Source organism: Salvelinus namaycush, chromosome 17, assembly GCF_016432855.1.
Source record: "Salvelinus namaycush isolate Seneca chromosome 17, SaNama_1.0, whole genome shotgun sequence".
Lineage (NCBI taxonomy): Eukaryota > Metazoa > Chordata > Actinopteri > Salmoniformes > Salmonidae > Salvelinus > Salvelinus namaycush.
The window spans coordinates 16,628,057-16,689,004 of NC_052323.1; the positions used below are offsets into that span (position 1 = coordinate 16,628,057).

General features: G+C 41.4%; 3 protein-coding genes across 6 annotated transcripts; 1 reads left to right on the forward strand and 2 right to left on the reverse strand.

The window, feature by feature from the left end:
* Positions 1-25,904: 25,904 nt before the first annotated feature.
* LOC120062360 (tetraspanin-7-like) lies at positions 25,905-33,027 on the reverse strand. Its single transcript, XM_039012278.1, has 8 exons — positions 32,809-33,027; positions 29,627-29,815; positions 29,454-29,528; positions 29,073-29,168; positions 27,870-28,025; positions 27,606-27,689; positions 27,302-27,386; positions 25,905-26,769 (listed from the first exon to the last, which is right to left on the reverse strand). The coding sequence occupies exons 1-7, from the start codon at positions 32,893-32,895 to the stop codon at positions 27,318-27,320; spliced, it is 756 nt and encodes a 251-aa protein (XP_038868206.1). The 5' UTR covers positions 32,896-33,027; the 3' UTR covers positions 25,905-26,769; positions 27,302-27,317.
* Positions 33,028-34,140: 1,113 nt separating this feature from the next.
* LOC120062363 (sushi repeat-containing protein SRPX2-like) lies at positions 34,141-42,018 on the forward strand. Its single transcript, XM_039012284.1, has 10 exons — positions 34,141-34,541; positions 37,895-37,975; positions 38,182-38,373; positions 38,494-38,670; positions 39,595-39,718; positions 39,816-39,937; positions 40,383-40,562; positions 40,701-40,834; positions 41,203-41,324; positions 41,423-42,018. The coding sequence occupies exons 1-10, from the start codon at positions 34,472-34,474 to the stop codon at positions 41,601-41,603; spliced, it is 1,383 nt and encodes a 460-aa protein (XP_038868212.1). The 5' UTR covers positions 34,141-34,471; the 3' UTR covers positions 41,604-42,018.
* On the reverse strand, positions 41,899-60,170 carry LOC120062362 (synaptotagmin-like protein 4). Of its 4 annotated transcripts, none has more exons than XM_039012281.1 (17): positions 59,965-60,170; positions 49,393-49,569; positions 48,898-49,113; positions 48,433-48,542; positions 48,064-48,181; positions 47,790-47,936; positions 47,588-47,687; positions 47,320-47,410; positions 47,079-47,167; positions 46,850-46,942; positions 46,256-46,434; positions 45,021-45,123; positions 44,492-44,653; positions 44,213-44,315; positions 43,982-44,108; positions 43,574-43,782; positions 41,899-42,914 (listed from the first exon to the last, which is right to left on the reverse strand). In XM_039012281.1, exons 2-17 carry the CDS (start codon positions 49,509-49,511, stop codon positions 42,766-42,768), a joined length of 2,115 nt encoding a protein of 704 aa, XP_038868209.1. In that variant the 5' UTR covers positions 49,512-49,569; positions 59,965-60,170; the 3' UTR covers positions 41,899-42,765. The 4 variants fall into 4 exon arrangements, with proteins under 4 accessions (XP_038868209.1, XP_038868207.1, XP_038868208.1 ...); XM_039012279.1 differs by having other exon boundaries at positions 47,305-47,410; XM_039012280.1 differs by having other exon boundaries at positions 47,305-47,410; positions 49,393-49,572.
* Between the last annotated feature and the right edge of the window lie 778 nt (positions 60,171-60,948).

Consider the following 60,948-nt stretch of genomic DNA (forward strand, 5'->3'; position numbering starts at 1 on the left):
CCTTGAAATACATCCACAGGTACACCTCCAATTGACTCAAAGTATGTCAATTAGCCAATCAGAAGCTTCTAAATCCATGACATCATTTTCTGGAATTTTCCTAGCTGTTTAAAGGCACAGTCAACTTAGTGTATGTAAACGTCTGACCCACTGGAATTGTGATACAGTGAATTATAAGTGAAATAAACTGTATGTAAACAATTGTTAGAAAAATTACTTGTGACATACACAAGGTAGATATCCTAACCGACTTGCCAAAACTATAGTTTGTTAACAAGAAATTTGTGGAGTGGTTGAAAAACGAGTTTTAATGGCTCCAACCTATGTAAACTTCCGACTTCAACTGTATCTAACAGAACTCAAAAGGTTTTCTTTAATAGAAGCTTCTCTAATGTCAAACATGCAACGTGTGGTGTACTGCAGGGCAGCTCTCTAGGCCCTCTACTCTTTTATATTTTTACCAATGACCTGCCACGGGCATTAAACAAAACATGGGTGTCCATGTATGCTGATGATTGAACCATATACGCATCAGCAAACACAGCTATGAAGTCACTGAAACCCTTAACAAAGCATTGCAGTCTGTTTTGGAATGGGTGGCCAGCAATAAATTGATCTTGGACATCTCTAAAACTAAGAGCATTGTATTTGGTACAAATCATTCCCTTAGTTCTAAACTTCAGCTGAATCTGGTAATGAATGGTGTGACTAAATTACTTGACGTTACCTTAGATTGTAAACTGTCATGGTCAAAACATATAAATTCATTGGTTGTAAATATGGGGAGAGGTCTGTCCGTAATAAAGAGATGCTCTGCTTTTTTGACACCACATTCCAAAAAGCAAGTTCTGCAGGCTCTAGTTTTGTCTTATCTTGATTATTGTCCTGTCGTGTGGTCGAGTGCTGCAAGGAAAGACCTAGTAAAGCTGCAGCTGGCCCAGAACAGAGCGACACGTCTTGATCTTCATTGTAATCAGAGGGCTAATATAAATACTATGCATGCCAGTCTCTCTTGGCTAAGAGTTGAGGAGAAACTGACTGCATCACTTCTTCTTTTTATAAGAAACATTAATATGTTGAAATCCCAAATTGTTTGCATAATCAATTTACACACAGCTCTGACACACACACTTACCCCACCAGACATGCCACCAGGGGTCTTTTCACAGTCCCCAAATCCAGAACAAATTCAAGAAAGCGCACAGTATTATATTGAGCCATTATTGCATGGAACTCCGTTCCATCTCATATTGCTCAAATTTTCAGCAAACCTGGTTTCAAAAAACAGATAAAGCAACACCACATGGCACAACTCCTCTCCCCAATTTGACCTAGATAGTTTGTGTGCATGTATTGCTGTATAGGCTATGTGTGCCTTTTTTGTTTATATTTTTATTAATGTAGTTCTGTCCTTGAGCTGTTCTTGTCTATTAATGTTCTGTATTATGTCATGTTTCATGTTTTGTGTGGACCCCAGGAAGAGTAGCTGTTGCTTTTGTAATAACCATCCTCAATATGGCTTGACATTAACCAGGTTTCCATCCAACCTTTTTATGCGAGTAAAGTACATGTCGGATAAAAAACGTAGACACTAAAATGTCGACATTACAAAATACGCTAGACAAGGTGCGATCTTTTTGTCTCTGTAAAATTAATTATGCGTGAAATGGTGGTGGAAATTATTTTATGCACAAATATTGATATAACAGCCATCATATCGAACTAAACTTGGAATGGTCCTTCCACTACGACTCAGGAAAGCATGCAGTTTATTAGGCTACAGATGAAATAAATTATAGTTAACTTCACAGGGTGGTGAAAACGCACGGTGATGAGCTTGATGCTCCTTTCAATAAATATCAAGGGTCTTATTCTGGTGACGTGATGATCGATGCTTGGCTGCCGTTTGACAAGTAAGAACAATCTCGCACTTTTGTGCATAATAATCTCATCATAAAGTAGGCTATACCCGCACTGTACTGTACTGTATCTGCAAGCTGTTGGCTAAAGTGCACCTTCCAGTACCAGAGTGGGCACATGGGCTGTACCGTTGCAACATTTTTTGTGACAACAATCAGTAGGCCTAGTGGAAAATGTGATGGAAACCCATTTAACTTGTATTATTTATTCCTTACATGGGAATTTAACCTCAAAGGTGATTTTCATGTGCACTACATATTTACGCACGTACTTTATCCTGAACAAGTCAATTAGATAGAAACAGAACTCTGATGGGAAATTGCGCATTTTTTTAATGCAGATTTTAAAATATTCACATAAAAATAATCTGTCGCCAATCGGATGGAAACCTACCTATAGACACACTAAAGACTCTGGCAAGTGCGCTAGTCCAGTGTCACTTTGATTATGCGTGCACATCATGGTTCACCAGCAGCACTAAACATCTAAAGAATAAACTACAAACCCGCCAAAACAAGCTTGTAAGAATTGTCCTTAAACTCCTCCCTCATACTCATCTGGAGGTGGAGCATTTTAAGCAGCTAGGCTGGTTATCTGTGTCAAAAAAAGAGTAGTATTAATTCAACGTGATCTGATCGACAAAATTATCACGTACTCAGCCCCCAGGTACCTATCCAACTATTTTTTATTTGTCAGAGATGTCCACCAGCATAATACCACAGCAGATACTCTAATATTCACTGTTTTAAATTAGTCTGATAAGAACACATTTTTATATACCGGCGCTTTTTAAAAGAATGTAAAAAGTGAACAGTAAAACCTTTTATTGTCTGTATCTCTGTAATGTTTCTATATCTATGCAATTGTATATGTATTTATGCCCAAAAAATATGGACCAAAATGGAAATAAGTCCCTGACTTTATTGTGCAATCCCAGTCACTTTTAAAAATATTTGTACTGTGTGTATATATACAGTACTACCAGTCCAAAGTTTTAGAACAGTGACTCATTCAAGGGTTTTTCTTTATTTGTACTATTTTCTACATTGTAGAATAATAGTGAAGGCATCAAAACTATGAATTAACAGATATGGAATCATGTAGTAAGCAAAAAAGTATTAAACAAATCAAAATATATTTTATATTTGAGATTCTTCAAATAGCCACCCTTTCCCTTGATGACAGCTTTGCATACTATTGGCATTCTCTCAACCATCTTCACCTGGAATGATTTTTCAACAGTCTTGAAGGAGTTCCCACATATGCTTAGCACTTGTTGGCTGTTTTTCCTTCACTCTGTGGTCCGACTCATCCCAAACCATCTCAATTTGGTTGAGGTCGGGGGATTGTGGAGGCCAGGTCCTCTAATGCAGCACTCCATCACTCTCCTTCTTGGTCAAATAGCCCTTACACAGCCTGGAGGTGTATTGGGTCATATTCAGGTAGAAAAGTCTCAACGTCAACAATGAAGAGGCAAATGCGGGATGCTGGCCTTCTAGGCAGAGTTGCAAAGAAAAAGCCATGTCTCAGACTGGCCAATAAAAATAACAGATTAAGATGGGCAAAAGAACACAGACACTGGACAGAGGAACTCTGCCTAGAAGGCCAGCATCCCGGAGTCGCCTCTTCACTGTTGACGTTGAGACTGGTGTTTTGCGGGTACTATTTAATGAAGCTGCCAGTTGAGGACTTGTGAGGCGTCTGTTTCTCAAACTAGACACTCTAATGTACTTGTCCTCTTGCTCAGTTGTGCACCAGGGCCTCCCACTCCTCTTTCTATTCTGGTTAGAGCCAGTTTGCGCTGTTCTGTGAAGGGAGCAGTACACCGCGTTGTACGAGATCTTCAGTTTCTTGGCATTTTCTAGCATGGAATAGCCTTCATTTCTCAGAACAAGAATAAACTGACAATTTCGGAAGAATGTCCTTTGTTTCTGGCCATTTTGAGCCTGTAATCGAACCGACAAATGCTGATGCTCCAGATACTCAACAAGTCTGAAGAAGTCCAGTTTTATTGCTTCTTTAAGCAGGACAACAGTTTTCATCTGTGCTAACATAATTGCAAAAGGGTTTTCTAATGATCAATTAGCCTTTTAAAATGATAAACTTGGATTAGCTAACACAACGTGCCATTGGAACACAGGAGTGATGGTTGCTGATAATGGGCCTTTGTACACCTATGTAGATATTCCATAAAACATCTGCAGTTTCCAGCTACAATAGTCATTTACAACATTAACAATGTCTACACTGCATTTCTGATCAATTTGATGTTATTTTAATGGACAAAAAAAGTTGCTTTTCTTTCAAAAACAAGGACATTTCCAAGTGACCCCAAACTTTTGAACGGTAGTGTATATGGCATAAAGAAAAATTAAAATCTGATTTCCCCTTTTCAATTTCCCGTTATTTTTATAACAAGTAAATAAAATATATCTTGATTGCGTATGTCTTCATACCCCTGTCACATTCTGAACATAGTTTGCTTTGTATGTTTCTATGTTTTATATCTAGGTTGTCTATTTCTATGTGTTTGGTCAGGGCGTGAGCTGGGGTGGGCATTCTTTGTTGTTTTTTCTATGTTTGTATTTCTGTGTGTGGCCTGGTATGGTTCTCAATCAGAGGCAGCTGTCGATCGTTGTCTCGGATTGAGAATCATACTTAGGTAGCCGGTTTTCTCACTATGGGTTGTGGGTAGTTAATTTCTGTGTCTGTGTTTCACCATACAGAACTGTTTCGGTTGTTTGTTCGTGTTTTTGTTATTTTGTTCCGTGTTCAGTTGATTTATTAAAAATCTAATTATGGACACTTACCACGCTGCACATTGGTCTGACTTTTCCTACTCCTCCTCAGACGAAGAGGAGAATCGTTACAACCCCAGAGTTAATACTTGGTGGAAACACCCTTGGCAGCCATTACAGCTGTGAATCATTTTGAATAAGATTCTTAGGGCAACATTTATCCATTGTTTTTGTAAAAATTGCTCAAGCTCATTCAATTTGGTTAGGAGTCATTGATGGACAGCAATATTCAAACCTTGTCTCTGATTTTCAAGCAAATTTGCGTCAAGACTGAGTTTGGACCACTCAGAAATGGGTATGCTCGTCACCAGCAGGGACTGGGGAGTTTGTCAAGATCAAAAGAAAGATGAAAGGAGCAAAGCCCAGATAAAAAGTTAAGGAAAACCTTGCCTCAGTCTTCTGAATACTTACCCCTGGGATAGAGTTTTATTTTTAAGCAGGACAATTACACACATTTTAATGCCAAAGACATACCAGAATGGCTTTCTAAGATGCAGCAGTTGCATGTATTCATGGATGCCTAAAGAAGCCAGGCTTTCCCCAAAAATGTAACAACATACTGTATATATACTTTAAATAATATTTTGTTTATCTGTGTTTCAGAATTTTCTTTCAATTTGCAAGAGGCTGAATGTATCTCACCGAAGAAAGCATCCGGGGATAGCAAAACCGCGCCCCTCTGTCTCTGTACGTGTAGCCCATCTATCTGGTGCTGTCTGGTCAAAAATAATATGACATTGTTGCATTGTAGCATTGAATGCAAGGGAAGCCAGCGAGCATTTGGCCTCCCTTGCTAAAAAAGTGTAAAATAATAGCCAATCAACGTTGAGCTTAACTGGGTGAGCTCAGCTGTGAATAGTCCTGGCGCACCCCAAAAAAAAGACAACCAAAACTAAAAGCCGTATGACGGAGTCATAGACCATTTCTTCAATGGTCTATGGCATTGGCGTTTCTCTACAAGTAGGGTGAGTCAACATGTTTTTTCTGCTTGCATGAAAGCACACACACAGAAATCAGAACCCACACACACACACACAGAGAAATCAGAACCCACACACACACACACACACACAGAGAAATCAGAACACACACACACACACACAGAAATCAGAACCATGGACAGCCAAATCATATTTAGCTTACATTGATTGAACCAAATTGTTTTTGTTATCTTTTAGTTGTCACTGTATTATATTAAGCATAGGTGATTTGATTGATGTTGAAATGTTGAAGTTGAAATGATGCTGGAATAGTGGAGGCAGCTCCTATTTCTTTGAGATTCTCTGTGGTTGTAAATCAATAGTTGTTTAGTAGTTAATAAATGTTGGAAACATTAACTTGGTTGACCATGTGTAGGTCATGTAACTGTTTGTTACATGTAATATGCTTTGTGGACTTCCATGGACAGAGGTTGCTCTCTGTTTTTGTCATGAAACAAAGGTGTGGGTAAATTTATTCTGCCACTATGTCTTCTTATTGTCTTGGCCTTTAGGACTATATATCACGGTCGCAAGGCATATGAACTAAAAAGTTATAGAGCAAACAACGTAATTATCACAACACATAGGTTGTAATATGGCTTTCCCTGGTGATTTTACCCACAGCTACTGAGAGGTCGTAAGTGTTCCTGAGTGGTCTATAGTTTCAGTCCTGACAAAGTTTGAATAATGCTGTCCATCAATGACTCCCAACCAAATTTACGGAGCTCAAGTAATTTTGACATAAACAATGGATATATGTTGCCCTAAAGAGTTTAGCAAAGTTGGTCAAATTTATTCAAAAATAATTCACAGCTATAATGGCTGCCAAAGCCATTACTCAGATTTGAGTACATGAACTCTGATTTCCATACATTGACTCTGTACCGGTACCCCCTGTGTATAGCCTCGCTATTGTTATTTACTGCTGCTCTTTAATTATTTGTTGCTTTTATTTTCTATTTTTTACTTAAACACTTTTTTTTCTTTAAACTTCTTAAAGCATTGTTGGTTAAGGGCTTGTAAGTAAGCATTTCACTATAAGGTCTACACCTGTTGTATTCGGCGCATGTGACAAATAACATTTGATTTGATTTGATTCAAAGGTGTTTCCACCTAGTTTGAACTCTGGGGTGTGAAGACATATGCATTCAAGACTGCATTTTTATTAATTTTGACATTTTTCTATAATTTTTCTTTCACTTTGGAAATGTGAAGTAGGTTGTGTATATCTGTAGGAAAACAATTTAATATTTATTGGGTATTTTTAAGCAGCTGACTTTCTCTAGGCACTGTAATAGCATAGAGATTCCCATTGAAGTTGATATTCAACGGTGGGTGTACCGGCGGCCATCTTTCTGATGGTAATTGGAAGTTGAAATTTCAATTCAATTTAAATGTCAATGCTATACCAGCTAAATTGCAGTGGTCTGAAGGGATAGGTCCATTCTATTGCTATTATTGAAATGACACCCACCCTGTATGCAATAGCATGCTGTGTCTTAACCAATGATGGGCCCAACAAAAACACCTCAGATGATGTAAAATAGGGTCTAAGCTACAACATATCTGAAAAATACACAAATCTGAGTTTGCACGTTTTAAGATCATTGATGTCCAAAAATAAAAACAACATTAAAAACAATCTAGAATTCAAAAATAGTTTGACAACCCTGTTTGAAAGCTTTCAAGTTATATCAAACTCAACTGTTTATCTTTTTCAGTGATGAAGACATGTCTCATGGTGGTGTGGGGTCTGCAAAATGGGTCAACTTTGAGCACCTTTATCTCCTGAGTATTTTGGCATTCAGGTCCAAAAAGTAAGGGATTGAATTCATATGGAACGGCCCATTAGATTAAATATGCTGCAAAACCATCACATAAATCCCCATCACCTTGTATAGATATTCATGTATCCCCATCACCTTGTATAGACTTTCATGTTTCACTAGGTCAATAAAAGAAGTTAAAAAAATATGAAAATATTGTCAGTTACCTTGATCCTGGCCTGGATTCGAAGATACATTCAGTTTGTCTGACAACAGTTTCTCTGAATCCGCCTCCCGCAAACCATGCACTTACTATATACTGTTCAGTCAAAACAGAAGTGAAAGTGGGAACCTAAAATAGAGCACACAGTGATGCAATCTCCATAGACAAACATTGGCAGTACAATTGCCTTACTAAAGAGTTCAGTGACTTTCAACGTGGCACCTTTCCAACAAATCAGTTCGCAATATCTGTCTTGGTAGAGATGCCCCGGTCAACTGTAAGTGCTGTTATTGTGAAGTGGAAACAACTTCGTCGCAAAGTGGTAGGCCACAAAAATTCACAGAACAGGACAGCTGAGTGCTGAAGCACGTAGCGCTTAAAAGTCATCTGTCCTCGGTTGCAACACTCACTACCAAGTTCCAAACTGCCTCTGGAAGCAAAGTCAGTACAATAACTGTTAGTCGGGAGCTTCATAAAATAGGTTTCCATGGCCGAGCAGCGGCACACAAGCCTAAGATCACCATGTGTATTGCCACGCGTCAGCTGGAGTGGTCTAAAGCTTGCTGCCATTGGACTTTGGTGCAGTAAAAATGCGTTCTCTGGAGTGATGAATCATGCTTCACCATTTGGCAGTCCGACAGACGAATCTGGGTTTGGCGTAGACCAAACATTTGCCAGCAATCAGTCATCACTTCTTCCATGTCTTTTCAAATCATCCCTTGGTGTGGACATTCTTCCGTCTTATGAGAGGGGTGAAAGGGGCATTCCTATTGGAGTATTATCTTTGGAGTGGATTGCTTTTGGTGATGGAGTTATGGTGTGACAGAGAGAATACAGTAGACGGCATGTGTCAAAAAAGTGATTGATGAGGTATTTTATGGGTCACGTGTTTATGCCCATATATGTACCTCCTGTCCGGAAGTTCTCACGGTATCGAGTGAGTGTTTATGTAACCTGATAGTGCAGCTGTTCATTTGAAGTAAAGCCTGTGTTTACATTAAAGCTGTCAAGGTGATTGATGGGTAGTGATCTCGTTGAACTGTGGAATGTGTTTGAAGCAATGTTTTTTTCTAATCAATTCAGCAGTAGGGGGCTATATGTACATAAGGAAAGCCATAAACAGTTGTTTTTTCCCGAGGATGTCATGACCTCTGTCTATCCCCCATGTGTGTGTGTGTGTGTGTGTGTGTGTGCGTGTGTGTGTGTGTGTGTGTGTGTGTGTGTGTGTGTGTGTGTGTGTGTGTGTGTGTGTGTGTGTGTGTGTGTGTGTGTGTGTGTGTGTGTGTGTGTGTGTGTGTGTGTGTGTGTCTCTGCAGGGGTGTTTCAAACAGGGGTGCAGGGGTGTTTTTTTCTAAACAATTCAACAATAGGAGGGGATATATATATATATATATATATAACGATACCCAAACAACAGGGGATTTTTCCTAGGATGGGAATCAACAAAAAAAGGTTTATACCCCTTACACCCCAAGGAGAGCTGCTCTCCAGGGGGTGGCTGTCACAGTCAATCATGCCATCCTCTTTTTGAATGGGTAATTGTACTCTTTAAGTTGGGCCCTTTACTTATGACTTAAACAGATTCATTTTTACCCCCTAATAATTAATTCAGTGGGCTAAATCAGGTGTTTCTTGGTGGTCTTAAACAAATCTCCTGTGAAACAAAAGCCTACACTTTACACACATGGTTATTGACTTAAAAAAAGACACCAGTAACATGTCAGATATAGTTTAAATGTATTCATTTTTGAGTTTGCAACCCAATATGCCACTTTAAATACATCACAGAAGACTGAAATGTAACAAAATGCCTATTGTGTTTATTGAGCTCTACACTGAGATGCTCAGTTGGTCAATATTCCCCCTTGAGTAGAGTCCTTTTCTATTTTTTATTTACATGTTTATAATCCAAAAGTATATTTTTAGAGTGGAGTGAAATATTGTTTATGTTAAACTGTAGAGAACAAGAACCTTTGGTGAATCAAAGAGTCACTGATGTTTAATATACAGTACTACACATATCCAGAAGACATGTCCGTACTGTAGTACTACACTATTACACTGTTATGTACTACTAATGTACTAGTATCTAGGATGTTAAGAAATATCTATAGGGGGAACATGTACAATATATTACACATTCCCCACAGCATCGAAACATGCATACACTGACACTGACATTGTATTTTGTTATGTGAAAGTAGCATAAGTATGTGTAAAGAGTTTACAATTTTGTTTCAAAGTTCAGAACATGTCTCTTGTTAAAATTGAGATGGGGTACATATATTATGTATTTCAATTTCTTACACATTTTTAATAATACTTTTGAGTTGTACATACGTTCTTCAGAGGTTATAATACAAATACATATTTTGATTTAGTTCAGCATTGAGTTGTTTTTTACATGTAATCTAAGATCTTAACAAACTAATACATATACAACTTTTTTCATTCACCCCAGGGCTATATAAACCTGAAGGTTTCATTTGGGTTATAATAATGATTTACAAATGAAAAAGTCAGTAGTTCATTGCATATTATGTAATTGTGGATTCGATTCTTTTTAATTATTTATTGAGACGTGAATTAAAAAAATTGTTATCACATCAACAACATCATAATCTTTCAGAATGTACCTGTTTTCAGTATAGAAAGACATGTATACAGTTTATCTGACATATTTTTGTGTTTTGTCTTAATGATTGTTCTTTAGTAAATAGGAAACTCAACAGTGTGTTAGTCCGAGAAACATTAATTAGATAGTTGTTTTATGTTTGTGAAACCTTGAAATGTACACAATGAGAAGTGATTTTGTAACAACAGATTTTAAGGGGGGTAATTGTATCAAATATATATCCTTGTATGTTTGAATTAGAGCTCATTTAAAATGTTTTCATCACTGCCCGGTAAACACATTCTTGTAAGTTGGAGCTACTGTACGTGATTATATTGGGGCTGCTGTACAGATTTGAGCACTTGACAAGACGTTGACATTTCTGGGTATGTCTCACCTGTAACATAATAATAATAAATATTATGATAATAATAATGTTATATTATTTTTTATAATAATACATATCTGTCATCAACCAAATGTATTTCTTAAAACCCCTTTTTGCATCAGTAGTTGTCACAAAGTGTTTTACAGAAACCCAGTCTAAAAAGCTATGACCTATCAATGCACATGCCGAAGCACAGCATCTAGGAAACACTCCCTAGAAGTCATAAACCTAGGAACAAAATTATAGAGGAACCATGCTCTGAGGGTTGTGCTGAGTGGACATTTAAGAGTACATGTGCCCCTTATTGTTATTCAAGATGTTCCAACGTTCGTAGATGACCCTCAGGGTCATATAATAACCAGGGCGACTGTAGAGTGGGTAAAAGTTCAACACTCAGGAGTCAATGTCATGTCTTTTGTCTTTTTCACAGCCTGAGAGAGAGAGAGAGAAAGAGAGAGAATATATTACATAAAGTTATCACATATGCACACTATGTAACACATTATATTAACAATTGCCTAAAAATTGTATGTCATTGTCTTTCAGAACTGTTGCAATACAAAATGTTGAAACTTTGTTAAATATTTGTTACTTTGGTATACATTGAGTGAAATGGTATACATTGAGAGAGAGAGAGTAATATTACACAATTAAATAATAGATCATCACTCACACACACAGACATGTCTTCATAGTTGTTCATAGTTTATTATCATAGTTTGATCATAGTTTGTCATAGTTTCTAATTATTGTTTCTAATCACAGTTTGAACATAGTTGGCCATGGTTTCTAATCATACTTTCTAATCGTAGTTTCTAATCATACTTTCTAATCATATCATACTTTCTAATCATACTTTCTAATCATAGTTTCTAATCATACTTTCTAATCATATCATACTTTCTAATCATACTTTCTAATCATAGTTTCTAATCATACTTTCTAATCATATCATACTTTCTAATCATACTTTCTAATCATATCATACTTTCTAATCATACTTTCTAATCATACTTTCTAATCATATACTTTCTAATCATACTTTCTAATCATACTTTCTAATCATATACTTTCTAATCATACTTTCTAATCATACTTTCTAATCGTAGTTTCTAATCATACTTTCTAATCATATCATACTTTCTAATCATACTTTCTTTTTTCCCCTTTTTTTTCTTAAAAAAAAAACTTTATCCCATTTTCTCCCCAATTTTCGTGGTATCCAATCGCTAGTAATTACTATCTTGTCTCATCGCTACAACTCCCGTACGGGCTCGGGAGAGACGAAGGTCGAAAGCCATGCGTCCTCCGAAGCACAACCCAACCAAGCCGCACTGCTTCTTAACACAGCGCGCCTCCAACCCGGAAGCTAGCCGCACCAATGTGTCGGAGGAAACACCGTGTACCTGGCCCCCTTGGTTAGCGCGCACTGCGCCCGGCCCGCCACAGGAGTCGCTGGAGCGCGATGAGACAAGGATATCCCTTACCGGCCAGACCCTCCCTAACCCGGACGACGCTATGCCAATTGTGCGTCGCCCCACGGACCTCCCGGTCGCGGCCGGCTGCGACAGAGCCTGGGCGCGAACCCAGAGACTCTGGTGGCGCAGCTAGCACTGCGATGCAGTTCCCCAGACCACTGCGCCACCCGGGAGGCCCCTCTAATCATACTTTGTAATCATACTTTGTAATCATACTTTGTAATCATACTTTCTAATCATACTTTCTAATCATATCATACTTTCTAATCATACTTTCTAATCGTAGTTTCTAATCATACTTTCTAATCATATCATACTTTCTAATCATACTTTCTAATCATATACTTTCTAATCATACTTTCTAATCATACTTTCTAATCATACTTTCTAATCATATCATACTTTCTAATCATACTTTCTAATCGTAGTTTCTAATCATACTTTCTAATCATATCATACTTTCTAATCATACTTTCTAATCATATCATACTTTCTAATCATACTTTCTAATCATACTTTCTAGTCTGAGAGGTTTGATATAATAAGAGGGTCAAATAGACCCTAAGAGGGCAGAAGCTATTGTTTACAAACAGTATGAATAAAAACAATGGTTCAATGGATAAATAGCCTTCATTTTGAAAAACATACATGTCAATGAAAACAATTAAGACAAATCATTCTTAAATAATATATATCTATATACAAACATCACATTGAATATTCAACTCACCTTCAAGAAGCTCCATGAGGAAGGAAGGATTCACAGATGATCTTTTAGCTGTTCTGTCTTCATGTTGTTCTGGGCTGATGGCTGTTGGAGAGGGAAGGGGCAGTTGAGTGTGCTGCGGCCTTTTATGGCCCTGCCTCTGGGAGCCTGTCAGCTTGTGACATGATGAGAGAGTGAAAGAGGGCCGACCTGTAAGATATGTTGTGCTACAAACATACTTCTATTTGAAGAGATTTCTGACCATTCAGGGATCTACTACCAAGCAGTCATGAAAAAAATATAAAAAAATTAATGTCTACACTAAAGAATGTGGATTTGGTCATAAAAATACTTGTTGACAAGTTATATGCATGGAAATAAAGATGCTTAAAATATTTGACATTCTGGAGAGATTTCTGGACACTATAGGGGCCTCCTAGGCCTTGTTAAGGACAAATGTCTATAAAGATGGATTGGTATGAGATATCTGTTCCATTTTTGGGGGACATGTTGACAAGATGTTGGGGAATCACTCAAGGGGGAATATTGACCAACTGAGCATCTCAGTGTACAGCTCAATAGGCATTTTGTTACATTTCAGTCTTCTGTGATGTATTTAAAGTGGCATATTGGGTTGCAAACTCAAAAATGAATACATTTAAACTATATCTGACATGTTACTGGTGTCTTTTTTTAAGTCAATAATCATGTGTGTAAAGTGTACGCTTTTGTTTCACAGGAGATTTGTTTAAGACCACCAAGAAACACCTGATTTAACCCACTGCATTAATTATTAAGGGGGTAAAATGAATCTGTTTAAGTCATAAGTAAAGGGCCCAACTTAAAGAGTACAATTACCCATTCAAAAAGAGGATGGCATGATTGACTGTGACAGCCACCCCCTGGAGAGCAGCTCTCCTTGGGGTGTAAGGGGTATAAACCTTTTTTTGCTGATTCCCACCCTAGGAAAAATCACCTGTTGTTTGGGTATCGTTATGTATATATGCCCTCGTATTGTTGAATTGTTTAGAAAAAAACATTGTTTCAAACACCCCTGCAGAGAGACACACACACACACACACACACACACACACACACACACACACACACACACACACACACACACACACACACACACACACACACACACACACACACACACACGCACACACACACACACACACACACACATCCCTCACATGGGGGATAGACAGAGGTCATGACATCCTCAGGAAAAATAACTCTTTATGGCTTTCCTTATGTACATATAGCCCCCTACTGCTGAATTGATTAGAAAAAAACATTGCTTCAAACACATTCCACAGTTCAACGAGGTCACTACCCATCAATCACCTTGACAGCTTTAATGTAAACACAGGCTTTACTTCAAAGGAACAGCTGCACTATCAGGTTACATAAACACTCACTCGATACCGTGAGAACTTCTGGACAGGAGGTACATATATGGGAATAAACACGTGACCCATAAAATACCTCATCAATCACTTTTACACGTGACCCATAAAATACCTCATCAATCACTTTTTGACACATGCCGTCTACTGTATTCTCTTGTGACTAAAGCATCACAGTAATTGTTCTAAAATTCCAATGAGCACTGCAGACCAGAGCTGACTATTGACACCAAAGACAGATACCAAAGATACTTATTGATCTAAAACCAATCCTTGTCTTCACATACTGTATACACAGAAACACTTTATGCCTCTAAATGGAATAAACAATCTCATATTAGCGCTAAACAGCTAAAAACATCACTATGTTTACTCCCATTTTTCTTTTACACAGGCTGTTGACTGGACATGCATTTCACAACACAATAGCTGTGTCCCCTCAGTCTAAAATGGGTTAATGTCCTTGTCATAAGTCTCTATGGTATATGGTGGGTACCTATTCAATCCTTTCATTTACTAGTGGTCAGGAAGGAGAGGAGACAAGGAAAGGAAGCCATTACGAGGATTGTAACACAGCCAATGAGGAAACACAGGTGAAATCACCACAGTTTGTGTGTCTAATGGGGACCCTACTGTCTAGGACCCTATTCATTCAAGCCCAGTTAGCTGTCAATCCACCTTGGAAATACTGTATTCAAAATCAAGAACATCAACTGCATGTCAATTCAAATGCTTTCACACTGCATAAAAGGACTGCAGATTCTGACTCAACCACAAAACCTGCTTACCAGTTTTGATTGAATAGGGCCCGAAGCTGCTAGTGGAGTGAAAGATTCAAACGTTTTGCTACACACTAGCACCAAGTCACAAAAATGATTCAACTTAGAATCAATCAAATACTGTTCCGACGACATCACATGTGCTGGAGTGTAAAAAATGAGATCCTCCTTCAAATGAAGGAGTCATTTCATGACTGCATTTCTTGTAAATTCTACATCACCAGGAATGCGGACGAAGTGCTGACAACAAGAGAACAAGCATCTCTACTATGAATGAAACATGACCTCCAGGCAAATGACTGGAGAAATCCAACACAAGTCTCTCTAGTTTATAATGCAGATTTAGGATTGGCTGGTGGTCTCCTCCCTGCATTCATTCCATCAGCTACAAAAAATGAGCAGCAACAAAGATATGTAAAACAACGAATGGAGTGCAACATTCATGATTCCATTCAAATCCAATGATACTTATGTTTGGAATACATTTGTGAGGCATTAAGTGAAGGTGAGTACCTATTCTGCAGCGTGGGTGACTGCTACAGAGACAGGTTATTAACAATAGGAGGAACTTGGCTACAGACTTGAGTATGCACTAACTGAAAATTAAGATGGGAGTGTGTTTGTCTGTGCGAATGTGCATATTTCTGAGGCTACTGTCGTAATTCTCCACTTGGAATATCTATCCTCCTCAAACAATTGAATGAAAGATTTACATATTATATGACATGCAATGTCTCACATTCCCTTCATAGAATTGTTATTGAATGGCCATTGTGGGGTTTTAGGCAAATAGTGAGTTCTTTTCTCTCGAATCTACATGTAAGCATTTTGATTTGTTTGTTTACATTAGCACTTTGTAAAACCAAGTACTAGACTATTTTACATGTTAATCTAGTATTTGACACAAGTGACTTTCAAGCAGATTAATGTCTGAACTTAGAAAAAGGAAAGGTTCTGAAACACTGGGATCATTTTTAGTGCTGATCTCTCTCTTCTCTGTGGTATCAGGACATACGTGGTACTAAACAGAGTAAGGGCAGTAGGGGATGAACTCACCATGTGCACTACCCCGGTCACCCCCACCACCTCCAGCATGCCATCGTCAATGCGGGGTTTCCCGTAGCGCGAGTCACCCTCTGATCCCCACAGGTCTGCCCCAGAGCCCCAGCTGAACACACACACACACGCAGTTGTAAGTACTGACTGTGTTTCAGATCATTATGTACTTTTAGGTTTGAGTGGGTAAGGGGACCGTGTGTGAGGCCATTCCTCTTCATGAGCATGCATCTTGAAGTGAATGTCATGCGTCATGAGTGTCTGACTGTCAGTCGCGTGTAGGGTTTAACCCTGTGTGTTTTTGTGTGTATTTCCTACCTGGAGATGTTTAGGAAGATGAGGCCTTCTATGCTTCTAAGATGAGGCCATCTAAATAAAATATGTCTTGATTGTGTGTCTTCACACCTCAGAGTTAATTCTTGGTGGAAACACCTTTGGCAGCCATTACAGCTGTGAATCTTTTTGAATAAGATTCTTAGGGCAACATTTATCCATTGTTTTTGTCAAAAATGCTCAAGCTCATTCAATTTGGTCAGGAGTCATTGATGGACAGCAATATTCAAACCTGGTCTCTGATTTTCAAGCAATATTAGGAATAGGTATTGGTATGGGTATGCTGGTCAGAATCAAAATGAATATTAAAGGAGCAAAGCCCAGATAAAAAATGTAAGAAAACCTCAGTCTTCTGAATACTTACTCCTGGGATAGTGTTGTATTTTTCAGCAGGACAATTACACAAATCTTTATGCAACCAGAATGGCTTTCTAAGAGGTAGCAGTGATGTGTATTCGTGGATGCCAAAGGGAACCTGTCCCAGACCTGCTGTTTTCAACTCTTAATGATCGGCTATGAAAAGCCAACTGAGATTTATTCCTGATTATTATTTGACCATGCTTGTCATTTATGAACATTTTGAAAATCTTGGCTCTCTCTAATTTTCTCCTTCTCTCTTTCTTTCTCTCGGAGGACCTGGGCCCTAGGACCATGCGTCGGGACTGCCGCCCGTGGTGACTCCTTGCTGTCCCCAGTCCGCCTGGCCTTGCTGCTATTCCAGTTTCAGCTGTTCTGCCTGCGGTTATGGAACCGCCACCTGTCCCAGACCTGTTGTTTTTCAACTCTTAATGATCAGCTATGAAAAGCCAACTGAAAATTATTCATGATTATTATTTGACCATGCTTGTCACTTATGAACATTTTTGAACATCTTGGCATAGTTCTGTTATAATCTCCACCCGGCACAGCCAGAAGAGGACTGGCCACCCCTCATAGCCTGGTTCCTCTCTAGGTTTCTTCCTAGGTTTTGGCCTTTCTAGGGAGTTTTTCCTAGCCACCGTGCTTCTACACCTGCATTACTAGCTGTTTGGGGTTTTAGGCTGGGTTTCTGTACAGCACTTCGAGATATTAGCTGATGTACGAAGGGCTATATAAAATAAAATTGATTGATTGATTGATTGATTCCCCCTAAAATTTGACCAATACAAAAATTATTATAATAATCTTTCGTCTCTGTGTTTCAGAATTTTCCTTCAATTCGCAAAATGCTGAGGACCACAATGGAAATAAGTCCCAGAATGTATTTTGTTATCCTCAATGATTTTACTAATGTGCATGTATGGCATTTCAAGTTTTATGTGTGCTTGTTTTTTTAAATGGTCGAATTAATAAACTAAACTGAAGTATCTCACCGGAGAAAGCATCCAAGCGAGCAAAACAGTGCCCATCTGTCTCTGTACATGTAGCCCATCTATCTGATGCTGTCTGGTCAAAAATACATTATTAGTTTGTTTTTTTAAAGAATGAAAAAGTAATTTGACAACCCTGTTTGAAGAGTTTGGTATCATTTGAAACCTAACTGTTTATCTTTTTCAGTGATGATGTCACGATCGTTATAAGGAGTGGACCAAGATGCAGCGTGGTATGTTTCCATCCTTTTATTTGGAAGAGAAACTTAAAGAACAAAAACAATAAGGCGAACAAACGAAACGTGCCGCTCAGAGTAGTGCTCACAGGCAACTATACCTAGACAAGATCCCACAAAGCACAATGGGGAAATGGCTACCTAAATATGATCCCCAATCAGAGACAACGATAAACAGCTGCCTCTGATTGGGAACCATACCAGGCCAACAGACATATAATTCCCCTAGATAACCCACTCTTAATCACACCCCGACCTAACCAACATAGAGAATAAACAGCTCTCTATGGTCAGGGCGTGACAGATGAAGACATGTCTCATGGTAGGGAGGGTATGCAAAATGGGTCAACTTTGAGCACCTCTATCTCCTGAATGTTTTGGCATTCAGGTCCAAAAAGTCCCTTTCTGACCACTTCTACTATGGGAAAACATGTATGGAAGGTTTTGTTCAAATCAAAAGGGATGCGGTCAGAAAGGAATTGAATACATATGGAAAGGCCCATTAGATTAAATATGCTGCAAAACCATCACATAAATCACCAAGATATTGTAGTTGCTCTGAATAACAACTACAAACAGCAAGCAATGCAGGTGCTTCTACACTTCTACACCTGCATTGCTTGCTGTTTGGGGTTTTAGGCTAGGTTTCTGTACAGCACTTTGAGATATCAGCTGATGTACGAAGGGCTATATAAATAAATTTGATTTGATTTGAATAAGCCTCCCTCAAACCATGTACTTATACTGTACTGTAGCTTGGGGGATACAATCAAAACAGAAGTGAAAGAGGGAACCTAAGCAGACAGTGTGTTCACAATCAGCCCTCTTTAAGGGAACTGATTGCATATTAATTAGAAGTTAACCTGACACAAGACTCACAACGAAGAGATTACAAATCTGTTCATTAACTATGCATGCTTTCAGTTCCCTTTGCATTAGAAAAAGGTTCTATTCTAAGTGTAAAAACGTTCTATTCTGAGTGTACTGACTAAGTGTACTGTTTTTTTTTTTTACTACTGACCATTTCAGATCTACACACCATATACACACAAGTGTGCAAAAAAGATGGGTAGGGAACACAAACATAAACAGGACATGAGGTCACACGGCTGAGACAGAAATACCAATACATAGACTGAACAAAAACATAAATGCAACATGTAAAGTGTTGGTGCCATGTTTCATGACCTGAAATAAAAGATCCCAGAAATGTTCCATTCACACAAAAAGCTTATTTCTCTCATATTTTGTGCACAAATTTGTTTACATCCTTGTTAGTGAGCATTTCTCCTTTGCCAAGATAATCATTCCACCTGACAGGTGTGGCATATCAAGAAGCTGATTAAACAGCATGTTCATTGCACAGGTGCACCTTGTGCTGGGGACAATAAAACATCACTCTAAAATTTACAGTTTTGTAACACAATGTTTTGAGGGAGCGTGCAATTGGCATGCTGACTGCAGGAATGTCCACCAGAGCTGTTGCCAGAGAATTGAATGTTAATTTCTCTACCATAAGCCGCATCCAACATCATTTTTAGAGAATTTGGCAGTATGTCCAACCAGACCACATGTATGGCATCGTGTGGAAGAGCGGTTTGCTGATGTCAACGTTGTGAACAGTGTGCCCAATGGTGGCGGTGGGGATATAGTATTGGCAGGTATAAGCTAAGGACAACAAATACAATTGCAATTTATCAATAGCAATTTGAATGTACAGATATACCGTAACAAGATCCTAAGGCCCATTGTCGTGCCATTCATCCGTCACCATGTTTCAGCATGATAATGAATGGCTCCATGTCGCAAGGATCTGTACATAATTCCTGGAAGCTGAAAATGTCCCAGTTCTTCCATGGCCTGAATACTCACCAGATGTCACCCATTGAGCACATTTGGGAATCTCTGTTCCAGATCCCTCCAATATCCAGCAACTTCGCACAGCCTTTGAAGAGGAGTGGGACATCATTCCACAGGCCACAATCAACAGCCTGATCAACTCTATGCAAAGGAGATGTGTCGAGCTGCATGAGGCAAATGGTGGTTACACCAGATACTGACTGGTTTTCTGATACACGCCCCTACTTCTTTTTTAAGGTGTCTGTGACCAACAGATGTATATCTGTATTCCCAGTCATGTGAAATCCATAGATTAGGGCCTAATTTATTTATCTAAATTTACTTTTTTCCTGATATGAACTGTAACTCAGTAAAATCTTTGAAGTTGTTGCATATTGCGTTTAGATTTTTGTTCATTATAGATCCAGGGTGTCTTGAGTTAATTGACAAAGAAAACATAGTAGCTTATTAATCAACCTTTATATATTTTTTAAAAATGTAGACAAATGAGGCTACATGCCCAAAACAAAACCAAGTGAAAAAAGAACAGAATGTCTGCTATTTATTTTTGGTGTAAACAGCATTTGCACTGGCTACCTTCCACAAACAGTCAAATATACTGTACCTTCACACTCCATCTTTGCTGTGTGCTTCTTCCTTTATTAACATAACTCTTACACAGCACAAGCCTTCAATCTCTCTGGGAAACAGGACGTAGATAGTATTTTTCATTCAACACAGTAACTACTTTACAATTTTACATCCACGTTCCATTTTCTCCTTGTTTTTTCACAGCGAGTATTAGGATGTGTCCTTAATGCTTTGTATGCTCAGTGTACATTTTTGAACATATAAATTAAATTATATGCATCCATTTATTCTTAAACAATATAACTTATAAATGCCTTATGTGTCACACCCTGATCTGTTTCACCTGTCTTTGTGCTTGTCTCCACCCCCCTCCAGGTGTTGCCCATCTTCCTCAATATCCTCCGTGTATTTATACCTGTATTCTCTGTTTGTCTGTTGCCAGGTCGTTTTGTTTCGTCAAGCCTACCAGCATTTTTTCCCGTGCTCCTTTTTGTCTCTAGTGCCTGTTTTCTATCTTTCCCGGTTTTTGATCATTCTGCCTGCCCTGACCCTGAGCCTGCCTGTCGTTCTGTACCTTGTCACACAACCTGGATTACTGACCTCTGCCTGCCCTGACCCTGACTGCCGTTCTGTACCTTTCAGAGTCTGATCTGGACTACTGACCTCTGCCTGCCCTTGACCTGTCATTTGCCTGCCCCCGTTTTTGAAATAAACTTTTGTTACTACAAAACTGTCCGCATCTGGGTCTTCTCCTGAGCCTTGACATTATGAGCTTTCGTACCCCATCAAAAGCCCAAATATAAGCATGTTTTACTCCAAAGTTTGTAGACAATGTAAACAACACCCAATAATAATGAATCAATATACACATGACAGGGTAAATACGTTTTTCTTTTACCAAACTGATGCTTGTCAATCTTATTCTTCCTGTTTTTAAAACATGGTTAAAACAATAATTTTGCTACCATGGATGGCCAGTCCTTGCTTCCATAACTCTGTCTATGAATTTGAGAGTGGTTACATTTCTCCAGCCCCATCCCTCAGCTAAATAAAAAACAGAGTTGTTTGTTTCAATTAAGAATTCTAGCTTTAAAAGTTGTTTCAGATGACACTAAATCCAAGGAAGAGTGGCTGGGTAAAGGTAGTTTGGACTTTGTGGAGAAGGGTCATGGAGTCCCAGCCTTGTGATGAAGATACAGTCCGATTTGCCTTTATTTTCGTGATTGGGAGGGGCTGGGGCCAGGAATTTGTGCTAGAACTGAAGTCAACCTTCAGTTGACTTATGTAACCGTAAAATCCTTGGTTTCATGCATGTTAACATCAGAAGCCTCCTCCCTAAATAATTTATTTTCACTACTTTAGCACACTCCAACCAACCCTGATGTACTAGCCGTGTCTGAATCCTGACTTTGGAAGGCCACCAAAAATTCTGAAATTTACATCCCCAACTACAACATTTAGAACTGATAGAACTGCCAAGATAGAACTGCCAAAGGGGGTGGAGTTGCAATCTACTGCAGAGACAGCCTGCAGAGTTCTGTCATACTATCCAGGTCTGTGCCCAAACAGTTCGAGCTTCTACTTTTAAAGATCCACCTTTCCAGAAATAAGTCTCTCACTGTTGCCGCTTGTTACAGACCCCCCTCAGCCCCCAGCTGCACCCTGGACACCATATGTGAATTAATTGCCCCTCATCTATCTTCAGAGTTCGTTCTGTTAGGTGACCTAAACTAGGATATGCTTAACACCCCGGCAGTCCTACAATCTAAGCTAGATGCCCTCAATCTCACCCAAATTATCATGGAGCCTACCAGGTACAACCCCAAATCCGTAAACACAGGCAGCGTCATAGATATCATCCTGACCAACCTGCCCTCTAAATACACCTCTGCTGTCTTCAACCAGGATCTCAGCGATCACTGCCTCATTGCCTGCGTCCGTAATGGGTCTGATGTCAAACGACCACCCCTCATCACTGTCAACGCTCCCTAAAACACTTCAGCGAGCAGGCCTTTCTAATCGACCTGGCCCGGGTATCCTGGAAGGATATTGACCTCATTCCGTCAGTAGAGAATGCCTGGTTATTCCACCGATAAATCCACGATAATTGAGAATTTCAAAAAGCATTTTTCTACGGCTGGCCATGCTTTCCACCTGGCTACCCCTACCCCGGTCAACAGCTCTGCACTCCCCATAGCAACTTGCCCAAGCCTCCCTCATTTCTCCTTCACCCAAATCCAGATAGCTGATGTTCTGAAAGAGCTGCAAAATCTAGACCCCTACAAATCAGCTGGGCTAGACAATCTGGACCCTCTCTTTCTAAAATTATCCACCGCAATTGTTGCAACCCCTATTACTAGCCTGTTCAACCTCTCTTTCGTATCGTCTGAGATCCACAAAGATTGGAAAGCTGTCGCGGTCATCCCCCTCTTCAAAGGGGAAGACACCCTAGACCCAAACTGTTACAGACCTATATCTATCCTACCCTGCCTTTCTAAGGTCCTTGAAATGTGTAACTCCGCGTTGTTGTTTGTGTCGCACTGCTTTGCTTTATCTTGGCCAGGTCGCAGTTGTAAATGAGAACTTGTCCTCAACTGACCTACCTGGTTAAATAAAGTGAAATAAGAAATACTTTTTAGTAATAACGTAATAACGTAACAACATCCTTGGAGACCCTCTCTGCACAGAGCTTTAGGAGACAAAAAGCTGTGGAAGGCTTAGGTGAACCATCTGAGCCGAATGACACTTCCTTTTTGTCCCCAGACAGAATGAGATGCCTATTTGCTGTGTTGGCATCCACTGTCAGCTGGATGAAATCTGTTCGGGGAGAAAGATAATGTCTTGGCATTCGAATTATATTCATATTGACAAAATATATACAACATATCATCTAATACAACATATCAGCTAATAAGTCAATTTAATTCACCTCTTGAAGGCCAACGTTGAGCCCTACCAGCTCTCGCAGTCTCACGTCAGAATTAGACGTTCATCCATGTTTCTCAAAGGTCAAATTTAGAAGTTGTTCCAAACGTCAAATTTCAAAGTGTTTAAAGTTAAGTTCGGGCATTAACTCTGACTTTTTAAGATTAGGAATTAACTCAGAATGTTTAAGGTTAGGAATTAACTCAGAATGTTTAAGGTTAGGCATTAACTCAGAATGTTTAAGTTAAGGGATTAGGAGAGCTTGGGGCCTATAGGTGTGTTAGTTCACGGGTGTGTAATATTGCACAAAGTGTATCTGAGGGAGACTGGGTGTGTGCGCCAAAACATGTATTATGTCCAGAACTCCTCTCTGGTCTTGGAAACTGAACAACCTGGACATCTGTCACTGTGAAGAAGAAGAGTCAACTATAACTGCACGCCTTATAACAAAGATCCGTTGTATATGTTATTGAGCAAGCGACTTAGTCATGCTTGCATACATTTTAAGTATGGCTGGTCCTAGAAATCAAACCTACTATCCTGGCATTGCAAGCACCATGCTCTACCAAATGAGCTACAGAGGACCAGTAGTTACAAAAACAAAATAGCAATCAATCAGATTTAGTCTATAGAGTATATGAACAGGGGGAGCCTGGTCCTAGATCAGCACTCCTACTCTGAGACACAATTGTGAATACAGGCCCAGGTCAGAATACTCACCTTGAGACACTCCAAGGCAGGTCTCAGTTCTTTTACTTCATTCTCTTGCTTTCCTGTGCCCTCTGCTGGCATGTATTCTGTATCTCCCTCAACGTTTTCTGCATGATAAAAACGAAGTCAGCATATCGCATTTTATGGTATCCATATATTTTGAAAACAAAAAACAAGATAACAGGGATGACTAGCACAGAAGTCATGATATAAAGATTTAGCATTTCTCAAATCGGTTCTACCCTTACCTGTTGCTCAGCCCTCTGCTGCTGCTGAAACAACCATATGTCCGTGGTGTTGATTCAAGGAGCACAAAACAGATGCAGTGATCACAATGACATACATTTCAAGCACTTAATTGTAATGAGGGCAAATGTTCTTAATTTCACCGGTGTCGAACATGGTAGGCCTATGCTTCATCAAGGCGGGAACTTGATGTTGATGCTTGAGATGAGTTTCACGAAACGAGGCGACTCAAATTAGGCAGGACTTGACAACTTTTTGTTTCTTACCAAGGCAGAAATCCCACTCGTCGTCGTCCAGGTCTAGCATAACAGTCGACTTGAGAAGAAACTTGGGAGACTGGTCATTAGTTTCTCCATAGCCCCACCATCTTAACATTTTTCTTCAGTGCAGACCTTGGGGTGAATGTATTTCTGCACTGAGGGCCGCTGTAGTTTAAATCCTCGCCATTCCAACAGTATGTCACACAGCTCATGCAGTAACTGTGTCCATATGGGATAGTCACTGGAAACCATTTTGTAACGCAAACTACTTTCTATTTGACGAGGTCAGGTAGGCCCCTACCCATATCGTTCTGTTCCTAGTGAAAACACCCCAGGTATATTCAGTTCACACCTTTTCCTTCAATAAAAAAAAACCCAAGGTAGGCCTAGAAAAACAGTCTCATTCGAATGCGACCCAGTTGTTTTAACTTCTTATGGCTGGGGGCAGTATTGAGTAGCTTGGATGAATAAGGTGCCCAAAGTAAACTGCCTGCTACTCAGGCCCAGAAGCTAAGATATGCATATTATTAGTATATTTGGATAGAAAACACTTTGAAGTTTCTAAAACTGTTTGAATGATGTCTGTGAGTAGAACAGAACTCATATGGCAGGCAAAAACCTGAGAAAAAGTCCAACCAGGAAGTGGGAAATCTGAGGTTTGTAGGTTTGCCTATCCAATATACAGTGTCTATGGGGTCATATTGCACTTCCTAAGGCTTCCACTAGATGTCAACAGTCTTTAGAACCTTGTTTGATGCTTCTACTGTGAAGGATGAGGGAATAAGAGCTGATTGAGTCGGGTCTGGCAGAGTGCCACGAGCTCACTCAGGCACGCCCCAGTGAGAGTTAGCTGCGTTCCATTGCATTTCTACAGACAAAGGAATTCTCCGGTTGAAACATTACTGAAGATTTGTGAAAAACATCCTAAAGATTGATTCTATACATCGTTTGACATGTCTCTACGAACTGTAATGGAATTTTTGGACTTTTCGTCTGGCCTGCGCGTCATGAATTTGGATTTTGGAACTAAATGCGTGAACAAAAAGGAGGTTTTTGGACATAAATGGACTTTATCGAACAAAACAAAAATTTATTGTGGAACTGGGATTCCTAGGAGTGCATTCTGATGAAGATCAAAGGTAAGTGAATATTTATAATGCCATTTCTGACTTCTGTTGACTCCACAACATGGCGGGTACCTGTATGGCTTGTTTTTGTGTCTGAGCGCCATACTCAGATTATTGCATGGTGTGCTTTTTCCGTAAAGTTTTTTTGAAATCTGACACAGCGGTTGCATTAAAGAGTTTAGGTACCTTTATTTTTTTTTTCAAGTATTTTACATGTGGTTTCCACAAATCAACAACCATTAACACTGACAATTATTTTCATCTGAGGAAATGCATATTTTTTGAAAACGTGAACACAAGACTTGCACACAAAAGTTCCAGTAAATCACATGAAAGGCTTATAAAACACCTTTACGTTCCCACGAGAATCATGGTGGTGTATAATTGTTCTCTTCTCTATTAACTAAGTGTCCACAGCATGCAATCCATCCCTCTACCCACAAAGGCTACTACACAACTTCCAATACTTTTCTCCCTGTCTCCACAGAAGAGATGGAAGTGTGGTGTTACAGATGGCCTAGTCAGTCACTATTACAGTCACTGTAATGCTGAACATGAAAATAGCAGACTACAGTAAGATCCCTTTAACCACATGATGCCATATAACTAGAATATGACGGCAGCATTTATGATGGAGAATGAAATGAATATGGACATAACAAACATTAATATTTTTGCTAAGCTCACCAAATAAATTGCAATACATATGTCATGTATAATAACATTAAAACAGACAATGAATGAAAATTACATTTATAAAGTATGTGAATCCCAAATAAACATTCAAGCACAATAAACTGTATTCCACTAGTCTTAGCAAGACAAAGCTTAATCAAACCGATGGAGAACTGCAGACATAGATCCCTTATGGTTTCCAATAACTTTTTCCCTTCAGTCTGGTTGCCATTGAAAAGTGAGTGTCAGCGAGAGTGTATTCTGAAATGACAGAACCATTACACATAGACCAAGGAGTAAAACTACACGCGTTCCCTTTGAGTCAGTGTGCGTCATGACCTGCCCGTTAGTGACCTGCAAAAGAAATGTCAATAAAAAGACAAATGACATGTTAGAAGGGTTGTAGTCATTAACATTCCCATGAGATTGATTGGTGCATCAATAATATAATTGTATTGTCACATGTGCCAAATACAACTTTACAAGCCCTTTTAAACAACAATGCAGTTGTTGTTTAAAAAATATGTAATTAACCTGATGTAACAATAATCAATGTTACATCAGGTTGGGGATTTCAGCCACTGGTCTTACTCAACTGTTGAGCATATTACTGATACACTGTACTACATTTCAACATGATCACCTTCCTAGGTAATGAATACTATATCTGATGTGCAGAGGTAGGCATTTCCTTACATGAAAATGCTCTCGTCCGTAGAGGGAGAATCAAGAAGCTGGTACACAGCAACTTAAGTGACCAAACCAAGTACAGGGGTTCCAGTATAGTGTACTATATGACAATAACATTTAGGGTACTCTAAAGACATGACTTCAATAACAATATGAGGCATGGGAGCCCACAGTACTAGTCCATGTAGGGTACTACCTGTGGAAGGACACTGCTAGACCATCTCGTACTGGTTGTTGGTGATGTATCGAGACAAGCAGCAGGCCAAGAACACCCCAATGAGCTAGGCAGAAAGTCAAACAGTTTCAATTAGGATGTGAAGACAAAATTGACATGCACTCACTTCATGTATAAGAAAAAAAAAGTGAAATCTAGCATTTTCTTGATGATCTCACAACATTTCAAGATCCATGTTACTGGTAATAACATTGTATATTTTTCCCCCCTAGAGATTATTATGCCTACAGGCCAATATCAAATAAAGGCTCTTCAATGGATGTACCTGGAAGAACGCAATTCCAAAAGATATTCCGGCAATGATTCCCAGGTTAGACTCCATCAAAGTGGTCACCTTTGAGAAGCAGCCCTAAAACATGTTAAGCAGAAGGAAAATAAACTTTTGAAATATGGTTTCTCAAGGTTATAGCTGTTCATTACGCATACTGGACTGGCAATACTTAGTCTAAAAGACTGGTAAACTATGAACCACAGCTCTGACATAATTCTGTATGATATGATTGATAATGATATGCGGCAGTGCTCTCACCGTGTCATACACAATGTCGTGAGCCCTGTCAAGGTCCTTGAGGTTCTCGACAGCGCAGACATTGTTCTCTTTGCAACAGCTGTCAGGGATGCCTTGGTCTTTGAAGTACTTTGTTGTGTTCCAGTCCTCGTAACTATACACTCCACAGCAATGCAACTGCACAAAACACACATTTACTTATTATCAAGAGGAAATAACAATGTTAACTTCCAATTCCTAATTCTATGGTTGACTTAGCCATGTGGACAAAGCAAGTTTCAATGTCACGTGCACAAGTACAGTGAAATGACTTTGCTTGCTTGCTCTTTCCCAACAATTCAGTAATCAATATTGGTAGTACTATACATGTTTTTTTTTTTTTTTTAAAGTCAAGTAGAACAGAAACACACGAGATAAGAACATGAGAAATTAAGCAAGCTACATACAGGCTCAGTGGCTACATACAGGCTCAGTTCCAGGCTCAGTGGCTATATACAGGCTCAGTTCCAGGCTCAGTAGCTATATACAGGCTCAGTTCCAGGCTCAGTAGCTATATACAGGCTCAGTTCCAGGCTCAGTAGCTATATACAGGCTCATTTCCAGGGTCGGTAGCTATATACAGGCTCGGTCGGTAGCTATATACAGGCTCGGTCGGTAGCTATATACAGGCTCGGTCGGTAGCTATATACAGGCTCGGTCGGTAGCTATATACAGGCTTGGTAGCTTTATACAGGCTCAGTTCCAGGGTCAGTAGCTATATACAGGCTCAGTTCCAGGGTCAGAAGCTATATACAGGCTCAGTAGCTATATACAGGCTCAGAAGCTATATACAGGCTCAGTAGCTATATAAAAAAAAGTGTCCGTTTCAGGGTCAGTGCCAATGCCCATGCCATATTTACAATGTGCAGGGATACTAAATCATACTAAACTATCATACTAAATCAGATCATGTTAAAAGGTGGTTCTATTGTACATCAATGAGTTATTCAATAATGGTGGAGGAGGCTCATAACCTAATACAATGGTATACCAACAAGCTCTATGCAGCTCTGAAACCAGATGGTGAAGCGTGACCATCTGTACTGTAGAAGTTGTTCATAGCAACACTTCTACAGGGTCTTTGATCAAATTCAGCTGCCATTTCTCTAAACAGCATGTTTTGTGTTATTTGCAAAGGAACCAAACACAGTTAGGCTTTGCATTGAATAACATAATACCACTTACAGTCTTCTGGATGTTGTCAACCACAGAGCTTTTGGGGTCAGTGGTATTGTAGTTCGTCACAGCGTCTTTATAGGCATCACCTAATACAGCCTTTATCTGCAAAAAACCAAACATTAACTGGGTTTGATTTGTGGCCAACTGAACCCTATAGTAATGTCAAGTGTATTGTAAGTCACCTCAGAAGTACCTGCACATTGGTGTATGCTCATCTATAGTTCACCGCAACGTTTCGACCAGAACGTCTTCCAGACGCTGCAGTAAACTATATGGGAACATCCCTCAGTGCACAGATATGTCCATTCCTTATATATAACCGTTTTTGGACCCAGCACCTGGTAAATTGTTAGATGTGGGAACACTACTTTTGAACTAATCTCTCACCTCATGTCTGAATAAGAAGCCAGAGATGCCGGCCACAAACTCAGCTATGAACACCAGCACCAGGAACATGGCATACTGAGGGGAGAGAAACAACTCATCAATTAACATACAACAAAGACAAACATGAGGAGAATGTGCAAATACAAAATGTAACACATCACAGTGTAACTGACCAGCTTCAGCATCCATGGGCTACCGCGGCATGTAGCGAAGCAACCAAACAGGCCAAAAATGATGATGATGGCTCCAGTCCCTATGAGGACATATGGTGCGTTGGTGCTCTTCTCAGAGGCCAGCTGGAAATAAGCTTCCAGGCTCACCTTCCCCCATACTCCTACAGCCAGAAGGATAACCCCTGTAAACTGGGAGAAAGCACAGACAGTCAGCTCCAATCTCAGGTAATGTACCTAGGGGATGTTTCAGAGGTTTGACCTAGTTCTGACACAAACTCAAGATTTAAAGAGGAAAACAACAAACCTCTTTAGTATACACCTTGAACACCTAACAATTATATTCAGCTCAGTGTGATGTCAGGGGCCAGTACACATCTGAAAAAGCTTTAAAGTTGGTATAAATGCCTACAACAGGAAGGGAAAGTCAGCATGGAACTTACATGGTATATCAAAAGGGATTGATATTCAATCGATCCCTATCCCAGTCTGCGGTCCCCACATGCTTCAAGATGGCCACCATTGTTACTGTTCCCAAGAAAGCTAAGGTTGAACTAAATGACTATCGCCCCGTAGCACTCATCTCTGTCATCATGAAGTGCTTCGAGAGACTAGTTAAGGATCAAATCACCTCCACCTTACCCGTCACCCTAGACCACCTCCAAATTGCTTACCGCCCCACAAGATCCACAGACGATGCAATCGCCATCACACTGCCCTAACCCATCTGGACAAGAGGAATACCTACGTAAGAATGCTGTTCATTGACTACAGCTCAGCATTCAACACCATAGTACCCTCCAAACTAATGATTAAGCTTAAGACCCTGGGTCTCGACCCCGCCCTGTGAAACTGGGTCCAGGACTTCCTGACGGGCCGCCCCAGGTGGTGAAGGTAGGAAACAACATCTCCACTCCGCTGACCCTCAACACTGGGGCCTCACAAGGGTGCCTTCTCAGCCCTCTCCTGTACTCCCTGTACTCCCTGTTCACCCATGACTGCGTGGCCATGCATGCCTCCAACTCAATCATCAAGTTTGCAGATACTACAGTGGTAGGCTTGATTACCAAAAACGACGAGACGGCTTACAGGGAGGAGGCGAGGGCCCTCGGAGTGTGGTGTCAGGAAAATAACCTCTCACTCAATGTCAGCAAAACAAAAAGAGATGATTGTGGACTACAGGAAACAGCAAAGGGAGCATCCCCTTATCCACATCGACGGGACAGTAATGGAGAAAGTGGAAAGTTTTAAGTTCCTCTGTGTACATGTCACCGACAAACTGAAATGGTCCACGCACACTGATAGTGTGGTGAAGGCGCAACAGGAGGCAGAATTTTTCTTGGCTTGTCACTGAAAACCCCCACTAACTTTTACAGGTGCACAATTGAGAGCATCCTGTTGGGCTGTACCACCGCCTGGTACGGCAACTGCACCGCCCACAACCGCAGGGCTCTCCAGAGGGTGGTGTGTCTGCACAACGCATCACCGGGGGTAAACTACCTGCCCTCCAGGACACCTACATCACACGATGTCACAGGAAGGCCAAAAAGATCATCAAGGACAATAACCACCCGAACCACTACCCGTTCACCCCACTTCCATCCAGAAGGTGAGGTCAGTACAGGTCCATCAAAGCTGGGACAGAAAGATTGAAAAACAGCTTCTATCTCAAGGCCATCAGATTGTTAAACAGTCACCACTAGCACAGACAGACGGCTGTCTACCTACAGACTTGATATCATTGGCCACTTTAATAAATGGAACGCTAGCCACTTTAAGAATGTTTACATATCTCACATTACTCATCTCATATGTATATACTGTATCCGTCACCATCTATTGCATCTTAGCTGCTCTGTCACTGCTCATCCATATATTTTAATACTTATATATTCTCATCCCATTCCTTTACTAGATTGTGTGTATTAGGTTTTGTTGAGGAATTGTTAGATATTACTTGTTAGATATTACTGCACTGTCAGATCTAGAAGCATAAACATTTCGCTACACTCGCAGTAACATCTGCTAACCATGTGTATGTGACCAATAAAATTTGATTTGATTTAACCCAGCCCCACTCACTGACACAACCAATAATAGCCCATGGTCTCACATCAGTGAGCTCAGCATCTTCCTTTGTATAATATCCCTTACTTTTACCAGTCATATACTCATGGACTGCAGTCATCAGTCCATCAGACCGTGAATTATACAAATCACCCTCCATATAGCAATAAATGACAGCTGTGTTGTCATGAACTTTGAACCTATAAAAGCCACGTTTGATTAATGGCGTAGATAGAATAATATAAACTGTGAAGAAACACCATTGACAGATTACATTTACAGAACATTTGTCAAGAAAGCTGTTAGAAAATGTGAGCTGACTAACGATCTTTGACGACAATCTGCTAAAAATACAAATATGTTTACCTAAAAGTACTGCAAAAAAATATGTTTGAGATCATAATAGTTATTTAGTAAGAGAGTCTGAGGTTGTGTCTCAATCAACAACCAGGCCTAACTTCGAATAGTCGTTCCCAACATCAGACAATTTGTCTATGAATGTCACCACGATCACCGCAATCAAACCTTTAAACGTTTATTTTTTTATTTGACCTTTATTTAAGCTGGCAAGTCAGTTAAGAACAAATTCTTATTTTTCAATAACGGCCTACCCGGGCAAACCCTAACGACGCTGGGCCAATTGTGCGCCGCCCTACAGGACTCCCGATCATGGCAGGTTGTGATACAGCCCGTGATCGAACCAGGGTCTGTAGTGACGCCTCTAGCACAGATGCAGTGCCTTAGACCACTGCGCCACTCGCGAGCCTATACTCGCGGGCTGCAACGCTCAAAACAAAAAAGAAACAATGTAACGTGGCTTTGCAACGTTGTCGCGGTTGGAGAAACGCACAACTTTCACAGACAGAATTTGCGCATAAACAATGTAAAGTAGCTCAAGAATTCGCTATATCCAACAATAAGTGATTATTTTCCAACAGTGTTTTCTAACTATCACGGGGAAATTGTGTTTTATTTTCAATAACTCGAGTCCTTACGTTTCAGCCAAAGCCTTACGTTATTCGTTTGTAAATTCCAATTGGATATGTTGGCATCGCCGCTAACTTAGCCCATTGTTACCGTAACTCGCTTGCGTCAGTTATTTACAAGTCAACACTTACCCAAAATATGAGACTGTAAGAAATAAGAAAGGTTTTGAGACATGTAATCACTGGCTTAGTTTGAAGCCTTCTTGATGGGGGAGACATTATGGCTATTTCGCAGAAATTGGCAATCAAAACGTATCGTTGTTACAAAGTGAGAGAAAAAAAACACTTCCACAACGTCTTGCTGGAAAACTTTTGTCGACAAATCACAGAATCCAAGGAGAAGGGAAGTGTCGTCACTGATCCAGATTCACTTTCCTGTGAGGAAAAAGTTAATTTCCTAGGATTTATGGGAAGTTTTATATTCGCTTGTATTTATGATGTTCCAAAATAATATAATAGAACAGAATATAATAACTTAATTTTTCACAGAGGAAACGTCAGTTGTGGCTAATCGGATGAGACAGTATACACATTACAAATACAGACGCTACAAGATACAAGAGTAATGCCGCTATACACGTGCAGCAATAACAAAGCGTTCTTACCGTTTCGGTAAAAAGCTGAGGGATGGGGCTGGAGAAATGCAACCACTCTCAAATTCATAGATATAACTATCGATGCAAGGACTGACCATCCATGATATCAAAATTATAGTTTTGAGGTGATATAGTTGTTGTTTACATTAATATGTTTACAAACATTGGAGTGAAACAAGCTTATATTTTGGGTTCTGATTGGGTGCGACAGTTGAACTAAGCTCATTGGGTATTTATACGTTATATTCTTCAAGAATCAAATGGGCAAATGTCATTAATTCAGAAGTCCAAAAATGGATGAAGCAACTGCAGATTGCCCCTTTAAATACACTAAAAATGCGTACAGTCTTCAGGGTGAAAACTCAAGTCTATCTCGTAAAACCAAGGCAGACACTAGTGGGCTATCGGCATCAGCAGCCTGTGGCTTTTTAATAGACATGTAGTTATTGTGACTTTTGCCGGAAATAGCATGTCCGGAACTAGCACGTCCGACTTGCTGCGAACTGGTTGAACGCTGGTTTCAATCGCTGATTGGCGCTTTAATGTATAATTTATTTGCCCCTCTTGCGTGCGCAGTTAGCCCAACCAGTCGGCAGATCGCGCTATTATTCTTTTTACGTCGTTTGTCGTTTGGGCTAGTGTGCGGTCAGCAACATGATTGACAGTTTCAATATCCTACAGCTGCAAAAAGGATGCTGCATTTTGATTGTTGAAAATATGATTTATTTCAGTATGTGGATTTGAACATCTCTCATTGGTGTACTCAGAAAACAGGAAATCCATTGCGAATTCCTATCGATTTTAGTGCAAACATTATTATAATTATTTAACCACTGGTGGGTTAGGGCTGTATCATAGTCCTTTATGGTAGCCCTTATAAGTAGTCCAACAACGCCTCCTAGCGGTAACTTCTCGAACAGTAAATGTGATAAACGAGGAGGATTTTGTCAGTAAAAATTGTCGCAAGGCTGGGTTGTCTGGAGCGTTGGTGGGATTATTCTTGATTTAGAGAGATAAAACAAAAACAACGCTAATGATTTTGTCAGTAAACAAAAAAACGATTAAATTAATTGACGGTTTCATAGTTGCCTTCAAATTTTCTGCGCTGTATGTTAGTCAATGGTCTCCACCTTGGCTACAGTAGATGCCCAGTGGAACCACTTTTAATCTGAATATTTGCGCTTCAAGACCGTGTTGGCATGTCACGATTCCACATCCTTTTCCTCTTCACGCTGACCTTTATTAGAGAGCTGCTGGGACACGATGAAGGTAAGATTTAGATATACTGCACTTTGACTTAGACTATTAATATGTTTCTTTACTCACAGTTGAAACTTTACATTAGCCTTGATGTACAACATGTATGCACATGTTATTCTATACCTGATGTTGCATAATCAGTTATGATTTGGACACTCTCAAACTATACTTTTGTAAACTACTATAAAATCATTAATGTCAGGACAGAGAAAAATGTTTTCCTTGTCAGTCTCATCTATGGTCCATGATACAGTCCATGCAATGGGGAGTGAGGACATACCTCCATCACCACAGTTATAGGGCAGTAAATAGAATGCAGCTGTAGTGGCATCTTTAGAGGGAACTGACAGAATACAAAGAGAGCATGGGGTATTTCCTGAAAAGAAACTCATCCACTCTTGTAACATTCTTTTTCAGTTAAGAAGGAGAGAGCAAAGAAGCCCAAATATGCCATCTATGCATTTTGTCATGAATATATACGTTTTGTAGGTGAATAGAAGTCCTCACTATAGTTACCTGTGTTTGTTATCTGATGTTGGGTATGTCACCCCCTTTCAGACCCCTGTAATTACAACTCCAATCACAGACAAATGACTGAGTGTGCATGGACCAGCTGTGTCAAGGCCCTAATTTAACCCCTACAAGACAGTGATTTGAGTCACCTCAGATCCACCCAAACTCATACCTACTGCCAGTTGATAACAAAGCGAAAATCTAGTCGGCTAATGGATTGATTCTGGCTATGTCTCACCATTGCTATTATCACACATTCTCGTCATTTACCACTTCTCCAACTGAAATACAACGGTTGCTAATTGGGAATGGCCTTTCTAAACCTCAGCATGAGAATATATCAATTGAAGTACAGTTGGACTGCAGTGAATAGTGGGCTTGTGAAATCCACCCCCTCCAATATGACTCATTTCTCCTAGCTGGATGTTCTCCCTGCATTGGTCATTGCATGTCTTCCTGGTAAAGTAACCGTCTCACTGGGAGCTGTTGGACGTGTGCCAGGCTGGTCTCACTGTGATGCACGTTGTGTCAGAGTCTGCCTTTTTACAACCTCACCGTCATCAGGCGGCCACAGCAGCAGCCTGCATTAGTGCTTTAATGGAAAATAGGCTGTTAGGGTGAAGAGGTGTTTGACTACTAATGTCTACCATGATGAGACATGTTGCAAAGGATTTCAATCACTGCAGAATGATTGTTGATTGGAGAATGGTTGGAGCATGTTTAACTATAAAGTTGATGTTTAAATGTTATTGTACAACTGCTGCTGAAATGTAAACTATCTTGAATACCGAAGAGTCTGTTTATAGACAGTAAATTAAAGATTATCCTCACTTGGATTTGCTAACATGAGAGAGACTCGAGTGATAGAAATCTACTGGCATGTTTTTATGTTATTCAGAGTCAGACTAGAAAAAAGGCATTTGATGAAAAGTGTTGTAACATCAATCATTGTAACTTCTTCCAGTGGAAGTTTAGCAGTTTATTGCAAGTGCCCAAATTACTAACATTAGAAACTTTATTGAGTTGTGTCACCATGATTTAAATTTTCATTGGTCTAAATTAAAAATAATGACTCATTATCTACCCCTGTAGGCTGGGCAAGCTATTCTAATATCTGAACCAATTTGTTGTTTCAAATACTCAGGGATAATACTCAGCTCAAAAAACCCTCAAATCTGGCAGCCCTCTTTCTAAACAGTAGAGTCTCTTATAAATATCCTTCAAGGGATTATGTTCGTGAAATAGGCTAGACCACAAGTGAGGGGAAAGAATGAGGGTGTTAAGGGAGACCTACTGTATGGAAAGTTAGATTCAGCTCTGAGGTTTAAAGATACAGTGTAGCGCTAAGTAGGCAAAAAGAGATGTTAACAGCTTTAGACCCAGTACTAACTAGTAATTACATTCAAAATGGAGTAGGGGACTTCTGCTTGCCAGCTTCATGTCATGATTTCAGTGCACATTCAGCAATGTGTGCCCAGTTAAGTAATTTCCCTACACTCTTTACTATTACCTTTTACTTCCATGTGATGCTAAAACACTTTTACGTTGCGATAAATGAAACGTCAGCCAACTAGAAAGTCAGTCTTTTGTCAGAGACATACTGGTTTGACTGGACTTCGGTTTTGGATCCAAACCCCTGGAGAGGTTTTTTCCCTTATTGGAAATCCAGGTGTTAAATAGGAAGCTGGCTCAGGAAGGGACCAGAAACCAGGTTGTGCGGAACTGAGACTTTGTGGAAAAACCATTAGCATGCCAAAATACTTTCTCTGCATGACCTATATTCCACTCTTCATGTTCTACTTCAAAATCATTTGATATTCATCACAAATAAGCATAATAAATACAAAAGTAGGTTTATGAGTGGGAAAGAACAGTACATATCGTCCATCAAATCAAATTTATTTATATAGCCCTTACATCAGCTGATATCTCAAAGTGCTGTACAGAAACCCAGCCTAAAACCCCAAACAGCAAGGAATGCAGGTGTAGAAGCACGGTGGCTAGGAAAAACTCCCTAGAAAGGCCAAAACCTAAGAAGAAACCTAGAGAGGAACCAGGCTATGACGGGTGGCCTGTCCTCTTCTGGCTGTGCCGGGTGGAGATTATAACAGAACATGGCCAAGATGTTCAAATGTTCATAAATGACCAGCATGGTCAAATAATAATAATCACAGTAGTTGTCGAGGGTGCAACAGGTCAGCACCTCAGGAGTAAATGTCAGTTGGCTTTTCATAGCCGATCATTGAGAGTATCTCTACCGCTCCTGCTGTCTCTAGAGAGTTGAAAACTGCAGGTCTGGGACAGGTAGCACGTCCGGTGAACAGGTCAGGGTTCCATAGCCGCAGGCAGAACAGTTGAAACTTGAGCAGCAGCACGGCCAGGTGGACTGGGGACAGCAAGGGGTCATCATGCCAGGTAGTCCTGGAGCATGGTCCTCGGGCTCAGGTCCTCCGAGAGAGAGAAAGAGAGAATTAGAGAGAGCATACTTAAATTCACACAGGACACCAGATAAGACAGGAGAAATACTCCAGATATAACAGACTGACCCTAGCCCCCTGACACATAAACTACTGCAGCATAAATACTGGAGGCTGAGACAGGAGGGGTCAGGAGACATGATACCCCCGGACAGGGCCAAACAGGCAGGATATAACCCCACACACTTTGCCAAAGCACAGCCCCCACACCACTAGAAGGATATCTTCAACCAACTTACCATCCTGAGACAAGGCCGAGTATAGCCATAAGTATAGTCCATAACTACATTAGTGGCCAACAAATGGTTTTATTTTGTTTTATGCCTTGTTGCTATGACTGATCAGAGCTAATAAGTCTGTCATTGGTTTCAGGCTCTGAAACCACACTGCACAGCAGCTACAATGAGGTTGTTCCAGAGGAGGAGTACTACACTCCCCGACTGGACTACAGGAGTAAGTTAGGAGAACCACACAGTCACAACACTAACATTAGGAATAAGCTTGTCATAATGTAAGTGGACACTTACACTGAATTGGAAATCTATGTACCCCACATCACTGTTTTGAAATCAGTATCACTTGATGTCAATTGGGTCTGTAGCACACTGGTCTTGGCGCTGTGTTCCAGTGTGTGATTAAACAGTGTTGTTTCGATGCAGATCCAAGATGGTGTCACTTTTTGAGCCTGGCCAATGGGGATGTGACCTGCCACTCCCCCCGTGGAGGGAACTACCGCAGCACCCTGGGCACCCTCTGCGAGATGACCTGTGACCGCGGCTACAAGCTGCTGGGCAGAACCTCTGTGCAGTGCATGCCCAATCGCCGTTGGTCTGGGACCAGTCACTGCCGCCGTAAGTACAGACAGATACATGTTATCTATTTTTAATGAAAAAGGACCTAAGTTTTCTTTAGAAAAACCTCCATAGGAGTAATTTGTATCTCTTTTTGACTATGGTGTGTTGACTCCACAGAGGTTCGTTGCAACGCGCTGCACCTGATCTGGCACGGCACGTTCCACTGCACCCAGGGATACATGGTGGACTCCAGGTGTGATTACATCTGTGAGCCGGGGTACCGGATCGAGGGGGACCACTCTCGCACCTGTCTGGTTGGGGGGTCCTGGAGTGGGGCAGAGCCCATCTGTGAAGGTACAGCCTACACAGTGCCTCCAGAAAGTATTCACACCCCTTGACTTATTGCATATTTTGTTGTGTTGCAGCCTGAATTCAAAATAGATTATCTATTTCTTTCTCACCAATATACACACAGTACCTCATAATGACAGAGTGAAAACACATCTTTAGAAATGTTTGAAAATGTATTGAAAATAAAATACAGAAATATCTCATTTACATAAGCATTCACACCCGAGTCAATACATGTTAGAATCAGCTTTGGCAGCGATTACAGCTGTGAGTCTTTCTGGCTAAGTCTCTAAGAGCTTTGCACACCTGGATTGTACAATATTATTTTCAAAATTCTTCAAGCTCTGTCAAATTGGTTGTGGATCATTGCTAGACAACCATTTAAGTCTTTCCATATATTTTCAAGCATATTAAAGTCAAAACTGTAACTCGGCAGCATTCACTGTCTTCTTGGTAAGTAACACTAGTGTAGATTTGACCTTGGTGTTTTAGGTTATTGTCCTGATGAAAGGTGAATTCATCTCCCAGTGTTTGTTGGAAAGCAGACTGAACTAGGTTTTCCTCTTGGATTTTGCCTTTGCTTAGCTCTATTCCATTTCTTTTTTATCCTGAAAAACTCCCCAGTGCTTAATGATTGCAACCATATGTTTGTTTGTTTCTTTCATAGGCCTGGGCAGCTCCCCATGGGCATGTCTCCCACAACACAAACACAACACAGATAGATACTCATCTAGTGCCTCTCTTTCCACATGTTTCATTTCCTTCTTTTGTCTTTGACTCAAGACCAAGACATATTTCTAAACTTCAAAGTTCCCTTCCCTCAAGAGGAATTGATTCAGTTGACCAAGACCAACAGATGTTAACATTTAACAAAAAAAAGTATGTATTATTGTTCTTCACTGGTTTACCAAACTGATGTTGTTTCAGATCATGATCCTCCCAAAATAAAGTGTCCCCTGTCCCGGGTGAAGGTCACAGAGCCTGGGAAACTAACCACCAGAGTGTCCTGGGACCCGCCGGTTGCCACGGATACTGCTGATAAAACATTAGAGTATGTCAGTCCTTTTTTACTGCATTTTCCCCTCTCCTCTTCTTCCCCTTTGCTTTATCTGGAGGTGAAACGTGTGGTTTTTTGTGTCTGTTTGCAGTGTAACGCTGATAGGCCAGCGGCCAGATAGCAACTTTAAAGAGGGGATAAACATTATCCGGTACACAGCACACGACCAAGCCAGGAACAGGGCTGCCTGCAAGTTCATTGTTCGGGTTGAGGGTAAGACATCACTGTCAATGTCAGACACAATGACCTGACATTGGACAAGAGCAAAACCCATACTTACAGGACAAACACATTATACAAACAAACATTCAACGTTCAACTGATACATTTCACCACGCAACTAAGTACTGGATTTTTCTTTTTACAGAGTATAAATCTAATTCCTTCAGTGACAAACAACAACCATATTTCCCTTATGGAGAACTTCTATAAACCCTTTATAGACATCCAAGAGTCATCATATCAGTACTGTTAGTGTGTACTGTTCGAAGATGGCTGCTTTGGGCCCGTGTTCACCTAGAATCTCAGAGTAGGAGTGCTGATCTAGGATCAGGTCCCCCCTGTTCATATGATCTTATTTATTATGATCTAAACAACATAACTGAACATAGATCAGCAATTGGTTTGTGAATACAGGCTTTGCTCTCGCTCTCCCCAGTCAGGAGGTGTCCAGTCCTCAAGACCCCTCTCCATGGTTACCTCACCTGTGACTCTGACGGGAACAACTACGGGGCGGTGTGCGAGTACCACTGTGACGGGGGCCACGAGAGGCGGGGGACCTCCCGCCGAGTCTGCCAGTTCGACCGCAGCTGGACTGAGGCCCCCGCCGAGTGTGTCAGTTAGTATTGAGAGCCAATGACAGAGAATGACCTTCTGAAAGACCTTCTGGTTTGTTGTGTTCGCAATTTAACTCATACATGTAAAGTGATTACACCAACAATACACTGTTTTTTTTATTGTGTGCGCGCGCATGTAGCAATGGAGTTTAAAACAGATGTGAACACAGCATCTGCCCTCCTGGACCAGTTCTATGACAAGAGGAGGCTTCTGATCGTGTCGGCACCTAACGTAGCCCATGGAGACTACAAGCTCCAGAACCTTATGGTGCAGGTGAGTCAAGAGACTGTATTCAACAGCGCCAGAACCGTAATGTGTCATTGGTAAATGAACCGACTGATCTATATTGAGTAGTTATTTAGGAGGCAAGGTGATCTATAGATCTGTTGGTCTCGACTCACCTTTAAAGTCATTTGCAATGTCATACGCGCCCAGAATGACAGCTGGATGGTTAGGGCATTATCTGCTAGTCAGGGAAATGTTGCATTCAACTTAGTCCTTCGTTCCTAAGTAAAAGTATGTGGAAGGTAAGGCTTCCACAAGAGAGCGCCACTGCTAGCTACTACGGGATTTAATACAAATGAAATATAAGCAGCTTGTTCTTATGATTGTGACCATGCTTGGGGTGTTTTCATGCCTAGAAGGCAGATTGTGGTCTGGACCTACGACAAGTGACGGTGATTGAGCTGCTAGGTTCCCCCCCTCGAGAAGTGGGCCGCATCAAGGGACGTCACCTGGACACTGAGGTCATTGAGGGTCTGAGGTAAGGGGATCTCGCATAATCATGTTGGCTGCACTCCATCTTCAAATACACCATCACTGACTTGACACTAAATGGTTCTGGTGCTGTATGTTGTACAGGCAGGCTTTCAGGATCTCCAGATCCTACTTCAACATGGTGCTGTTGGACAAGGATGGTTTGGACCATGAGAGATTCATCACTCCCACCACATCCGATGAGCTCTTCTCATACATCGACGATAACCTGTTGGATGAAGAAGAACGACGTCGGCTGGAGTTGCACAGAGACTACTGTGACTAAGACAGTGGTTTGGGGAGGTCAGACACTTATGTAGATAGCAAAGCTTTTTCCTCTGCACTAAGTAGAGATACAATCATGGACACCGGGGTGGCCCAGAACAGAGAGAGGAACAAGGAAACACACAGGTAACAGCTCTGGTAGTGAAATGTTTCCACTGGCTGATAGATAATGATCTGATAGATTTAGAGATAGAGATAGCCTGTTTTTACACGTCTAAAAGTATAGAAACGTATGTACGCATCTTTTTTTACTTCACTACCCATACTGCACTGTAACAAACGTGGATGATTACAGGTTTAGGCATTTCACATATTTATTAGGTGAATGAATAAAATATTTGATACAGCCATAGCAGTGGAGGCTGCTGAGGGGAGGACGGCTCATAACAGCTGGAACGGAGAGAGTGGAATGGCATCAAACCATGCGTTTGATACCATTCCACTTATTTCGCTCCAGTCATTACCACAATCCTGTCCTCCCCAATTAAGGTGCCACCAACCTCCTGTGAGCCATAGTAAAAGCAAACTTGACTCAAGTTACAGTATGAAAGATAATGACATTTACTTTCAAGACTATAAATAAGAGGATAGAGGTTGAGAAATAAAGTTGGTCATTTTTAGTGCAACTGATCATATTTACATACATATTTCAATGTACCACATGCTTGACATCCCTATCACAGGTACAGTAGTTTATTTGATTGCCATGAAGCACCACACAAGATGTGATATGGACCAAAAATGGACACAATTTTTCAGTGCCTTCGAGTGCAACAGAGATTCAGCCTGAAACTGAAAACCCCCATGAAGCACCCTAGTTAATAATGAATGGAATTTAGCTTGAAGAAATATGTGAAAAAAGTCAATTAAACATGAGTTGTTGAATTTGATCAACTCTTTGGTTAGTGCGGTTTATGATTTTAAAAAGCATTTGCATGATTAAACACACAACCTGCATTCAAACATATGAAATGATACCTCTGCTAGCAAATACCTGAAGACCTCAGATGAATTTACTATATATGCTTTCAAAAGCACTTATTTTGGTGCTTGCGATTAGACACAGCTGTGATAGTCTTTTGGTTACAGATAATAATGGTGATAAAAAGTTGAGGGATTGCCCTTTGTCAATTGCTCTTCTCCCAGGTTATGAGGTGGAGTCCTCACTTGCTCTTGTTCTTGCCCATAGAGGAGCGTAATGGAAGAGAGCCCTCTGCCCACGAGTCAGGGTATTGCATCATCTTCTGCCACAGAGACACCTCCTCCCCTGTTGAGTCCGCCTCCACTTCCTCCTTGCCAACCTTCAGTGTGGCTGAAAAGTAGGGCAACAGAAATGCAGTGAACTAAAGTAGGTCTGACCTGTCCACACAATACAGGAGCCCTAAGCATAGTGTGAGATTTGGGATTTCACTGTTTTGAAGCGATTTTAACAATGGGCCGACTGCCTATCACCAGAGGAGTTGTGCCAGTAACCTGCTGAATCAAATCCCTGAGCTGACAAGGTAAAAATCTGTCGTTCTGCCCCTGAGCAAGGCAGTTAACCCACTGTTTCCCGGGCGCCGATAACGTGGATGTCGATTAAGGCAGCCGCTTGCACCTCTCTGATTCAGAGGGGTTGGGTAAATGCAGAAACACATTTCAGTTGAATGCATTCAGTTGTACAATTGACTAAATATCCCCCTTTCCCTTTTAGATGTTTGACCTCTGAGGTAGCTTTTCTTTACTACCAACTTTAACATCGGCAAAATAGGTGACCTGCAACGGAATGATAAATATTGAATCAAACATTTAAAAACGGAAGAGGAATACTGCCGATGGATACTTCCCTACCATAACACTTCCCTACCATAACACTTCCCTACCATAACACTTCCCTACCATAACACTTCCCTACCATAACACTTCCCTACCATAACACTTCCCTACCATAACACTTCCCCTCCATAAATCAACAAGGTGTTGTGTCATTACCTGTGCCTGTGCTGAGTCGAACCCCACCCAGGAAGTCATTACTGGAGATGGCCTCCCGGTCCCACACGGTCAGCTCCAGACACGTCTTACTCAGCTGGTCCAGGGTCAGGTCTTTGTACACAAATGTGTGGTCGTAGTGAGGGTTCAGAGTCTTCTTCACCACCAGAGTCTTCCTCTTAGTGGACTTGGACTTCGATGGCAACAAGTATCTAGGGTTAAAGCATAATGAGTGAAAACTATTACATTTTGATGAAGGCTAGGTGGCTGAACAATGTTTTTAATTCTAGTAATCAATAAAGTATGTATTCTTATTAAAATGAGTGGGAGTTGCACCCTCTCCTGAGTGAGAATGATGAAAGAAGAAATTCATCATCTCCGAGTGAATGTGAAATCATGCCAAAAGCTAACCCTTTCACAAAGGAATCCGACGTGTCCCCTGCTTTCATTGCCGTCAGGTTCTTGGCCTCTTTGATCAAGACGTGCAATTCCCCTCCCTCCTCCGTCTTTGACTTGTTGCCTAGAGAAAGAGTCTTGCCTAGGGGGGATAATGGTGTCAGACAGCCACTGGTAAGGATTTGAAACACAGACAGTGCCGACAGCTTTTCTGTTCCTCTGTTCTGTCGACACTAGCAGTCCTACCTTTAGTCTTCTCGGTGGGTGGTTTCTTAGTCGAGACGTACTTCAGGGAAATCACCAGTTCTCCTTTGTACTGAGAGAAGGCAGAGGACTGCAGTGGTGATGCCTATGAAGAGAAGAACAGCTGAGGTAAAACCACTAGACTACAGGTTAATAATGTATACTGTAGATTAGAAATACATTTAAATGATTGATGTGTAGGGCCTGGAGTTTGTTCCAACCATGAAACCTGATCAGGAACAACTCTGAGCCCTAGTGATGATGGCGACTACTCAGGCTTACTTTTCCCATGAGCGCCACACACTCCTCGTGTTGGCCATCGAGGTCCCTGCAGTCCAGAGGCACCTCTACCTCTCCCAGGAAGGCATTACGGCCCAAGCGGTCATGGTGCCAGACAGAGAGCTGGAGGGAACGAGTGAGCACCTGGGAGCGACTGATGGAGAACTGGAGGAGAAGAAGGGGAAAAGTGTGAGGGAGTGGCAGGACAATGTCAACATCAAACCCTTCCCTCACTGATCGACATCTTTAGAGTTTCTCCTTCCACCCTCTCTGGCCTTCACATCCGAGTTCCCTGTTCTGTATACTCAGTGAATTAAAAAAGGGCAGAAACAAAATCAATATTTGTTTGCCGTTTACTAAAAGCAATAAACTCTATCTTGAATGTCAACATCAATCTTACTGCCTAGTGAAAGTGGAGGCATTATCGACTTAATGACCAGCCATTGAGCCAGACAAGTAACAAGGGATTTGTCCACAGCCCAGGTTCATCAGTGTCCATCTAATTCTACTGCAGTTCCAGAGAGTCCATCACCTTTAGGGTCTCATTGTAGGTGGGGTCCACTGTGTTTCGTTTGATGCTGGTTTTCTTTTTACCCGTGCGAGACTTGTCAGGGAGAAGATAGCACTTGACATACCTGCAGGACAAAACAACATGAGAATAATATTTTTCAACAAGTTAAAGCCCCCATAAAATCTTGGTAATTGTGTTTTTTAAATCATCACTGCATGTCAAATCACTGTGTGCACGTTTATTTAATGAAAATAACTCCAAGATATATCATTTATTTCCCTGAGCCTCCTTCGGCCCTTGAAATTCTCACTCTGATCATGTGAGCGTGAGGAAACAAATTTGAATACATTTACATGCAAAGCCCTGATTGGCTGATATGTCTAGAGCCCACCCCCTTACCCAGATGAACAGCCATTGGTCTATTATAATCAATCACATTGTGATGTCATGATATGGGCCAAAAGTTTCATCCTACCTGAAAAGGCTGAAATTCCAGGCATTATTTTCAAATAGCTCTTACACAAAAAGGGCACTATCATCATTTTCAAAATGTCTGTGTTATTTTCGCCCTCACAGTGTATCATCAAAACAACTGTAAAGTCACGTTATGTGCACTGCCCCTTTAAAGAGTTCAAATTAATATTAATAGTCCTGCAATTAGGGCTGGTATCATCAAAGCCCTACCTGCAATACCGATAAACTATTTTGACTACAAAAAATGTGTGCCTACATTTCCAGAATACAAATTAAAAATTGTATTCTGTTGAAATAAATGTAAAACCTTCCCTTTGGAACTCTGATAAATGACCTCTGGGTACATAAAAAATGTTGTAAACAGGACAGGGTCTTATCTAAGATGATCTACGTTATGTCATATAGTAATAGCACTGAAGTGTGTGTTTAGAGTAAACAACAGGATTACTGGGAATCATTTTCTACAGCGCTGCTCATCTACTGTCATCATGAAAAGAAGACAGGAAACCCATGGAAGGGTGTTTGTCTCACTTTAAGGAGTGGGGGTGTACTCTCACTGTTGGCAATGACATGATATAATGCATCCGAATATTGTAAAACAGCTTAGTTGAAATACAATTCCAGATAGGCGTCAACCATTACTTTTATCCATCCTGTGTTTTCAGATGAGGGGGATATGAAGGAGAGGAAACAAAAGGAAGAAGCGTCTTTACACTATTGAGATGCACCCATCAATTCCTACTGAGACAACTATTAGACCCTAGTCCCGAGAGGACACTCACGGGTTGGAACGCTGGCGTGTGGCGTCCCCGTGGGCCAGCGAGTGGCACTCCTTGACGAGGACGGCCAGGCTATGGGTGGTGTCATCGTAGCTGAGAGAGAACACGATGTCCCCGCTCACCTCCACGCAGTCATAATCTCCTGCCTCACTGTAAATACTCATCAGACTCCCCAGTGTACTCTGTGGTGGACACATACACAATTCACCAAGTAGCTGTTAGTAGTTAGTTCAACTGCATTGATATTGGATACAATTCTACAACCTGGACGAGAAAGGTAAACGTAGCGTATCCAATCAAGAAACAAACTTGTTCCTGGAAAGGCGCACAAACGAGGCCGAAACTGTGAAAATGAAAGTCAGGTCACAGTCAAATTTTCCTGCCCTGAAGCAATTTTGAGCTTGAGCCTTTGTTGCCATGGTAACTTAATTAGGCAGCAGCTCACACACGAACCAGGATATCCTGAATTGTCTCAAAAAAGTTGTGTGGTTGACTTATCAATTCTGTTTCTAAAAATATCTTCAGGACTAAAACTGGCATCACACACCCTAACTAGAACCTATGAAAATAAGATAAGTGAGAATCACATGGATTTACCTTGGAGCCGCGAAGATTTGAGGTACTTGAGCCCACTGTCTTTCTATGGATGCTCACCAAGTTATCAATGTCCTCATCATCCTCCTCGTCATCCTGCAATGACAACAAGCAAATTTGAACTCATGCAAAAGACAACGCAACTGCATTTCTCATCAATACTAAGAAGTATTTTATAGTATAGTGAACCATTATGCCTCAGTGTATTATGAGGAAGTGGGCTTCTGCTCACCGGCACATTGAGGCCAGGCACAGACTTGCTTCTGTCACCCATAGAGCCCTCCGATACTTCCTTACGCAGGTCCAGCACAGATGTGAATTCTGATTGAAACCCATGAAGACATTAAATGAGCATGCCTTCATTTACTCAAGCAGGCCTGAAGCCCTTAAAAAGAACATTATTTAATTATAGCTTGGGAATCAGAACTACTGAGACGACCGACACACAAGAGTCTCACCGGAGGGTTTCTGACCTTGTCTGACGCTCTTCTTGAACAGCCCGTCGTCTTCCAATAAGACAGACCCTGTGCAGGGACTTACACTACGACGATTCACTACGGAGGACTATGGAAAGAGACAGGGGTTACAGTCAGGTGTGACAGTATAATATGTATTGGCTGGAGACATGAGGATGACAGGGTTAGGGTCAATTCCATTTTTTACCAAGTGGACTTTTTATTTCCCAATTTGACTGTGCTGAAATGTAACTAATCCCAACACCTGATAGATGTGTAAACTCACCGTGTCTAAGTTGGAGCTGTGGATACCTGTGCTTTCTACTTTGACTGGAATACTGGACACACTGGAACCTGCTGGACTGGACCGACCTGTGCTCTTCTTCCTGGATCATAAACGCCATTCATAATGAGGAGCCATCCCAATAGAAGTCTCGTTAGCATGTAGCGCTAATGCCATAGGCCTATTTTTTGGGATGTAGACTTACATTGGTAAGAAAGGAGTCCCAAGAGAGGGCTCTGTCTCTGTCCTGACAGTGTTCAGGCTGGCTTTCTCTGCAGATTTAGTGTCACTGCGCTGGTGCTGTTGCTTCTTCTCAACTGCCACTGGTTCTTCTGAAACTTTGTCTGTCGGACTGTGAAAATGACAATGAGTGTCAAAGTTCTACTGAGTTGAAACTCCATCCACATATTAAAGTAACTGCGTCACACTCTAATGATCGTGAAGCCTGTGTTGTCCCCCCAGATATAAAGAGGACTCACTACTTGTTGGAGGCCGCTAGGTCAATCAGTCTGGGTCGGGGAACAGGAATGGCCGGCTGGCCGGGTTTCAACTCTGTACTCTTCAACAGTTGCTCTCCCATGGTCTCCCTCTTCCTCACTAAAACAGAACACAGAGCTTTAGCATGACAGACAACTGGTAGCATGCTGTCAATTGTGCAATTCAAAAAGTACATGAACAAAAGCTATGCAGTAATGGAGCTTCCCACATATCAATATTGAAACTGAGTAGAGGAATTAGGACAAATTCCTATGCTGTCACAACATTGACATTTCATTCTGCACCAGAAGTGAGAGTTTTTAAGTTTCCAACTGAACAGAGCAATGCCCACATCAGTTTCCTGGACTCACATGGGGACCTCTTTTTGAGGGAAGCTCTCACTATGTCATGTCCAGGGGTGGTGGAGAAGCGGTTGACTCGCTGGTCATAAAACCAGTCTCCAGTGCACTTCTTTAGATCACTGGAGAAAGTCACACCACACGTTGTTACCACCACGTTAACACATCATGGATCAAATATATGGACCAAACACGAAGAGTAACATGCTGACATTGCAAAAACTCTGCACTGTTGTCAAAATAGACAAAATGATACAAAATTCGACACCAGTTTAGAATGCAACAGATATGCATAGCGTATCCACATCATGTAAACCCGCTTAAATCCTTGTCCTCTCCTCGAGCAGCGTTCTACAGCGAGATGCTTTAAAACATATGATATCACGCTTTGCATATAGATACAGCAAACACAGGGATCCTGGTCATGCTAAAGGACAGGGAGGGGTAACATACAGTACAGAGAAATGGGACTCTTACGCCTCTTTGGCACACACACTGCACACCCAGGATCCATTGGGGCGCACTGCGCGGCAGTTGCGGCACACTTGGTGTTTACATGCCCTACATTGGCTGGAGCTGGCAGACAGTCGACCCAGTGGTTCCTGGCAGCGACCGCAGCTGCGCTCACTGTACCTCCCACTGCTGCGCTTGGCCCCCTTCCTCTTTATGTCCAGCAGCTCTGTCTTCAGCTTGCTGAAACACAGGGAAGGAAGACGTTGGTTAGACCCTCGCCTGTTGGTGTCTGTGTTGAAATCTTTGCCTAACTGGATGTTAAAAGTCTAAAAGTGACTTCCTCCTTCATCTGCACTAATGTGAAATACTGAGCCGATGAGGTGAAAGCTAAATTCCCACCAGCATCCACTGTATTGCTTTCACCTGTCCTGTTTTTTTCCAGATCTGTGCAGAAGAGAGACAAGGAGGAGGAAGCCACTTTAGGACTATTGAGATGCAGCCGGGGAGGAGAGTTCTCACCGGACACGCTGTTCCTCTGCCTGCCTCAGCTCCTCGTCCCGCCGCAACACCTCCAGGATCAGCTCCCGCTCCGAGTCGGTCAGGAAGGCCATGTTGATCATGTCTGCAGCCTGTGGCATGGCACCTCCGTCCCAGACTAACCTCCTCAGGGATAGTCAGCCTAGACCAGACAGGCTCCTGCTAGCCAAAGAGCAGACCAGGGCTGAGTCCAGAAGGCATGAAATGGGAACATATGATTTTATCTCTATAAAAGTTGTCCTTTCTGCTTGAAAATGCTTTTCTCCTGCATTACCAAGCACTGTAGCTACCATTTAAAAATCACTCTCATGATGTCATACTAGATAGCGTAGAATTCTATATTATTCTACAGTATCTTAGTCACTTAACAATGTTTACATATCTGGTATTACTCATCTCATGTGTATATACACTGTTTTCTATACTACAGTATCTCATTCACTTAATGCTTACATATCTTACATTACTCATCTCATATGTATATACTGTTCATTTCTATACTATTCTACGGTATCTTAGTCCGTTCCGCTCTGACATCGCTTGTCCATATGTACAGTTGAAGTCAGAAGTTTAAATGTATTTGGCTAAGGTAAACTCTGTTTTTCACAATTCCTGACATTTAATCCTTGTAAATTGTCCCTGTCTTAAGTCAGTTAGGATCACCACTTTAAGAATGTTAAATGTCAGAATAATAGTAGAGAGAATTATTTATTTCAGCTTGTATTTCTTTCATCACATTCCCAGTGGGTCAGAAGTTTACATACACTCAATTAGTATTTGGTAGCATTGCTTTTAAATTGTTTAACTTGGGTCAAACATTCCAGGTAGCCTTCCACAAGCTTCCCACAATAAGTAGGGTGAATTTTTGCCCATTGCTCCTGACCGAGCTGGTGTAACTGAGTCAGGTTTGTAGGCCCCCTTGCTCGCACACGCTTTTTCAGTCCTGCCCACAAATTTTCCAGAGGATGAGGTCAGGGCTTTGTGATGGTCACTCCGATACCTTGACTTTGTTGTCCTTAAGCCATTTGGCCACAACTTTGGAAGTATGCTTGGGGGTCATTGTCCGTTTGGAAGACCCATTTGCGACCAAGCTTTAACTTCCTGACTGATGTCTTGAGATGTTGCTTCAACATATTCACATATTATTCACATATCTCAAAAAAGTACGATCTTTGTCTCCAGGTGCAGTTGCAAACCGTAGTCTGGCTTTTTTATGGCGGTTTGGGAGCAGTGGCTTCTTCCTTGCTGAGTGGCCTATCAGGTTATGTCGATATAGGACTCGTTTTACTGTGGATATAGATACTGTTGTACCTGTTTCCTCCAGAATCTTCACAAGGTCCTTTGCTGTTGTTCTGGGATTGATTTGCACTTTTCACACTTTTTTTATACTTGCGTACTATTGTTTGTACAGATGAACGTGGTACCTTCAGGCATTTGGAAATTGCTCCCAAGGATGAACCAGACTTGTGGAGGTCTACAATTTTTTTTCTGAGGTCTTGGCTGATTTCTTTAGATTTTCCCATGATGTGAAGCAAAGAGGCACTAAGTTTGAAGGTAGGCCTTGAAATACATCCACAGATACACCTCCAATTGACTCAAATGATGTCAATTAGCCTATCAGAAGCTTCTAAAGCCATGACACCATTTTCTGGAATATTCCAAGCTGTTTAAAGTATGTAAACTTTTGACGCACTGGAATTGTGATACAGTGAATTATAAGTGAAATAATCTGTCTGTAAACAATTGTTGGAAAAATGACTTGTGCCATGCACACAGTAGATGTCCTAACCGACTTGCCAAAACTATAGTTTGTTAACAAGACATTTGTGGAGTGTTTGAAAACTGAGTTTTAATGACTCCAACCTAAGTGTATGTAAACCTCCGAATTCAACTGTATATAGTCTTACTTCATTCCTACTTAGCTTTGTGTGTATATATTGTGTAATTTGTTATATATTACTGCACTTTCGGAGCTAGAAGCACAAGCATTTCGCTACACCCGCAATAACATCTGCTAATCACATGTATGTGACCAATAAAATGTGATTTGATCACAGCGAAAACCAGTGTAAGTCCCATCTAATCCCAAACATCAGCAGCACTGAAGATGGAGTAAAACTGACAGAGGCTTCTTTATCCCCAGCTAAAGTCCATTTGATGGAGGAGCCACTTTCAGTACATAAGCCACGACCTCACATAAGGTGCAGGCTACTCAGTCAGACAGAGCACAGCATGACAGTGGACCCCTGCAGGAGAGAGAGTGTGTTCAAACAGTGGAGGGCTTGCTGTGAGGGGAGAGGACAGAGACAGGTAGAGAACCCATGAGCGGAGGGCTTGCTGTGAGGGGAGAGGACAGAGACAGGTAGAGAACCCATGAGCGGAGGGCTTGCTGTGAGGGGAGAGGCCGGAGACAGGTAGAGAACCCATGAGCGGAGGGCTTGCTGTGAGGGGAGAGGCCGGGGAACAGGTAGAGAACCCATGAGCGGAGGGCTTGCTGTGAGGGGAGAGGACGGAGACAGGTAAAGAGCCCATGAGCGGAGGGCTTGCTGTGAGGGGAGAGGACGGAGACAGGTTGCGAGCAGGCATTTACCACAGCGCTTTTTATTTGGTGTAATAAAAAATGTAAGCAAAAGCGTTGAACAGGGACTATGTGCTTCTTATCAGAGTGCTGCAGTTTGTGTGTGTGTGTTTTTTATTTGATTTATGTCACCTTTATTTAACAAGGTAGGCTAGTTGAGAACAAGATCTCATTTACAACTGCGACCTGGCCAAGATAGTTCAAAGCAGTGCGACAAACAACACAGAGTTACACATGGAATAAACAAACATACAGTCAATAACACAATAGAGAAAAAAAAGTATATACAGTGTGTGCAAATGAGGTAAGATAAGGGAGGTAAGGCAATAAAAAGGCCATAGTGGCAAAATAATTACAATTTAGCAATTAAACACTGGAGTGATAAATGTGCAGAAGATGAATGTGCAAGTAGAGATACTGGGGTGCAAAGGAGCAAAAATTAAATTAAAATAACAGTATGGGGATGAGGTAGTTGGATGGGCTGTTTACAGATGGGCTATGTACAGGTGCAGTGATCTGTGAGCTGCTCTGACAGCTGGTGCTTAAAGTTAGTGAATCGTGAGGGAGATATGGGTCTCCAGCTTCAGTGACTTTTGCAATTCGTTCCGGTCATTGGCAGCAGAGAACTGGAAGGAAAGGCGGCCAAAGGAGATGTTGGCTTTGGGGGTGACCAGTGAAATATACCTGCTGGAGCGCATGCTACGGGTGGGTGGTGCTATGGTGACCAGTGAGCTGAGATAAGGTGGGGCTTTACCTAGCAAAGACTTATAGATGACCTGGAGCCAGTGGGTTTGGCGATGAATATGAAGCGAGGGCCAGCCAACGAGAGCATACAGGTCGCAGTGGTAGGTAGTATATGGGGCTTTGGTGACAAAACGGATGGCACTGTGATAGACTGCATCCAATTTGCTGAGTAGAGTGTTGGGGGCTATTTTGTAAATGACATCGCCGAAGTCAAGGATCGGTAGGATAGTCAGTTTTACGAGGGTATGTTTGGCAGCATGAGTGAAGGATACTTTGTTGAGAAATAGGAAGCTGAGTCTAGATTTAATTTTGGATTGGCGATGCTTAATGTGAGTCTGGAAGGAGAGTTTACAGTCTAACCGGACACCTAGGTATTTGTAGTTGTCAACATATTCTAAGTCAGAACCGTCCAGAGTAGTGATGCTGGACGGGCGGGCAGGTGCGGGCAGCGATCGGTTGAAGAGCATGCATTTAGTTTTACTTGCATTTAAGAGCAGTTGGAGGCCTCGGGAGGAGAGTTGTATGGCATTGAAGCTCATCTGGAGTTTAGTTAAGTGTCAAAACAGTGTCCAAAGAAGGGCCAGAAGTATACAGAATGGTGTCGTCTGCATGTACAGGTGGATCAGAGAATGACCAGCAGCAAGAGCGACATCATTGATGTATTCAGAGAAAAGAGTCAGCCCGATAATTGAACCCTGTGGCACCCCCATAGAGAATGCCAGAGGTCTGGAAAACAGGCCCTCCGATTTGACACACTGAACTCTGTCTGAGAAGTAGTTGGTGAACCAGGCGAGGCAGTCATTTGAGAAACCAAGGCTGTTGAGTCTGCCGATAAGAATGTGGTGATTGACAGAGTCGAAAGCCTTGGCCAGGTCGATGAATACGGCTGCACAGTAATGTCTCTCATCGATGGCGGTTATGATATCATTTAGGACCTTGAGCGTGGCTGAGGTGCACCCATGACCAGTTCGGAAACCAGATTGCATAGCGGAGAAGGTACGGTGGGATTCAAAATGGTCGGTGATCTGTTTGTTAACTTGGCTTTCGAAGACCTTAGAAAGGCAGGGTAGGATAGATATAGGTCTGTAGCAGTTTGGGTCTAGGGTGTCTCCCCCTTTGAAGAGGGGGATGACAGCGGCAGTTTTCCAATCTATGGGGATCTCAGACGATACGAAAAAGAGAGGTTGAACAGGCTAGTAATAGGGGTTGCAACAATTTGGGCTGATCATTTTAGAAGGAGAGGGTTGTCTATTCCTGCTGATTTGTAGGGGTCCAGATTTTGCAGCTCTTTCAGAACATTAACTATCTGGATTTGGGTGAAGGAGAAATGGGGGAGGCTTGGGCAAGTTGCTGTGGGGGGTGCAGGGCTGTTGACCAGGGTAGGGGTGGTCAGGTAGAAAGCATGGCAGCTGTAGAAAAATGCTTTTTGAAATTCTCAATTATCGTGGATTTATCGGTGGTGACAGTGTTTCCTAGCCTCAGTGCAGTGGGCAGCTGGGAGGAGGTGCTCTTATTCTCCATGGACTTTAGTGTCCCAGAACTTTGAGTTTGTGCTACAGGATGCAAATTTCTGTTTGAAAAAGCTAGCCTTAGCTTTCCTAACTGCCTGTGTATATTGGTTCCTAACTTCCCTGAAAAGTTGCATATCGCGGGGCCTATTTGATGCTAATGCCGTACGTCACAGAATGTTTTTGTGCTGGTCAAGGGCAATCAGGTCTGGAGTGAACCATGGGCTATATCTGTTCCTGGTTCAATTTTTTTTGAATTGGGCATGTTTATTTAAGATGGTGAGGAAGGCACTTTTAAAGAATAACCAGGCATCTTCTACTGATGGAATGAGGTCAATATCCTTCCAGGATACCCGGGCCAGATTGATTAGAAAGGCCTGCTCGCTGAAGTGTTTTAGGGAGCGTTTGACAGTGATGAGGGGTGGTCGTTTGACCGCAGACCCATTACAGACGCAAGCAATGAGGCAGTGATCGCTGAGATCCTGGTTGAAGACAGCAGAGGTGTATTTGGAGGGCAGGTTTGTTAGGATGATATCTATGAGGGTGCCTGTGTTTACGGATTTGGGGTTGTTCCTGGTAGGTTCATTGATAATTTGTGTGAGATTGAGGGTATCAAGTTTAGATTGTAGGATGGTCGGGGTGTTAATCATGCCCCAGTGTAGGTCACCTAGCAGCATGAGCTCTGAAGATAGATTGGGGCAATCAATTCACATATGGTGTCCAGGGCACAGCTGGGGGCAGAAGGTGGTCTATAGCAAGCGGCAACGGTGAGAGACTTGTTTCTAGAAAGGTGGATTTTTAAAAGTAGAAGCACAAATTGTTTGGGTACAGAGCTGGACAGAAAGACAGAACTCTGCAGGCTATCTCTGCAGTAGATTGCAGCTCCACCCCCTTCGGCAGTTCTATCTTGTCGGAAAATGTTATAGTTAGGGGCAAAAATGTCAGGGTTTTTGGTGGCCTTCCTAAGCCATTATTCAGACACAGCTAGGACATCCGGGTTGGCAGAGTGTGCTAAAGCAGTGAATAAAACAAATTTAGGGAGGAGGCTTCTAATGTTAACATGCATGAAACCAAGGTTTTTACGGTTACAGAAGTCAACAAATGAGAGGGCCTGGGGAATGGGAGTGGAGCTAGGCACTGCAGGGCCTGGATGAACCTCTACATCACCAGAGGAGGAGTAGGATAAGGGTACGGCTAAGGGCTATAAGAACTGGTCGTCTAATATGTTCGGGACAGAGTAAAAGGAGCAGGTTTCTGGGCGCGGTAGAATAGCTTCAAAGCATAATGTACAGACAAAGGTATGGTAGGATATGAATACAGTTGAGGTAAACCTAGGCATTGAGTGACGATGAGGTATTGTCTCTAGAGACATCAATTAAACCAGGTGAGGTCACCGCATGTGTGGGAGGTGGGACAAGAGGGTTACCTGTGGCATATTGAGCAGGGCTGGAGGCTCTACAGTGAAATAAGACAATAATCACTAACCAAAACAGCAATGGACAAGGCATATTGGCGTTAGGGAGGCATGCATAGCCGAGTGATCATAGGGTCCAATGAGTAGCTGGACGGATTGGAGACACGGCGATTCAGACAGCTAGCGGGCCGGGGCTAGCAGAAGGGCCTTAGAGGGACGTCGCGATGGAAGAAGTCTGTTGTTGTATGCGGTCCCTCTCATGCGGTTACGTCGGCAGACCAGTCGTGATGGATCAGCAGGGGTCCGTGTAGTAAAAGGATCCAGGCCAATTGGCAAAATAGGTATAGTAGCCCAAGAAATTGACTACTTCAGCTAACAGTTAGGTATGCTCTAGTCAGCTAGCGGGCCACGGCTAGCAGATGTGCATTCAGGGGACGTCGCGACGAAGGAGCCACTTGGGAGAAAAAAAACTCAGGCAGATTACGTCGGTAGTCCAGTCGTGATGGATCGGCAATAAAAGGGGTCCAGGCCAATTGGCAAAATAGGTAATGTAGCCCAATGAGTGGCTGATGGTCCTCTTCAGCTAGCCGGAAGATGGGCCTAGCATAGGCTAGCTCCAGGCTAATTGGTGCTTGCTTCGGGACAGGGGCGTTAGCCAGGAGAAGCCAATCGGATAGCAGCTAGCTAGCTGCGATGATCCAGGTGAAGAGGTTCAGAGCACATTGGGTGAGGCAGGTTGCAGGAGAGTATGTTGAAGTTAAGAAAAATATATGCGAAGAAAAAAGATACATAAAGATATATACACGAGACATGACAAGACGAAAACAAAAGACATTAGACTGCTATGACATCTTGGATATGTGTGTGTGTGTGTGTGTGTCTTGACTAATCAGATTCAAAGTAATCAAAGGTCAGGCTTGGCGCAGGTCTACAAAAAGCAGAGCACTTTCCTTCCGTTTAGCAAACGGGAAAATAACTCACTCCCGACAGACAGACACAAGCAAACACTCTCTACAGTAAGAGCCTACACCTAAACATAAGCGATCTGATATGCTGCATCAGTCTGATCAGCTGGAGGCCTATGTGCCCGGTCCCATCTGGCCAGGGAAACAAAGCGGTATAGCCTAAGCCAATTTATTTCTGTTAAGAGAACATTTGAATATTCAAAACTTCTGTTGGCTAAGCTACCTAGACCTTTTTAATCCGAAAATTTGTGACTGGAATTAATCAAATGAACAAATAGTGATGACATGTGCATTAACACAGTCTAGCCTGTGTAACTTTTTAATTATAGGCTTACACAGGGTTATCATTTTTTTTTAAATTGGGCACCGCCCATTCCCATCGCTGGGCCTACATGATGCAACCCTGCATATAGCAAGCACTGCCCTGTTAGTTCTATTGTCCAATCACAGCTGTCTCTGTGTCTCCCCTGTTAGTCTAGTTTTAAAATAAAATACATATGAACAAATAAGAAGTTGCTGCAGTTTGACAGGGTTATCAAATCAAATTTTATTAGTCCCATGCGCCGAATACAAGTGTAGACCTTAGAGTGAAATGCTTACTTACAAGCCCCTAACCAACAATGCAGTTTAAAAACATACGGATAAGAAGAAATAAAAGTAACAAGTAATTAAAGAGCAGCAGTTCATCCTCCCTACAGGGAAATACATTTTCCCAGGAGTTAAAACTATGTGACCCCGATTAGAAAAATTCTCGTCATCATAGACCATATAAAACCGTTTTTTTGCAACTGATTAATCACTATTTGATACCCTACACAGAAATTGACTTTAAAGTCTGAAAGGCACTTTCTCATTGGCCAAGTCAACAGTATTTTTTGGTTGCCTGAAAAAAAAAAAGGGAAAATAGTTGTTTACACGCAGAACTTAAACAACAGGCAGGACATTCCCGCTAGATTGGCTGACAATGGTTGCTGATACGTAGCCCTACCTTATATGCTTGCTAGCACCCGCGAGGGCGAAGCTAGAACAGCTAGGTGAGTTACCGCTGTATAGTGTATCTCAAATCAAACTTTATCACATGCGCAGAATACAACAAGTGCAGACCTTACCGTGAAATGCTTACTTACAAGCCCTTAACCAACAGTGCAGTTCAAGAAAGAGTTAAGAAAATATGTACCAAATAAACTAAAGTGAAACATTATAAAAAGTAACAATAAAGAGGCTATATAAAGGGGATACCGGTACCGGGTCAATGTGCGGGGGTACAGGTTAGTCGAGGTAATTTGTACATGGAGGTAGGGGTGAAGTGACTATATTACAATTTAGCAGATTAACACTGGAGTGATACATGAGCAGATGATGATGATGGACTAGGCGGTGTCAGAAGAAGGCCCCAAAAATTGTCAGAGACTCCAGTCACTCAAGTCATAGATTCTTTTCTCTGATACCGCACAGCAACCGGTACTGGAGCGCCAAGTCAAGGACCAAAAGGCTCCTTAACAGCTTCTACCCCCAAAACATAAGACTGCTGAACAATTAATCAAACGGCCACAGGATTATTTGTTTTGTACGCTGCTGCTATTTATCTATGCATAGTCACTTCACCCCTACCTCCATGTACAAATTACCTCGACTAACCTGTACCCCTGCACATTGACCCGGTACCGGTATTTGACCATTTTTGGGGCCTTCTTCTGACACCGCCTAGTACATCATTATCATCTGCTCATTTATCACTCCAGTGTTAATCTGCTAAATTGTAATTATTCGCTCCTATGGCCTATTTATTGCCTACCTCCTCATGCCTTTTGCACACACTGTATATAGACTTTCTTTTTTCTACTGTGTCATTGACTTGTTTATTGTGTTATTGGCTTGTTTATTGTTTACTGACACAAACATAAATCAACATGTTTTACATAAAGATAGCGTTTTTAATTTCAGCATGGTAAAATAGGAAAGGACATGGGAAAATAGTCTCCAGCTAATCTTATTTTGACAGACACTGGCACACACATATACAGTATTGGGAATGATAAAGTAGGACTAATAGGATCCTTGTGTTTTTAAACCCCATAGGGAACCTCTCTGTCCGGGTGAAAGGTTGCTTGGAGGAATGGGAACAGGAAAGGAAAAAACAACACGAGCTCAGCATTATCGCAGGGTCCCACCCTCTAAGGACACAGAACGGCGGGTGGAAAGCACTGGTTAAACCATTTGTTTAATCCTGACATCAAGCCTGTCATCGGCCATGTTCCAGTCATGAGCTTCAAGCTCCAGTTGAGTCCAGCGCCTCAGAAGACGTTGAATAATGTTGAGAATGAGTTGAAGAAACAGGAAAAACACACTTCTTGATTTCAATCATTTGCATTCAAAAGGTCACTAGCACAGGGTTGTTGTGCTATGCTATGTCACTCGTGGGGGAGGAAATTTCGTCATTGTTTGAACGCTTGAGGCTAATCGACTCACGCTTGAGTAGTGTACAATACCTGTAGGGCAGCTCAGTTCAGAAGAAGGCTGTTAATGTCAAGGAAATTGTATGAATAGCAACGTTAGTAGGAATTATGTGGTTGTAGGAAAACCTCCACTAAAAGTGCTTTTCCGGGGCATTTTGTGTTTATAGGCTATACAAAATAATGATAATTCCATTTGAACAATCCATGAGAATAGTATAGTATGTGCAATTTCCTGGACAGTTACTCAATATGGAATGGATAACAAAATCTGTCGTCACCTTATTGGGCAAATGGTTATTTGGCTCGGCTTGTAAATATATCTAAAAATAAAGTAGGGCTATAGGCTACAACAAAACAAAATGTAGCTTAAACAATCTAATGGATGGATTTAATGTTGGCAACACATCCAGTTTGGAAAAAAGCAGAGTTGTTTATCATCACACATGATCTGAAGACAACCCGACATAATAAATGCATCTGAATGAGTGAACGCACATATAGTCCATGTTAGATAAAAGGTATTTTAGCAACAGTCCAGATTGTTTAATTACCTTGAAGAAAAACGTAAACTTTACTCCGACTGTGATCCGAATCAATTCACCACTTTATTTCCACAATACAGGAAGGGAGGACGTAAAAAAATAGAGAGAATAGAATAGGCGCGTTTTAGAGCAGACTGATAGCGGGCAAAACAAGTGGCATATAGTTTCTGCGCAATGTCGATGAATGGAGTATAGTAAAGAATTCCAAAGCGAGGTTTCCCGTGTCAGGAAGACGTCTTAAGCAATTAACTGTTGTGCGTAAAATAACTTTCATTTAAACTGTAATTAAATATAACAGTTTGAATGCATGTTATAGATCAGAATGAATCACGACAAACTCAACGTACCTCTCTACCCTTTGCTGCAATGTGTCGTCTTGACTCCTTCCCAGTCTAACTCTCCGTCTCTCCTTCCTGCATTCTGAAACTTGACTTTCAGTGTTGGTGGTTAGAAATCTAAAATCCCGGAAGATATGGAACGGTTGTGACAGCGGTGGTGCGGCAGAGGTACAGAATTTTTCCGCAACAGGTGCATTTCCTCTGCTCTACTTCCCTAATTCTCTGAGAACGGCAGAAGCAGTGCCAATTCACTATTACCAATAGTTTCCACAAGTAAATAATCAAACCCCGTTCAAATAATTTTGTAAATAATGAATTATGTCGAGTACTATTAGATTATGGAAATAATGAGCCGCAAAAATGCATTTACATTTTTTTTATTTAACCTTTATTTAACCAGGAAAAGCCCATTGAGACCCAGAGTCTCTTTTTCAAGGGAGACCTTGAAGGCAGCAACAATCAATACATTACATAATTAAAACATACAACAATACAATACAACAACATGATCCAGCCTAAAAAAAACATTTACACTCCTCTGTAACAGAGTCTCCCATCAACATTTTAAGTTCATTCAGTGGCACTAACATATCTAGATGAAGCATGGATTGTAGACTATTCCATGCGTCTGGTGTACATGAAGAGAAGGCAGTCTTGCTTAATACTGTGAATGTCCTGGGGACTTTAAAAGTAGCAACCACCTAGCAGACCGGGTATGGTAACTGCTGGTGGTGAAGGAGACCAGACTACAGAGGTAAAGAGGGAGTTTATCCAAAAGGGCTTTGTAGATAAACACATACAAATGTATCTTTATGCGCATATAAAGTGAGGTCCAACCTACCATTTGGTACAATGTGCAATGGGGGGTGAGTGACTTGGCATTTGTAATAAAGCGCAAGGATGCAGAGTCCAGTCTCTGTAAGACGGAGGAGGTTACATGCATATACAACAAGTCACCATAATCAATTACAGAGAGAAAAGTGGCCTGAACAA

Bases quoted from the DNA above. Each gene is read 5' to 3' on its own strand.
- LOC120062360 (XM_039012278.1), bottom strand. From the start codon at position 32,895: ATGTCTCCCCCATCAAGAAGGCTTCAAACTAAGCCAGTGATTACATGT. The intron at 29,529-29,626 runs GTCAGTTACACT...CTCTCCCCTCAG, and splicing joins GCCCATGGATGCTGAAGCTG to TATGCCATGTTCCTGGTGCT. The intron at 29,169-29,453 runs GTGAGAGATTAG...GGTTTTTTGCAG, and splicing joins GCTTCTTATTCAGACATGAG to ATAAAGGCTGTATTAGGTGA.
- LOC120062363 (XM_039012284.1), top strand. From the start codon at position 34,472: ATGTCACGATTCCACATCCTTTTCCTCTTCACGCTGACCTTTATTAGA. The intron at 39,719-39,815 runs GTATGTCAGTCC...GTCTGTTTGCAG, and splicing joins ACTGCTGATAAAACATTAGA to TGTAACGCTGATAGGCCAGC. The intron at 40,563-40,700 runs GTTAGTATTGAG...GCGCGCATGTAG, and splicing joins GGCCCCCGCCGAGTGTGTCA to CAATGGAGTTTAAAACAGAT.
- LOC120062362 (XM_039012279.1), bottom strand. From the start codon at position 49,511: ATGCCACAGGCTGCAGACATGATCAACATGGCCTTCCTGACCGACTCG. The intron at 47,688-47,789 runs GTAAGTCTACAT...TTTATGATCCAG, and splicing joins GGGACTCCTTTCTTACCAAT to GAAGAAGAGCACAGGTCGGT. The intron at 44,316-44,491 runs GTAAGCCTGAGT...TTCTCTTCATAG, and splicing joins GTGTGGCGCTCATGGGAAAA to GCATCACCACTGCAGTCCTC.